This window comes from Barbus barbus (assembly GCF_936440315.1).
Source record: "Barbus barbus genome assembly, chromosome: 29".
In the NCBI taxonomy this organism is placed as follows: domain Eukaryota; kingdom Metazoa; phylum Chordata; class Actinopteri; order Cypriniformes; family Cyprinidae; genus Barbus; species Barbus barbus.
This window is the reverse complement of record NC_136757.1, coordinates 6906848-6978936: the sequence shown is the minus strand read 5'-3', so window position 1 is coordinate 6978936 and position 72089 is coordinate 6906848. Positions and strand designations below refer to the sequence as shown.

The 72089-nt window shown below is 36.3% G+C and overlaps 2 protein-coding genes and 1 pseudogene across 3 annotated transcripts in view; 2 read left to right on the top strand and 1 right to left on the bottom strand.

The window, feature by feature from the left end:
• LOC306849860 (calcineurin-binding protein cabin-1-like) overlaps positions 1-19479 on the top strand; it is a 107827-nt gene extending 88348 nt beyond the window's left edge. Inside the window, exons 36-39 of the mRNA XM_079385226.1 lie at positions 12141-12426; positions 15682-15837; positions 16477-16661; positions 16837-19479. Coding sequence (XP_079241352.1) covers positions 12141-12426; positions 15682-15837; positions 16477-16661; positions 16837-16980 — 771 coding nt within the window. The 3' untranslated portion in view covers positions 16981-19479. The remainder of the gene's footprint in view (positions 1-12140; positions 12427-15681; positions 15838-16476; positions 16662-16836) is intronic.
• A 12908-nt stretch (positions 19480-32387) lies between these two features.
• On the top strand, positions 32388-35614 carry LOC306848907 (T-box-containing protein TBX6L-like; the record flags this gene model as incomplete). The annotated part of the gene is made up of 9 exons (XM_079383701.1): positions 32388-32430; positions 32837-32993; positions 33130-33232; positions 33659-33823; positions 33905-34051; positions 34286-34356; positions 34586-34671; positions 34860-35073; positions 35158-35614. The coding sequence occupies 9 exons, from the start codon at positions 32388-32390 to the stop codon at positions 35612-35614; spliced, it is 1443 nt and encodes a 480-aa protein (XP_079239827.1).
• Positions 35615-41828: 6214 nt separating this feature from the next.
• Positions 41829-51720, bottom strand: LOC306848906 (kelch-like protein 22; annotated as a pseudogene). Its single transcript has 4 exons — positions 51513-51720; positions 47048-47500; positions 44268-44455; positions 41829-42170 (listed from the first exon to the last, which is right to left on the bottom strand). The product of its transcript is annotated as a kelch-like protein 22 (transcript).
• Positions 51721-72089: the final 20369 nt, after the last annotated feature.

Genomic DNA, 72089 nt, shown 5'->3' with positions numbered 1-72089 from the left:
TATGAGAGCGTTCTCTCTCTTCATTAGCCATTCATTAGTGTGCTGAATCTAGCCTGGGCAAAACATATAAGAGGCCCTGCTGTGTGTCTCATCTCTCTCTTTTACTCTCTGCATCTCTCACCCACTCAACCAGCCCCCCCCCACCTCTTCCCCTGATTCAATCGTTTTCATTTCACATCTCTGTCACTCATGCTATCTGTTCATCTCCTCTGCTGCTTACTTTGCTCTAATGCACCATTACTGCAATGTTTTCTGTCTGATAACTGACAGGTCGACCATGTTGGCCCACCATTAGTGTGTAAAACACCACTGCAGCTGGGGAAGCGCTGTATAACACTGCTATTTTTCATCTGCTTCAATATGATTAGGCCAGTGTTGTAAGATAATATCAGGGCTATTTATCCCAATTTGAATGCCAGGTACAAAAACGTTATCGGTCTTTCCTACAGTGCAGAAAAACATTATTTTGAGAGATACAATTTTATAAATATATTTTGCTGTGTTTTGAGATTGGGAATTGTATATAAAACAAAAACACTAAATAAAAAACAAAATACCCATATTTATTTTATTTTTTCAGTGGACGTTACAGAATCACTTAAAAAAAAAAAAAAAAGTCTTCAGTGTCTCATGATCCTTCAGAAATCATTTTGATATACTGATTTGGTGCTCGAGAAACATTTATTATTAATTTTGAAAACAACGTTGACAAGTTTTTAAAAACGAATGCTTTTTTTCAAGACTCATTGATGACTAGAAAGTTCAAATGAACAGCATTCATTTGAAATATAAATATTTTGCTAAATTATTAATTATTTTACTGTATAATGACACCCACCTTAGTTTAAAAAGTATAAAATATTTTTATTTTAATGAAAGTTTTGTAATATGTATGAATATTTAATAAAATGTCTATTGCATTTTTATTTTGTGAATTATTATTATTATTATAAAAAAAAATTTTTTGCATTTATTATAACAAAACTCTTTTAGATCACAATTATACCGTTGTCATGTGCCAGTGAGCAGATCAATTCAACTCTCACAAACCTAAGTAGAATGAAGACCGAATGAATCATCAGTCTGAATCTTGAAGACAACTCCCATGATTCTCAGTGTGAATCGCCTCCGATTTCTCAGTCACTCACTACAGCACTGACTCAAAATAAGATGAGAACGGTTACTCCCTGACCTGCTCACAGCATTACCAAGGAATCACTAAAATTGAGCTCATCCTCTTTCGTCAGACTGTTTGAGGCGGTTTGTTTATTCAACAGGTCTCTCGTCTTTGTTGTTTACCTCATAAGTCATCTCGTTCTGAAGCAAGCAGTCAAACAGGAAATGCGCCTGTCGATGGGAAGCGTGGGTTCATGCATTGGTTTGAGAGAGAGTGAGTGGGTGGGGGGTGCTCATCACAAATGCTTCAGTGTATGTGATATACTGCAGAGTACTAACAAACCTGACTGAATTCGGTCACAGTCACTGCACAATCATAACGTACTTGTGCCACTTCAGAGGTTTCCCCTGAGATATCCGATTTGAGGCTCTTTAAGCTCTTTTTCTTTTTTTCTTTACTGATTACTCATTAGAAATCTGACTGACAATTTTATCTTAAGTGGCTTGCGGTACATTTATTACAGGCATATTTCCCTGGAGCGCAAGATTCTGTCATCATTTACTCACCCTTGTGTTGTTCTAAACCCATGTTTCTTTTTTCTGGAAAAGATTTCAGGCACAATGATCTATATAATGAAAGCCAGTCGAGCTCCAAAAATGACAAAAAAGCACAATAATAGTTGTCTGTATAACTCGTGCACTATATTGAAAATGTGCATGAGCCATTATTTGCTGAAAATCTCATTACCATTCACTTTCATTCAAAAGTTTGGGGTTGGTAAGTTTTTTTTAAATGATTTTGAAAATCTCTTATGCATCTAAGGCTGCATTTATTTGATCGAAAATACAGAAATTTTGTGAAATATTATTACAACTTAAAATAACTGTTTTCTATTTGAATATAGACCTTTTTCTGAACGTGGAAGTCTCGCTTGACTAAAACGGTGCTTTACATTTCCGGTTTCTAGTCACATTTACATATTTCCCGAGCTGATGATATAATGTGAAAACTATGAAAATGATGTTAAAAATCATGTGGCACCATAGTTTCATGACTTTACAGTGTCGCAATGACCGTCTTTTTGCAGTAAAGGACCAGTCATAGTTTAATGAGTGGGAAGATGACACGAAGCGATGCGAGGTTAGCTCCATTGAAAACAGATGAGCGCACATACAGCTCCCGATCGGGGCGACGTTCACAGGATTTTGTCCACAGAATGATAAGAGTAAACATTATTTTAATATATTTTATTATTTCACACTCAGTATTTTAACTTAAGTGCTGCAAGCCATGTTTACAGCATCAGACATGACACATTTTCTGGTACACAAAGCAAGTACTTCCTCAGCTTATTGCTGTTACTGTGGCAGCCAACAACAGCACAGCTTAACCCTCCGCACATTTTTATATTTAGTTATATTGAAAAAGTTTCAATTCAGTCAATCTTTTTTTACCCCCTCTTTCTATGATTTCTATGGAGACCGGAACACGAGAGCACCCAAACAGATGTTACAATCCGTCATGGCGCCGCTCATCGGTTACTCAGGGAAAAAGGTCTATATTTTAAAATGTAATTTATTTCTGTGATGCAAACCTGAATTTTCAGCATCATTACCTCAGTCTTCAGTGTCACATGATCCTTTAGAAACCATTCTAATAACATTTCTTATTAACAGCATTGGTGAAAAACAGTTGTGCTGCTAGAAATCTTGTGTAGCATTGTAAGTGTCTTTGCTGTAATTTTTTAAAATCTATTTAATGCATTTTTGCTGAATAAAAGTATTCATTTCTACTTTTTTTTAAGTGCTTGCCATACAATTTTCAAGGGTAGTTTTATTCAAATATGGCATGTCACATCATGCCCGACACTGATTATATTTTTGTATAGAAATTTCAGTCACCTTGTAGTTTAATTCACTTTTGTGGACTATTTCTGTAGCACTTTGTCTTTTATTTTATTTTTTTTGAGCTTGACATTCATCCTTTATGGAAGCCCATTTCCACCACGGAATAAAAAAAAGGTAATTGCAACTTTTTATCTCGCTATTTAGATTTTTTTTCTCAGAATTGCATGCAAGTTTATATCTTTTTTTTTATTATTTTGACTTTATAACAATTGCAATTCTTCTGCATCTTGCAATTGACTTTTTGTTGCAATTATGACTCTTTTTTTGAGATATAAACTCACAATTCTGAGAACAGTCGCCCCCCCCCCCCCTCCCACATGTTTCTCGCAATTGTGAGTTTATATCTTGCAATTCTGAATTTTTTTCTCAGAATTGTGAGATATAAACTCACATTTGCGAGAAACATGTCATAATTCTGAGTTTTGTCTTGCACTTCTGACTTTATAACTCGCAATTGCGAGTTTATATTACAAATTCTGATCAGAATTGAGAGTTTGTATTACACAATTGACAGATTACAATACAAGCGGGAGAAGTCTCATATTACAGTACTCTCGATCACGGATGACAACATCCCAGATCAGTGTCAATTTACATTTAACCAGTTTAATATGCAGAGACAGTGAAATGTAGACCTTCGTTTATGTGTTTTTGCCCTAAACTGTACAAGATGCGAGAACAGGCCGCGCATTAGGTTAATAAAAATAATTATGTACATAAGCATGGACTCACTAACTTTAACGTTAGCTAGTTTTAGCCAGAGATACCTTGCTAAAGCACAAGATGACATTAACGTTCTGCTTGAGCAGATGAAAATGGTAATTTAATGAGAGTATGACAAACAGAAAAATTAACGTTTGGGAAAAATTGGGATTGGGGGTGAATGCTTAGGGACATTTTGCTCTGTTTTATCTGGGTTTAGGAAATGTAATAAAAGAACATTCTAACAGTGTTACAAGTACTCCAGGCACATCGTTTTTCCATTTTTGAAGCATAAACCCCATAAAACCGATGCGAGCTTCGGATCGTCCAACTTTTCTCTATGCCGCTGAAACCTAAAGATGTCCGAGTTCCACTCTCCGCGCAACTGATACTCGAATGCCATTGGATAGTCTGCGTTCAAGGGGAGGGGCTTACCGATGGGTCAATTGTGAGAAAAAAGTCAGAATTGTGAGATTAAAAACTCGCACTTATTTTTTCAGTGGTAGAAATGGCTTCCTTAGTCCTCAACCACTTTCATAGTATGTAAAAGAACAGTGTGAACCCCAGGGGGTGTTGCAAGACCCTTTTTTTTTTACTGAGGCACGAGTCACACTGAAATACTGCTATGCCCCACTAAAATATTACTGATAAATGCTTGTCTGATATTGGAGATGACTGTCATCATTCTGCTTGACAATATTTCAGCAATCATTCTATCAGCTGTTTAGAATCAGAAATGGCGATGCCAGTTTCGCAAACAAATCTCTCGTTTGATCTTATCGGTTAATTAGGTTTGCAAAAAGGTCTGAGTTTGTTTACGATTCTATTTGATTTATTTGGACAGTTCACTCAGGTCTGCATCGTGTTTTCTTACAGTGTAACTGGTTATTTTATAAATCAGTAAAAAAAAAATGGATGAGGTTGGAAATTGTATCTACTGCAGAGATTGTCTGTATCTAAGCATAACTGCATTAAAATATGGAGGCATGTTTTGATGCGGAGCCTCATACAGGTTTGAAATGACACGAGGGTGAGTAAACTCAGCGTTTTATCCTCTGTGGTTAGTTGTTAACCACTAGGCTCCAACACCCCCTCGTTATAAAGCCCGTCGCTCCTGAACTACATGTGCAGCATCCAGCCGCTTTTAAACCTCTGTAATTCCTCAATTGCTGTAATTACCGAAGGTCCATTAACGTGTTTGGAGTTCATTAACTTGCTGTTAGTGGGTTGCTGTCTCCTACTCACTGACTATAAAGTCGCTCGCTCGCTCTTTCTCCATCTGCAGGTGCTGTGAAATAAGAGTTGTCATTTAAGGATACAGGAAGAGCTGCTGTTGTTTTGAGAGGTTATAAATGGTTTTGTTTGCTGTTTGTTGTCATTTGAGTCATCATGTGGCTTTTGGAGTGCAGGAGAAAGCTCAAATAGAGAGCAAATATATTTCACTGTTGCAACCCCCATGTGTGGACTGTGCATATGACTATGTGTCGCTTTTTTTCATAATGTGCACGTGAATGTGTTTTGTCCTGTGCATGGGGAAATGAAAACTCACTGTAAATAACAACATAGGAATGATACATACATATATCAAACTGAAGCATTACCCATGTGAACTGTGCAATCGTAGGGAAAAATGCTGCGTTTTCAAATACATTTAAAATCAGTGTTGGGAAGGTTTGGAAATGTAATAGGTTACAGATTACAAGTTACCCTATCTAAAATGTAATAAGTAGTGTAACTATTTCAACTACTTTATTAATGTAACTGATTACATTTGATTACTTTTTGATTACTTCTATAAATTTAAATTGTTTTCAACTATTAATCATTTTCAAACATGTAAAGCAGACAGAGTTAACCCTACAGTATCAACACTGATTACTGTCAGACTTTCAAAATCCTTCATCACTTGAATTAAGATTATAATAATTTATTATAGACTTTAGCACCTCTTTTTACTTTGAGATCGTTCTGAGGTTAAATACAGATTAAAAACTAGAGATGCACCGATGTATCGGCCAACAATCGGTATCGGCCGATAAAAGAAATTTCAACCGCTGAAAGATGCCAATAACACAGACTGTGAACAGTATGTCACTTAACGTGACATTTACCTCAGCAAAGTTATTCCGCTATTCACAGTTCATTAGTTAGCAATAAAACCACACTGAAGAGGAGCTATTTTACTTCTATACTTCTATTTTACTTCTGATAATTATATATGTATGTTTGAATAAATCTGGTATTAAGGTATTTATGAAGGAAAAAAGGAAAGTTTAAGTTTATGGTAACAAAAGTGGTTAACATTCCACCTGTTCTTTTTCATCAGTATTATTTGTGATTTGGATTTTGTGAACGGGAGTTCCTCTTTTGCTGTGCTATAAGCCGGGCTTCGGACGCTTTCACATTCGAATTCATGACCTTGTCACTTTTTACAAAAAAAAAAAAATAGTTGTCTGTTTTGCTTACATCAGTTCGCTGTTTAAAACTAAAACAAATTATTGAAATATGGATTCATTGTTATTCTTATTACAATAACTTGTATAATGTAATTAACATAAAGGAATAAGACGAGGCATGCCATAGGCTACACCAGAACGTTCGGCAAACACTGAGAGATCAAATAAATAAATGAACATTTAAAGAAAGCCTCCATAGCGTAACGTGAGATAAAAAGCAAAGACAAAACCAACATGTTCACCTTCTCTGGTTTAAGAAGCCTTTTATTTTACTTTCGCTGGAAAACCAAATCATCTGTCCCGTCCGCCGTCGTTTTCTCAGTATTCGCCTCATTTTTGCAGCTCGTGCTGACGTGGTGAGTATTAACCAGGCTCTGCTCCTAAAGAACTCGCATTGAAAACGCCTCTCTCCCTCTCTTCATGTGATCAGAAATCTTAAGGCCAAAGTATACTTCGGCCGTCCGTGTCCGCGCACCGTCCGCATTGTCATTTTCATCATCAGGAGGGCTCGCGTACAACACTTTACCTGTTGTCTGAACATAAATGTGTGTTGGAAGTGTATATACACATCCATCTGATAATTATAAAAATCCACCTAGTGTTTTTTTTTTTTTAAATCCCTATTTTAAAATCTCCTTTCTCAAATCAGGCTGTTCAGAAATTCCTGTCAGAATGATGTAGTTCTGTACAGCCCCCCCCCCCCCCCCACGCTTTGAAGTGTATGCGCCTATCTGCCTAAACGCGTCTATGTTTGCGCGAATCATTCGTGATCCAGCCTCACCGACAGAAGAAGTGAGTATAAGGATTTATTTTATGAATCTTTGTAAATCGCCTTTCCTAATAATGTGCTAGTTAGCCTGTTTCGCGGCTGAAGTTCACAGTCTGCTCGTCACCGCACGGAAGAGAGAGGCGGGGTCAGCAGAGCTCATTAGCATTTAAAGCAAAATGGACTAGAATGGCTTAATGAAAACAGAGCTTGTTTTGACAGGGTAAAGGTGTTTTTTACACTACCGTTGGAAAATTTTAATTAAGACCCTAATGAATCATATCAACTGTGCAAAATGGGCATCCGATGACCCTTTTAATCTTAAAAAATAAAGCATATACATAAACCCAAATAGGAAATAAAACCGTTATCGAATAAGCATGTGTCCTATTCTGTGTCCTAAACTCCTGAAACATTGGTCTCATATTTTAAAGCAGTCAATGCAATTTATGAAAGAAATCAATTAAATCTGTATGTGGGTGTGTGTGTGAAAACAAAAAACAGATGTCGTTATAGAATCGTTAACATTTTCTTAAGTAACTGATTTAATTACACAATTTTTGATTACAAAACTGATTACAATTACATTTATTTTGTAATTAAATTACGTAATTTAGTTACATGTCACTAGTTACTACCCAACACTGTTTAAGATGCATTTAATACATGAAAACCGTAGCTTCCAACAGCACAGCATAAGCATCGCCATCTAGCGACTGTGTGTGTGGGACACCTTTGCAATTTCAGCCAGGGTCCAAAATGAACAATTGCAAAGCAGCAAATGTGAGTAAAAATAGGTGAAACTGGTAATGAGAATCACTTTTAAATCTCCTGTCAAAAAAGGAGAAGCTTTAAGGTCTCCCAGCAGTTTTCCACTCAAATGAAAGCTGTAGAAAAAAAATAATAATATTATTAATATAAAAATAAATATTGTAAAATCTTAAAATAAGATATTTTTGATATAATGAATTATTATTATTATTAAAACAATTTTATTTTTTATTTATATATTTATATTATACAGTATTTATTTTAAAATAATTTTTACATTAACAATAATAATAATATAATTATTAAATGTTTTGTTTATATAATAAAATGTTGTTTTTAAAGTATTATTATTATTGCAATGAAATTGCAATGCTCTGAAAACCAGACTCGGCACCCTAGCATTGTGTCTCGAACAAACACCACTAAAAAGCTAGTCGCTTCAGTTATTGTTACTACTGTAAACATCCCAATAGTGTGGGATCAAACACTTCTTTCTGAGTCATTCTGCTGTTTTGTTTAAATTGTTACTTCAGTTTTATTATGGGAACAATAACTATGGTTAGAAGGAAATGTTGGATACCATGATAAATATTTTAAGGGCAATTCACTTAATATTTGGCTATGCGTTTATAAAATTACATAATTACTGTATCAGATGATCAGCCGCTTACCAACAGTCTGTTTACTTGCAATTACAAAAATTAGCCTCTTATGCACATTGCAGGTCACAGTCACATTTGTGTGTACTAAAATATAAATTGACACACATCCTCTTTGGCATGCCACTTTGCTGTCTAATACGCTTTTGTGTACAGTATGTTAATCCATATTTAAGTGCACATGCTCATGTGCATAAGTGCAGACGGCCGAACACGTGGGTTTGTGCTGCTTGTATGTTAAAGCATGCTGTACCTAGCCGGAGCGTTTCCATAGTAACAGGATTGTGCCAAAGCACCTCCTGCACTCCATGCAGCAGAACTCTACACATGTGTAACTGAAGCCTACCATTAAATGAAAATGAATTCCTTCATTTCTATACCTCTCTCCATTAAGACTAGCCTCTGCTTTAGTGTGACCATTTGGCCCCCTTGTGGTCAAAATGTGCTGGTTGAGAACAGATGCTTGTCGCCGTGTTGACATTGGATCAGATATTGTGGCTGAGAGAGGAGTCTTTGTTTATTTTTAATAAATGATGTCAGAGTTGTGGGCTTGACCAGATATCTCAGATGGGAAACATTATGTCCCAGTTCTTTTCCCTTTTCCAAGTCAGACTGCAAGACTAAGTTTATGGCTGCTTATTTTTGGCGTATTACTATGCATTTAGTTAATTAACAAAGGAACTACTCTTGAGTGTTGTTGTACCTTGGAGTCAAGGCACATTCACACAAAGGGCAATAACTGTATTTAAAAATGTTAATAGTTGATTATAGTTCATTAAAAGGCCAAACCATGACCGTAACAATAACGACTCAGATTGACAATATCATTGGAATCACTTTCAGAATGTTTTTTCCTGCTGATGAACAATAAAAACTGATAGCCAATCAGAATTCAGCTGGAAGAAGGCGGTAGATGTAATTGCAGCTAAAGCCTGGAATGCACTACACGATTTTAGCCTCGATTTTCCCCCGATTTTACAGTCTGAACAATTTGACGCTAGTTGAGGAAAGTCAGAGCCAGTCTGCAGATTACAACTGGCAGATTCCATAGAAAATCGGGTAGTGTATGATGGTCTCAGACGTTTTAGCTTCAGACTTTGATTCTATCCAGTCGGAGGATATCAAACATGTTTGATATTTTCAGCCGATTTTAGAACGCATTGTTTTCATTTGTCATGCGTCTTCTAGCAACAAGGCGCATATTTCCGCATGAGTTTGGTGTGATCGGAACGACTTTAAAGTCTGGTATTTCCCAGTTTTCCTTTATCACTATTTACAAAGTCGGTAAGTGTATGATGCCTAGTGTTTTAGAAATCTGTTCAGATTTTAAGTCGTGTAGTGTATTCCAGCCTTAAGATGCATAATAAACAGAACATTATTTTGCATTAGTATGATGTGGGGGGGGGCGATATGACCAAAATCTTAAATCACAGTGAGAGAGAGAATTTCTCTCTTTTGTTGTTTGATTAACATGACCAACAGACAGCAGGAACATTAGACTGCTGTCATTTCAAGAGCTAACCCGGATCCAATGTACTGTTTACATGTGTGTTTTCTTTTTCAGCTCTTTTCTTGCACTTAATACCTAAATTATATTATAATAACAGTTCAACCCAAATATTAGAGTGTGTGCAGCGCATTTTACGGAGGACTATTTCCTGAACCTGGAAGAGTAACGTTAGCTTACAATGCTGGCTTGCACAAAGGCTATTTCTATAAAGTGGGGCAATTCCAACTTTGCAAGGACAGTCTGACGCTTCTGACTCACAGCCTGTGAGTATGTTTCTGCTACTGACTATTCAAACGCGAATTTTGAGCAGTGTAGAGTAGCTCTTGTTGTTTGTCGTTTCTCCGATCACAAATCCAGACTTGGTAATGTTTACGCGGCACGATGCAACGCAAAGAGTAAAAAGACAGTATAAGTCATTATAATCAGTAATTGCGTCCCCACTGGATGCAACAAATGCCTCATTTATAATGGGTTTTATTGTTTTAGTCTCGTCGCGCCAGGACATGGCATACAGTAAGGGGCACAATACGGTAAGGGCCGTAACATTTCCGTCTCATGCTTGAGGTATTCGGCCAATCACAACGCACTGGATAGCTGGCCAATCAGAGCACGCCTCGCTTCTCAGACCTATGAGCTTTGTAAAAATCTACGCGTTTCAGAAAGGCGGGGCATAGAAAAGCAACAATAACGTACAGTATGTGGAAAATAATGTTTTTTTAACCTTAAACTGCCTAAACACATTGCATTACACCGTATACACAAAATAATGTAACGTTATATGACCCCTTTAAAAAATGTTTACCTGTGCTATTTTACAAATCACAAATTTATCTGTTGCATGATAAAATGTGCAAAACAAATCTCAGATGCATTAAACGAGAGACCTTCAGAATTTCGTAGAATCTTTGGGGGTGATGTCTTTGACTTGGGCCGGTAAGCAAACTTCTTCAAGCGCCCTAGCAACCACTCAGATCACCTTAGCAACCTTTTTTTGTTCTAGTTTCACATACAAGCACCACTCATATTTTCTTCTGAAGAAAGGTTTAGTTCTTTCTTTTATCATATGCTGCAGTGCAGCTTCATAAAAGATTCCATCCTTCCTACTGGAAGCTTTTACTGAACATTAGTGCACAAAACCAAGAAGATATGATCCGCACGGGTCCCAACACTTCTGAGACACTGAGCGAAGCTCTCCAGAAAGAGAGAGTGCGTGGTCGTTTGATCAGCTATTGGCTGTGGTTTGGCTTTGTTGCTATGGCAACAGCTGGTTCTGTTGTGGCGTAGTTTGTTTGTGGAGCCGCGAGCGTGTCCCTGAGTGCTTCTCTCAAGACACACACAGGACCCAGAGCTGTTTAGTTTGTTTGTCTGTTCACTTGCTTTTTCTGCTGAACGTCTACTGAATTGTCCATCTTGATAGAGGGACCTTGGCAGGACAATACAAAACACTAGTTCACAGGTAGGCCTCACGGATGCAGCTGATTGGATGTTCGAGTTTGTAGCGTCAGCTTTTGATTGGATATTTGCTCAACAAGTGTGTTTCCTGCTCGTTGATTGGTTGTTTTAGTGGCTGCATTGCTGTTATACTAAGTCTAAGAGTTAAAATGCTGCTTGTTGAATATTATTTGGTTTATTATAGTTTATTTTTAAATCGTAGTATGCAACAGCATGACCTCATTACATGTTTATAATTTAGTGAGTTATCATCTCAGGAATACAGTACCAGTTAATAGTTTGGGGGTAGTACAATTTTTTTTTTGAAAGAAATAGTTTTTTTTAATCAGCAAGGATGCATCAATTTGTGACAGTAAATGCAATTAAAGGTGACACTAAAGATTTTTGTTTCAGAAGATTTATTTTATTTCAAATAAATGCTTTTTTTTATTTATTAGTCAAAGTATCCTGAAAAAAAATGTCTCGACGCAACTGTTTTTAATACTGATAATAATCTGAAATGTTTCCTGAGCATCAAATCAGCATATTAGAATGATTTCTGAAGGATCACGTGACACTGAAAATTCTGCTTTGCATCACAGAAATAAATTACATTTTAAGATATATTCAAACAGAAAACTGTTCTTTTTATTTGTTATAATGGTTATTTATAATAAGTTGTGCAAGAAGGCCATCGACTTGTTTTAAACTTTGTTTCTCTTACTGTTTCTTTCAGTCACTTTTTCAATTGGCTCCATTTAAGTATGGAAAGAGATGATGTCAACTCACGGCACTGTTTTTCTGTCCCATCTGTCTCTCAGAGCTCCAGTGATGCACCCAGCACTCCTAAGTTTAGTAAAGACCAGCGAGACTACTTCTTCCCAGCATCGTTCTCCACGCCGTGCCTCCACACGCACACATACCCAGCACCAACACAGGACGGGGAGGCCAAGCTGAGCAAGACCCCTCAACCGCTTCTCATACAGCCACAGACTCACAGCAGTTCAACACAGAACTACTGCCCGCCCTCCAGCCAACACGACCAATCACAACAGCGGAAGACGCCTAGCCAGCCAATAGCAAGCATGGCCTTCTTGCCTCACACGGGTACGGCATATAGGCTTTTTTTTTAATTATTGAAATAATTTTTGGAAGTGACACACAAATAAATCTACTGTTTATAACACTTAGCATACTAAAAAATGCTGGGTTAAATATGGACGAACCCAGCGATTGGGTAGTTTTTACCCAGCGGTTGGGTTACTGCCCAGAAGATTGGGTTTAACATTTAACACAACTGTTGGTTGAAAACAACCCAGCATGTGTTCTGTCCAATATTTACCCAGCACTGGGTTGTATTTAACCCAGCATTTTTAAGAGTGTATGTACTGCATACTGTGTAATATAATTCATATACTTACTAGTGCAGCATGATTTAGTGAGTGTACAGGTTTAAATTAGTACACTTACTAGCTGTCCATTTATCATCTCAGAAATACTCTGAAAAGTTTGGGGTCAGTAAGATTATTTTAGTCAAAGAAATTAATTATTTTATTCGAAAAGGGTGCATTAAAATGACCAAAAGTGGCATTGAGAACTTTTATAATGTTATAAAATATATATTTTTTTCAAATCAATCTTTTAAACTTTGTCCATTGAAGAATCCTGAAAAAAAAAATTCAATCAGGTTTTCCACAAAAATATTAAGCAGCACAACTGTTTTCAACATTGATAATACCAGGAACTGGGCATTAAATAAGCATATTAAAAAGATTTCTGAAGGATCATGTGACACTGAAAATATTTCAATTTGTAATGATATTTCACTGTATTACTGATTGTACTGTATTTCTGATCAAAAATGCAGCTTGGAAGACTTTTTTCAAAAACAATCATTTTACTGACCCCAAAACTATGATAAATATGGTTATTCTGCATTTCAATTTTGTAGACTGATAAAAGAAAGAGAATGACATGAATATATCATATATCACAGAATATATTAAAATCCTATATCAAAGAATAATGACAAGAAGAACAGTAATTAATCACACTTGAAAGGTCAAGTTGAGTGCATTGCATTGTGGGACACATTATTCCATTATGTTTGCTCTGTTGTATACTAGATATTTTGGCAAAGGTCATGTGGGTATAGTTTGCATACTGAAAAGTTGCAGGCTATTCGCAGTGCACTGCATACTAAAAAGTAGTATGGTAGTTTATTATTTTGAATTCGAAGGCGTTTTAGTAGATGCTGCTTTGGTTCGACACTCATTTGATGGTTTCCTCATGTGTCCAGCAGAGAGCGTGTTTGTTCATGAAATTATACATTCTGTTTATGATTTACACTTTATGTAACCACTGCATGCTAGGGATCAACATGCAGCTCATAACTTCAACAAAACTTTCATTACTAATAGAGCAAGTTGAGTCCGTCTCATTTCTTCTTCTAAGATACACAAGCAGACAGACTGAGCTCGCTGTGTCTCGTTTAGGCTGATGTGTTCTGTGCTTCGTACTCCGTTGCTAAGGAAACAAGGATGAAGTGCCCAAGTACATGATTGTGTTAAGTGTGCATGTATACAGCAGAAAGGCCCAGTGTGTGTCCTTGAAAGTGCATGCACTACTACATAATCACATTTGTGTCGGTCAGCTCAGTCCTAGAAATGCAGTCACATTTTGTACCATATTAAACCTCGTCAAAAATTAATTTACCTCATTAGCAGTTATGTCAAATGACATTAACATACATAGTGATCATAAACATACTTGGATGCACACAGACACTGGCATTGTATTATTGTTTGCGGTCAGTGGTTATTAAGTCCATTAAAGGGCATATTGCAGGTTACAGACTCCAGTGAGTCGGTGTATATAAAAATACTGTAGGAACTAGATTTTCTTTAAAATATACTATAAAATACGCTATTAAGGCTTCTGGAGTCGTTTTTGTGAGAGAATTTTACTTCCGCATCTGAAACACGCCAAAACCGGAAGTGACACATCAAAAGGGAGAGCGGTCCATTTAAACCACAGGAAAACAATGGATCGCAGACAGTTCGGACGCTGAGGAAATGTTAAATGTGTATTTACACTCGTATGACGGTCAGAGAAGACAAATTGAGTTGATGTGAGGAGAACAGGGCAGGTGTTTGGTGAGAGATCAGTGTTAGCGTACAGATATACACACGTTAGCTAATAGCAATGCTAGTATTGACACTACCAGTAATAGAAGCTAATAAGCGTCGATCAGGCATGTCACACTCGTTGATATCCGACACTAATGTTACGTGATAGTGGTTTCACCGCAGGAGAGAGAGATAAACACGTTTTTGATTCATAGGTGCTTGTGTGGGAAATGCGAGGCCATGGTCACAGCTGAGGAAAGTCAGTGCTGCAGGGAGTTAGATACGTTACATACTGGGTCTTAGTGGAGAATGTGACCCCCACACTTGATGTGCAGTGTCTGACTCTACACCCAGGCTTTGAGGCTTCCTGTCTGAACCCATATGTGCTACAGATAGCCTATATGCACTTCAGACAGGAGCATAGACCTCTCCAGGCCAGCAGACACGTGTTTTAGGGCAGAAATAATTTATTACTCTAAGCTAAATACTTGTATACATGTATAAATACATAGTTAAAGATTTTAATATTAAAACAGTCTGAATAATTTTGATTCTCAATTACAAGTTAACTCTATTTAGGTCATGACTACCTATCTAAATGTGTGCCCTCGTGTCTTGTAAAACATTTTCAAATCCTGCATTAACGGTTCACATGGTATTTTCATACAAGGTTATATATTCATTTGAAAAAACAATTTAACCTGCAATATGCACTTTAAATAATGTTGTCCCTCTCACAACCATAGTACAACACTGTTTCTCAGACACATTTTCTTCCGACACTTTACTGAAGACTGAAAAATAAATGCAGATATTAAAGTAAATAACCTTCATCAAAAAAGCTGAAATAAATAATATAGTTATTAGAAAATGGATAAACATTAAAACAGGTAGAAATTAAATTATAAATGATGATTTTGCAACTAACTGAAAGACATTTAAGCGTCAAACTAATAAATAAAATGAAGCTAAATAGAAATATGAAAAAATGTAAAAAGCAAAGAACAAATTTAATAAAATTGAACTGAAAATTTTAAAATAAATGTCAATTCTAAATACTAATAAATGCTGTAATAGTATATAAATAAAACTAAAATAACACTAATGTATTTGATGCATTAATACAGAATTCAGTTGATGTTGCACTCACAAAATGTAGCCCATCTGATCAGATGTTTGGGTCTAAATGATCTGTTTACTAATGGCACGTGTCCCTGTGTGTTTGTGTCTGCAGAGGACAGAGAGGAGCCGGTTAATGAGGGCCTGCTGTACCGCCAGCAGGAGTCCCATCTGTGCCAGCAGATGAAGATGGCCACCGTCTCTCAGATTCACAGCACACAGGAGTGGGCCGGTCACGAGCCCCCATCCTGCTCAGCACACACCAGCACAGGTAACGTCTGCTCACGATTGGGAGGTTTTCTTCGATTTTTAAAATAGTTATTACTTTTATTCAGCAAGGATGCATTAACTTGTTCAAAAGTGACAGTAGCTCAAAAGACACTTTAAAAAATTAATTAAAAAAATTTAAAAAATTCTGCTCTTGTGAACTTTGTTCATTGAAGGGTCCTGAAAAAATGTTTCACAGTTTCCACAAAAATATGAAGCAGCACAACTGTTATCAACATTGATGATAATAATAAGAAATGTTTTTGAGCAGCAAATCAGCATATTAGAATGAGTTTTGAAGGATCATGTGACACTGAAGACTGCAGTAATGATGCTAAAAAATCAACTTTGATCTCAGGAATAAATTACATTTTAATATATATTCAAATTGAAACCAGTTATTTTAAATTGCACTATAGTACTCTTTGTACTGTATTTGTGGTCAAATAAATGCAATTTTTCAAAAACATTGAAAAATCTTACCAACCTTAAACCTTTAAACATTAGTGTAATTAATTAAGGTATATTATTAGAAATACATACATAATTCTATAACAACTATTCATTCTCTACCATATTTTTAGAATTATAATACATCATCTAAACTTAGAAATACATTTTTTTTGTCAATGATTGTTTACAGAAAATGACCAGTCAAAGCAGGCAGATGCGAGTCGCATCCGGTCCAGAATTCCACCCAGCATGCCCAAACTGGTGATCCCCTCCACAGTCACTAAATTCCCCCCAGAGATAACAGTCACGCCCCCCACGCCCACCCTACTCTCCCCAAAGGGTAGCATCTCTGAGGAGACCAAACAAAAACTCAAGGTTGGTGTCACTGATATTCATTCCTAATTCAAAGGAAAGCAGATAAGCCCTTTGCAATATTGACACATCCTCAGATACAGTGTCTCGAAACATATTTGAACACTTTTAAAATGTGGTATTTTAAAGTATTTTTTTGGGCCACAGTAAAATGTTCTCGTTCTCTTTGTCCCATCAGAATGTGATCCTGTCCTCTCAGTCGGCAGCTAACGTGAAGAAAGACACACTCGCTCAGCCCGCTTTAGAGGTGCAAGAGATGTCGAGTCAGGAATCCTCTCTGGAAAGCGAGTCGGATGAGGAAGATGACTACATGGACATTTGATTGGTCAAGCTTTGAGTCGCACTGCTGCAGAACTCTCAAGCTCTGAAGCGAAATCTCCTTATTTAATTGTGTAGCTGCAGCTAATCGTTGACGGTTTTGTCTTCGTCTGTTTTTCTATAGCGCGTTTTCTCCGCTGTATGCACGTTTTTCAGCGAAAGGGCTTTTTCCTTACCCTGGCACTTGTGTCCTGTTGGTTTTGCTCCTCTGCTGCTAAGCATGGACTGGGTTTTTATGTCGTTTTGTTGTTTTTTTTTTGTTGTGAACGATCCTGCAAAGTGCCATTTTTACTCAAAACGACGCTCACACAGTGGAATCATGAAAAGTCAGTACAAAATAATTTCCTAAAGGATGGATTATGTAATATTTACAGTTTGTGTAATGCAATTTACTCACTCTGAATTTCCTGGGCATTAAATCCATTACGATGTTGTTTACAGATTTAAGAGGAAGTAAATCGTGCTTGACGTTTGGTCAGCTCAGCAAAAAAAACACGATTCATATCACTACCAAGTTTCAGTGGCATTGTAACCAAACGTGGAATATCCCCTCGAGACGTCAGCATGCAAACGTCACTTTTTTTTTTTAATACAGCCGTGTGGACATGTATCTCTGTTTTTCTGTGTATGTGTTTGTGCGTGTGCTTTGACTTTTTTCAGCGCTCTGCTGCCTACACAAACAGCGTGCATGGAGCATCATGTTTGATCGGTTGTCCATGCTTTAGCTACTGACTTTTTAAAGGGGAATTCTACTAATTTATGATTCTTCACAGCACCACAAGATTTCAATTGGGATATTTTTATTATTATAGATGACTGTATTGGTGATCTACTGGTTGTAAAAAAAATATCACATTTTGGAGTATTTAAGCCACCACAAGTTCCATTTGAGTTGTATTACTGTGTGCGCCTCACATTTTTGACCTGATTTCATGTTTTCATTTGTAGTTTTATTACATTTCCATTTGAGGATCATAAACAACAGCGGCTGAAAGGGCAAAGCATGTCTCGACACCAGCACTGAGAAGATGTGACTATTATTCATATCACAATTGAAATATGAATGTAATCTAACTAGCTACAGAAGAATTGACTTTAGTTTCATTTTTTTCAAGATTATGCCAAGATGTATAAATTGCAAAGTCATTTTAAATAAGATGAAAAGGCCTAAAAATGGTGCTGATCCCTTATTTTTTTTGGCTTTTTAAAATAATATTTAAAAGGAAAGTTCACCCAAAAATGGCAGTTTGTTTATCATTTACTATACTCGTATTGTTGCAAACCCATATGACTTGCTTTTTTCTGTGGAACACAAAAGGAGAAATTTAATAAAACGTTCACGCTGCTCTTTTCCATATAATGAAAGTGTATGAGGGTGTCAGGGTCCAAAAATTACAAAAAGCACTAAAAAATAGTCCATATAACTTCTACATTCCAAGGCATTTGATACTTTTGCATCAGGAACAGACTGAAATGCAAGTAATTTAATTTCTTCTCCTCTGCTGCAGCTCTCAAATCTCATTGACGTTTGTGTATGTTCTAATATGGTACATCGAGACATGCAAACGCCAGATTTTCAGTGAATAAGGAATTTAATTTTGGACTGTTCTTCAATTAAGATTATTAAATGTCTTTCAAGTCTTGAAATATTGGACACAAACCATATGGACTGCGTTTATGGTGCTTTTTGGAGCCTTTGGTCACCATTCACTTTAATTTTATGGGAAAGAGCAGCATGAACATCCTGCCAAACATCTCCTTTTTGAATTTATATTGGCAAGACATTTTCTTAATAAGAAAATTAAGACAGAAACTTACTTTTTGGGAAAACTTTCCCTTTAAGCAAAGAAAAGTGCCCAAATGTTAGTTGTATTGAGGTTGTGAGGGATTTTGTTTCAATTTGGAGTAGCACTGCTTTCTCTTGGAGCATTAAGAGCATGTCTGACCGGACATTGGTGATTTTCTTTTCAAGTGAATGATTTTCTTGTGACGTGTCTGTATGTGGACTTCGCTCATGGGTGGTGCTGGTCGTGTTTCCCCACCAGTTCTGTTATAAAGAAAAATTTAGACGGAGGAATGTTTTTTACCGAACGTTTTCTACTTGTAGACGGATAAATAGTTACCAGTATTTTTTTTGAGTGCAGAATTTTTCAATATAAGAAGAAAAGACTTTGAAGGGATGAAATGTTTCGATGCAATGGGCATGTGTGACCAAACTACCTGTAAACAGATAAAGAGATGTTTCTATTTTTTCCTCTTTGTAAAATAATATTTTGTTTGTTGTTGTCTTTTGTATGCTGCCTCTATGCTTGTGTTAAGAATGTAAGACAATGACAGAAGTGGATATATCCTCTTGTCTCTAGAGATGGGAGGTTTTCTGTGCTCTTTGGAGATTTATGGGATATTACTGTCCTCAGGCTTTTTTCTGAGAAGGTTGATATTTCTGACTTGCTGCATTGATGATATAACAAAACCAAAAATACACTTAAAACATTTTTACCTGATCTTTGTTTGGTTATTTTTAGAGATTACAAAGACCTTATGAAATGAAAATCACAGTTTTGAGCTATATGCTAGTGTACAATTAAAGTCAGCATGAAATGACAGTTCACCCTATTTTGTGAATGCATGATATTGATATTCTAAACTTCATCATTGTAATGACAAGAACTTATTGGTGACTTGCTCAGGACTTCTCCAATCATTTAATCAGTTTAAACGTCATCCTTTTCAACTGCAACTACGTTTTTTTTTTTTTTCATGATCTGTTTTGCAAGTATGTCACAATCTACTTGCGATGCTTCTATAATAGTGACTTTAAACACAATCAGAATTCACTTTTAGCAGATATAAACATTTAAAATGCACAATCTTTCTCTTCAAAAAGAAAGATGGAGCAAAATGACCTAATGACCCATCTTGCACCACACAGATCTTTGTCCAATCAGTGGCCAGTTGCATAGACCACTTAGTCTAGAGTTGGTCATAACTTTTTTTTTAAGTCAGTTACGTAAACTATATTGGCCTAGTCTGAATCCATAAAATAAGACTGGTCAGTCTAGTTCATTCTAACAGTGTGTGCTTATGCAACTGGCCCCAGATGCTCTCTAGGAGTGTGTGAATTTCAACAATTTGTGCATAAAATCAGCGTACAAATGTATTTTTCATAAAATAATCATGATTCATCAGTAACTTTCATACAAAAAAACCTATACTAAATTTAGTTAGAAAAAAAATGTAGGAACAACTGAAACCACACATGCAAAAAGTGTTAAGATGAAATGTTTTATATATACACACACACACACACACACACAGGTTCAAAAAGAAATGACTGATTCAGTAAATGAGGAAGAACTTGACTGGTCTGCATAAGGCAAAGTCGTAATCTCAGCTGAACACCTCTGGTGTGACTTCAAACGCAGACTGTGAGCCAAAAACTCATCACCAAACACCAATGACTTGTGGATAGTCATTTTAGACACTTTCAAAACTGTTGCAACAGAGATGGAAATACAGTTTTTAAATACGTGAATTATGCTTCCATCTTTGTTGCCACAGTTTTGGAAGTGCCGCCTTCTGTTCTAAAGAAGGGGTGTCCCAATACTTTTGTCCATATAGTGCATGCACAAATCATTGGTGTTTGGTGATGAGTTTTCAGCTCAAGGTCTGCATTTAAAGTCACACCAGAGGATTAGGACTTTGCCTTATGCAGACCAGTCACGTTCTTCCACACTGACTGAATCAATCATTTCTTTTTGAACCGTGCCTTATACACAGAGGCACTGTCATGTTAGAATAGAAAAGGGCCCTGTCCAAACTGTTGCTATAAAATTAGAAGCACACAATTCCCTAGAATATCATTATATGCTTTAACATTAAGATTTGTTCTCATGGAAATTACTAAAGTAGTCAAACCTGTTCATTAGAGGGGGGTGACCCAATACTTTTGGCAACATAGTGTACATGCATATATATATACATACACACTCACCGGCCACTTTATTATGTACACCTGTTCAATTGCTTGGTAACAAAAATTGCTAATCAGCCAATCACATGGCAGCAACTCAATGCATTTAGGCATCTAGACGTGGTGAAGACGACTAGCTGAAGTTCAAACCGAGCATCAGAATGGGGAAGAAAGGGGATTTAAGTGACTTTGAACGTGGAATGGTTGTTGGTGCCAGACGGGCTGGTCTGATTATTTCAAAATATGCTCATCTACTGGGATTTTCACGCACAACCATCTCTAGGGTTTACGGAGAATGGTCCGAAAAAGAGAAAATATCCAGTGAGTGGCAGTTGTGTGGACGAAAATGCCTTGTTGATGTCAGAGGTCAGAGGAGAATGGGCAGACTGGTTAGAGATGATAGAAAGGCAACAGTAACTCAAATAACCACTCGTTACAACCAAGGTATGCAGAATAACATCCCTGAACGGACAACACGTCAAACCCTGAAGCAGAAGGGCTACAGAAGCAGAAGACCACACCGGGCGCCACTCCTGTCAGCTAAGAACATCTGGCGCGTGTGAAATCCATGCGGGCCAGATGTGGGCCAGATCTGGGCTGACACTGCTTGCTGTCTGGGTAGCCATTCATGATGATTGTGTTTATACACATGCATGCTGTTTCAATAAAATCTCTCCACTTTTTGACCTTTATTCCATAAAGAGTTATGAGTTATCCTCAAAGTCATCTTATAATCCTCGTGGGCTGAAGATCACCCTGTCTTTTAGCCAGGCCATGCCAAAGGCTGAGTCCATGCTGGTGTGAAGCCCTCAGACTCGAAGGAGGCCATTAAGACCCATTAGCTGCTCCCAGAGGTTTCTTATGAAGTGCTGCCAATGTGTCATTTAGTCCCTTTGTCAGGCACGCTACACTCTGGGTTTGTTTTCTTACATACGGGACCAAATGTGTGTCAGATCTTTTTTAGGGGATGTGGGGGTAGGCAGTGATTTTTTGCCTCCTGTGTGTGTCTGCTGGCCTCCATCTGACTGAATACTTATGAGTCATAATGTATATTTGGACTTTGATCTAAACTAAGGCCAATATGTAGTTCTGTAGTTATGTTGGGTCATCAGTTGGGACAGTTTAGAGGAGCGCTGTAAGGAAACTGGCCTTTAGTTCAGGTGAATGAGCCAATCATAAGTGGCCTTGGCCTATTTCTTGTAGTAAATGCTCAAATGTACTCAATGACATGTCCTGACCTGTTGATGGCATTTTAATCACATGCTAAAATGCTAGAATAAAAACAGCATCTAAAGAAAATCCAAAGAAAACAATTATTTTGGTTCTTAGTTGGTCTGTGATATTGTGAACAAAATCTAAAACTACAAAAAAAAAAGTTAATTGAAATAAAGCGGAACTAAAATTAAATATATATTAGATAAAAAAAAACTCTAACATAAAACTTAAAAAATAAAGCTGAATTGTAGTGTAAAAAATAACTAATAAAATGACAAAAGCACATGACAAAATTGAACTGAGAAAAAATAAAAACTGAAAAATAAATAAATATATATATATATATATATATATATAAACTAAATACAATACATACTGTACCAGGGGCGGACTGGCCATCTGGCAGACCGGGCATTTTCCCGCTGGCCCGACGTACTTTTTGGGCCGGGCCTATACATCTTCTCATACCATATTTGTCTGATCGGCCCATAAAACTCTTAGCAGCCTGTAGTTTTTCTGCCTAAATAGTTGACGGCGCTGTGGTCTTTGCAGCTGTTTAATGTATTTGTCAAAAAAAGTCGGTTTAGGATTACACCCAGATAGACCACCCATGAGACATTTAATCAGCAGCCCATTGGTTATTTTCTTAATTGACATTGGGCTGACCCAATCACATCTTTAAACAACTCCCCTTTTGGGCTCTCTCTCTCACTCACACACACACACACAGTGGTGTATTGTAACAAAGTAATAATACAGTACTTCGTTACAGTACTTAAGTATTTTTTGGGAGTATCTGTGGCTTACTTGAGTTTTTATATTTCAGCCAACTTTTACTTTTACTCCACTACATATCCTAATTAAAACTTATACTTTTACTCTGATACATGCAAACAAGTGCGCGCACAATCGCGGATGATTCATTTTCCACTCAAAGTGGAGTCTGGGGTGTGTGATATACAGTATATCTTCAGCAATAATAGGGTAAGTGTTGTTGTAATGATGTGTGATCTGACATTATCAAGTAAGCTATATCATCAAATCACACACAGAGTGCACGCACGTTGATTTATTAATGTATTAAAACTCAGAATTCCAGGCATTCTAAATTATAGACGGCAAAAATGCTTCTGTATGCTTATTATATTTATATAATATAGTTAACTTCTATATCAATATCACACAAAGAGTACCGTTTTTCTGCAGATGAACACATTTAATAATCATTTCATACAAGTCTAGTAAAGCAATAAGTGACTTACATTTTAGACTTATTGCTTGTTTTTGCTAAATTTTGCCAATGAAAATAATTCCAAACAAAGATCACAGCACTGTTTTGCGTCTCTGAGCAATGGACGGTGTACTTATTGAATAAATCCGCTTTTTGAACGAATCGGTTGAATAAATGATTCAGTGATTCACTCATTAACACAGTCAAATGCTCTGTTCCTGCATGAATCAGCCATTTGAATGAATCGGTTGAATAAATGATTCAGTGATTCACTCATTAACAGAGTCAAATGCTCTGTTCCTGAATGAATCAGCCGTTTGAATGAATCGGTTGAATAAATGATTCAGTGATTCACTCATTAACACAGTCAAATGCTCTGTTCCTGAATGAATCAGCCGTTTGAATGAATCGGTTGAATAAATGATTCAGTGATTCACTCATTAACACAGTCAAATGCTCTGTTCCTGAATGAATCAGCCGTTTGAATGAATCGGTTGAGTAAATGATTCAGTGATTCACACATTAACACAGTTAAATGCTCTGTTCCTGAATGAATCAGCCGTTTGAATGAATCGGTTGAATAAATGATTCAGTGATTCACTCATTAACACAGTTAAATGCCCTGTTCCTGAATGAATCAGCCGTTTGAATGAATCGGTTGAATAAATGATGCAGTGATTCACTCATTAACACAGTCAAATGCTCTGTTCCTGAATGAATCAGCCGTTTGAATGAATCGGTTGAATAAATGATTCAGTGATTCACACATTAACACAGTTAAATGCTCTGTTCCTGAATGAATCAGCCGTTTGAATGAATCGGTTGAATAAATGATTCAGTGATTCACACATTAACACAGTTAAATGCTCTGTTCCTGAATGAATCAGCCGTTTGAATGAATCGGTTGAATAAATGATGCAGTGATTCACTCATTAACACAGTCAAATGCTCTGTTCCTGAATGAATCAGCCATTTGAATGAATCGGTTGAGTAAATGATTCAGTGATTCACACATTAACACAGTCAAATGCCCTGTTCCTGAATGAATCAGCCGTTTGAATGAATCGGTTGAATAAATGATTCAGTGATTCACACATTAACACAGTCAAATGCTCTGTTCCTGAATGAATCAGCCGTTTGAATGAATCGGTTGAATAAATGATGCAGTGATTCACTCATTAACACAGTCAAATGCTCTGTTCCTGAATGAATCAGCCGTTTGAATGAATCGGTTGAATAAATGATGCAGTGATTCACTCATTAACACAGTCAAATGCTCTGTTCCTGAATGAATCAGTCGTTTGAATGAATCGGTTGAATCTCAATGACTCACTCATTAATGGTCACTTGCTGTCACCAAAGTCTTTGCTGTCACTTACTAGCGGTTTTAATTTCAATTTTTTTTTCATGTTTGAAATGATTTCAAATATCAGTATTCAATGTTTTATGTTAAAAACACAACATTAGGCCTATTTATGCATCTGTAACTGCAGTTTAAATGCATCCATGTCCCCTCTGAGATACATAAACTGTGTAAATACATGTAAATGTTATTTTAGATGCAGATTCCAGACATGTTTTCTTATGTTGGAATGAAAGACACTAAGTACCGGATGAAGTGCTTCCTATTCTTACCCAAAAATACAAAATGGAAGAAAGAGTTAAAACTGAACACAATCTTGCTACTAAAGCTGTATGAATATTTATATATATATATTTATTTTTATTTTTATTTGCTTTTCCATTTTGCATTTACTTGTACTTTTACTTTCAGTACTTAAGTATGTTTAAATATCAATAAATATCATATACTTTAAGACTTTTTCTCAAGTAATATTCTAAACGAAGACTTCAACTTCTACCAAAGTAATTTTTTGGTAAGATACCTGTACTTTTACTTGAGTATGGCTTTCGGGTACTTTATACACCACTGCGTGCGCGCATGCGCATGCACACACACACACACACACACACAGGATGCCTTCTTATGCTTTTAAATGTTCATCCAAGGAGTTTACAAATTTGACTAAGTAAGTTTACAGTTTATTTAATGCTATATTATGGAAAACAGTAATCATCTGATCAACTATTTATCATGTCTCTTCCCTTTCTCCCTCAAACACACAGGCACACACAAGATGGATGTCATAACTATATAGGCCTATAGTTTTAGGATTCATCAGTGTGGATTATAGTTTTATTATATTAATAAATTACACTTTTTAGAAGTTTTTAATTTGTCAACTCTCACTCTTTCCTACCTATTATTATATGGCTTTAGTGCTTTTATGGAATTGGAGCTGGTATACATATTCAAGGGCGTGCAAAGATGGGTAGTATTTTGATCGTATGTAGTTGGCCGATCTGGGCCAAAATGCCAGGGCCGATTTTTTTGTCCCAGTCCAGCCCTGTACTGTACTATATAATAGTATATAAATAATACTACAGTAGGTATTTGAACTTGGTCAGACATATAGACCTTTGGAACTACAAATATTAATATAATGTTTCCTTTGGGATAATTTTTTTTTTTTAAAGAATTTTCTAAATTATATATATATATATATATATATATATATATATATATATATATATATATATATATATATATATATATATATATATACACACATAAATAAATAAAAAAAGTCCTGGATAGTTACATTACATTTAAGCATTTGGCAGATGTTTTTATCCAAGGCTACTTGTATTGCATTTAAGGTGTATGTTTTATCATGGGTTTTCCCTGGGAATTGAACCTATGACCTTGGTGTTGCTAGCGTCATGCTTTTTTAGCATTGTGCTTTTTTAGCTACAATAAAATTTTAAAAAGGAAATTAATACAATTTTAAAATATTGTTTTCCCACCATCATGGAAACCCTAGAAATAGCAGGGGATTAAGTGGTAATAAAATATTTATAATAAAATAATATTTATAATAAAAATAATTATAATAAAATGAATGAATAAAAATGTGAAGTTAAATCCTTACAAGTTCTGAATCTACACTTTTCTAATTATGTTTAATTCTAAAAAATTAAAACGTTTTTGAGTGCTATTCATGATTAATGATTCAACCTTCTCCAGTGATCATGAACAACTGGGAAAAAATCATGGAAATTCATGGAACAAACAATGTGGGAATCCTGTAAAAGCTTGGTAGCAAATGCCAGTTCAGTATGATTGTGGCGTTCATTTACTCTAGCCTCATTGCATTTCTGCACTTTTTGAAACCCCACTTATCATCCAAAAATCATCCAGTGTAACGACCTCGTCGTCCCCCCTGACGGCCGTACCTGAGCACTTAAAGTGGCCAGTTAGATCATCAAAAGGAAAGATTGCATGGCTAATGCAGGGAAAGGTGTGAGATTTCTCACCGGCCCATAGCGGGGGGGAGGCTCTTTATAGACCTCACAGCCGTCTGATCCCAGCCCGGAGGGCCTGTGTATTGGCAGCTGTTAAGCTATTGAGTGACGATACGTCCACACAAGGCACAGCAAATGGCAGAGGCGGCTAACACCTCCTGACTGCAGTGTCTGCGATACTGGATGGATGCAGAGCTGAGCTGGAGGAAGAAGAGATTTAAGACATGCTGAGTATTCGACTGAGTGACAGTGTTTGATTCTTTCCAGCATTTCCTGTATTTGAATGTCCTGCAAATTGAAACGCTTCGACTCTCATATAAAGAAACATCTCTGGGATATAATGCGATTAACTTGGCGTAATAAGAAAACACAATTTCATCGTTCTCGTGAGCCAAAATGCAGGGAAAAGCAGAAAGCAAGCATGTGTCATGGTCTTGGCCATGACATTGCCACTTCCTCCAGTTTGTCCTTTCTGACCTTTCCGTCCTTTTCGCTCTCTCTCTCTCACCCAAACTGTCACCCGTCCTAAAAACCAGCAGCAGAACTGGTTTGAGATCAGCTGCCGGAGTCCCAAAGCAAACACACGGAGCCCAGCGTGAGTGCGGCACGTCCCAGCGGGACTCTCTTGATCCCTGTGGGGTCTACAGTAGGAAACCTCCTGTAACGTTTAGATACGACACTTCACGGAACCATACGTTTCCTCTAAAGAGCAACCATGTGTTTTCAGTTACACATTAATGATGTTTTAACCTGATCAAAGGGGATATGGATCATTTTATGATGCGCTTTGCAGATTTGTAGGGTTAAGCAAAAGTCAGTGGGGTAAAATTTGACCTTTTGCAGCTCACGTTTGCTGTGTCACTATAGCATGGCATTGGTTTCTTGAAACTAAAGAATATTTAGCCTCACAGGGCTGTATTTATTGTCATAAGAATAATAAATAAGAAAAAAATGAAACAGATATGGCTCCTAGTGTAAGCTTTGGGAAATATCTTTAGGGAATGATACAATAATTAAACCCGTCTAATGTGTCTGATTTCCAAGCGTATAAGCACCTCGCAGGTGTTAATAAGCCAGCGAGTTCATGTCTCACATGACTGGCTTTAAAATGGAGGCTGGTGTCCGTTTCAACGACTGACTTGTTTCAAATGACAGCATTAGCTCTTCACACGCTAGCTTATGCTAAGCTCATTTCTTCCAACGTGATTACATGAGAAAACGGGACTATTTTAGGAGATGGAATTTTTGTATGAATTCATATAATTTACGTTTTTAGGGGAAAAAAGCATGAAGATCTGACCCTAAACCTAACAATCAATGGACCATATGCAGATCCTAATTGTACGATATTCATACAAATGAGCCACATTTTTTTTTTAAAAAGTAAATTTGCTATGAGTGTTTTTCTTTTTTCTACCTTTGGCAGACTCTAGTTTTTGGACTTCAATGTATAGTTTTTTTGTACTTCTTTCCACATTTTCCCTCTCATCTTGGGTATGCATTAATTTTCCACATCAAAAATGTTACACTTTGTCAGAATAAGAGGTTTTTCCCCGCATCATTCAGTCATTCATTATGAGACTATGAGGGCAAACAGGCAGAAACAATTCCGCTGAAGTGATTTTATAACCTATTTATGCATATTTGGTATGCAGTTTTATCCAAAGTGACATGTATTATTAAATGTATTACATTTCATTCCTGTGTGTCCTCTGCAAATCAAACTCATGTGATTGGCTTTGCTAAGCTAAACTTTTGCACCATTTTGTAAAACTCAAGCATCTAGACAAATCATTTATTGTATTTAAAAGTGCAAAGTACGTTTTTTCAAATAAATACATTGGGTAATAAAATCAACTCCTTAATCACAATTTTCTCAATGTCAGGTTCCTGACAGTATTCTTATTGAAAGTGACGTGGCCAAGTATGCCAGTATGCTGCATTTAACCCATCCAAAGTGCACACACACAGCAGTGAACACACAATGTTGTGGCGCCCGGGGAGCAGTTGGGGGTTTGGCTCAATCGTGGTATTGAAGGTGGAGAGAGCGCTGACAACTCAAAACTCAACGAGTGTAATTTGAAATGAAACTGAGTGAAAGTGCATGATTCAGTTTGAATAGTACTTGAGTAAAACACAAATTCACAGAAATATGTCATTGAATTTAATTACGGAATACTGTAGTAAGTACTGAAGTTACTCAAGTAATTTACACCAACCACAAACCAAATCTAGTGTAAAATGTCTGAAAGTCACTCTGATAATACATAATGATAATTAGCATGAATGCTAATATAAGTGTGCTACCGGTGGATTAAGTTTAGGAAAACTATACATTAGTCTTGCAGCAATGTGTGTGTAATTTCAAGAGGAGTGAGGAGAGCCACGCGCCATGTGTGAATCATACTGACCAGTATCAGGTGAAGGAAATGAAGCCTGGCCATCACACCTTCATGATGGAAAGTTAGCTGAATGTGTGTTTGACTAATGTCTTCCGCCGTTTTCTCCAGGTTTAGGCCTTTCAGTGTTAATCTCCAGAGCGACCCTGAGGTGTGAGAGATTTTTAATGCTCTTTTTTACTTTGTATACATGAATTTGAGTACAAGACTAACACAGATCTTCTAGACTACCTTATATTCCCAATCAATACGATTACAGCCTTTGAGGGCTTTTAGCTCGTAAAAAAGGCATCTCTGATTTAACTGCTGCTTTAAGAACAAGTGTTTTAATTGTCTTTATTGCAGCCACTAAAACAAGCTTTAGGTTCATTTGCCATTGATCAATAGGGAGAAATGCACTCAAGACTGCATTTGTGTTAAGAGTGCTGCTAAATGTGTTATAACACATTTATTATACATTAATAGCTCCTTTATGAATGTTTCCGTGACCAGGAAGAAACATTATTATCACGTGTCTAGCTTTATACGCCATCTAATGTATAATACATTATAAATTGACTTGTCAAAATTAGTCAACTGACATCCATCTCTTCCAGTATGTTCACAGTGTGTATCAACGATACAATGGTCTTAGCGATCATTTTTTGGGGTCTTTTCTATATGGCAGTATTTGTTCTCAAATGCTTCAGTCCTTTGAGAGTTCTTGCAAATGTAGGAAATGGTGGTGATTAAGAGTCTGTTTTGCTGGAGTTAGCGTTTAGCATAAGAAAGAGTTGTGCTAACAGTGCTCTATGCCAGGGTGGAGAAACAGAACAAACTGTGGATTGTTTTCTGATGACTAAAACATCAGAACCAGTCAATAGTCGTCGGTGCTGTCTCTGTCTCTTTCAATTCCTGTTTTAAAAACACTCTAAATCAGCTGCATATGGAACTTCTTTTGAATCAATCCTAAAGTGTTCCATTTGGGTCCAGTTTGGATTGAAATCAACTAAGAATTATGTAAGGTTCTGCCTGGGGGAAAAAAAAGCTATTAATATTTATTTCCTTATATTAATTTTAAAACATTAATATTCCAAATGTCTTTATTTGGTTAGTCCCCCGTTCTATGTAAAGGCAGCAGGATTTGAGATACTTAATCAAGTCACGTGATCAATGTCACAGATTTATCTCGAAATATTGCAGAATCTTTCATTTTTTTAATTCATTTTATGTCATATGTTTTCTTATTTGTTATCATTTTAATTTTAAAAATCTTAAAACTTTCTTTTCATTTTTAAATGGGGAACTCTATTCAGTTCACATGGTCAATGTCAAGAACCAAGAAATTGTTCAGAATCTTTAATATTTTTAATTCATTTTAAGTCATGAATTGTATTATTTGTCGTAACTTTAATTATTAATTTTTTAAATTGGAAAGAATCCCAGATTTTCTCTCTATTCGACCCCATTGCATAATCTTTCCAACTTCCACATTTTCCCATAACTTCCAGTACTCTATACTATCTCGTTTCTAATGATCAAAAAATATAAATCAAGCCTTCCAATCTTCAACTTTACTAAAGAAGCACAGAGCAATAAAGACATCTGCTTGCAGATCAATTTGTGAACAGTCAGTCAAGCACTCCTTTCAGCTTATAGTCGCAGATACATAACAATGCCTGATCTCCACACAAGTAAACTCTCCCTATTCATGTTTACTCTTAAAAAAAAGACAAGAAAACTGCTGTGAGTAGTGCTAACAGACTGTGAACCACTAAAACATCCTAATTTCTTTTGGATCCATCTTTCTTTTTTTTCTGTTCTCTATCTATCTGTCCCTCTTTATGTATCTCTGCCTGTATCTCTCTGCATGAATAGAAAGCCTGGTGCCTTCAGAGAGCATTTCTTCCTAATGAGATTAACTATCAAGGAACGGTCATGTCTAGACACCCTGAATACACAACCCCCTCCCTCCCACCACACACACATCCACAGGCTCCTTCTCAGGTAAACCTCACCTGTAAAGTTGCCCCAGGGCTTGCTTTCTGCCATAACTCTATAATGACTTTATGTGGTGCACTTTCACTGAGACATTCAGTGAGATGATTCAGTACTTGATATTGCATCATTTATTTTGGACATCCCTCAAAACAGTTTGTTTTTGAAACATTAAAGCATATAAAAAGTCTTCAAACATTCTCTATTAAGGTTCCTTATTGGCATCTATGAAAAAACTTTTGGAAACTTTATTTTTAAGAGTGTAAAATCAATCCCCTGAAAACAAAGTCAAATAAGTACCAAAAAGGATTTTACAGCATGCCACAGCAGAATGTTTAAAGTTTTATAATTCTCTAAAAACATCTGTACTTAGTTCTAAAGAACCTATGCATTTCTCTCCTTTAAAAGATGATTCCTAGAACCAAAAGTCTGATCTGATGTTTTCAGTACAATATAAAGAATATTTGAATGTCAAAAGAACCATATAGCCACTCTGGACCACAAATACTAAATCTTGATAAGAAGAGTGTTGCTTAGGGCTTTAAAGAACCATTAAGAAGCTTTAGTTTTAAGACTGTATGTCATTATTTGTCTCAAAACTGCTGTTAAACAACTGTTGACAAAAGACAACCGTAACCAAACCTAAGGTTAAGCTAGTTCTGTGTAGTCTTTTGTAGTTTCTTCTTGATTTAAGATGAATATTAGCACTGCAGATGTGTTTAACCCAAGTTGTAAAAGCATTTCCATTAAAATTCAATGTGAAGGCCAAGATTGGAAAATATCAAAAGAAAAAAAGTTCACACGAATCTCATACTCTAGTGACAACTTCAATTGCATTTCAAATTATTTGCCATGGTCTGACCTGGTTGTAAAAATCAGGACCTGGTGTCTGTAGCATCAGTGAGAATTAGTGGATATGTGTGTGTGAATTAGCAAACACGAGCGCTGAGTGTGTCAGATTATGTTTGCGTGAAGGGGTCAATGCTGTCAATTAGAAGGTGAAGTCTTTGCTCTTCCTCACATTAGCTGGATTAATGAAGACAATTTTGTGCTTGATTTGCCATCCTGTATGCTTTGGGCCTGTACGTATTTGCTTAAAAGTCCTTTAGCAGTTCATAAAGACATGTTTCCTCAGCTTGTCCCCTTCCTGTTGGGACTCTATCAAGGCTCTGCTAACTCTCTTTGATTCTTCCCATCGGCCAATGAGATCATGACATTGACTCATCACCGTGTCACTTCAAAGGCTGGGAATGGGGGATCCAAGCCCCGCCCACATCCAGATCCCACTTAAAGGTGTGGGACACCCCCTCTGCATCTGTGGCAGAAGCAACAGACAGACACAGCACACTGAACCCCTTCATCCTTGGACTTAACGTAGGAATTAACTCAAGCCTTTTGAGTTATTATGGAGAACTTGTATTTTTAATTGAATCATCTAGATATTGCTCATTCAGATCTTCTCTTTGGTCCATCTCATTTTCTTCTGGAGTACATCTTTTGAGAAGCCTAAATAATGCAGGCTATCAGAGGTGAGTACTTGTTTCAACTCTAATGCAACTTGAGGGCTTTTACTCTTGGTGTGCACCATTTATTTACAGACTTGGCTTCACTGTTAACTCGTTTTGCACTGAATGAAATTCCAAGAGTCTCCCATTGAATGCCATTGACAGAAAATCTCAAATATTCCATCTTTCCTCAGACCTCAAGCACAATTTCAGTCTCCCTCCTCCGCCTTCCATGGCTGGAGCCGGTGATTCTTATCACCAGGGCAACATCCGAATGACTCTAGAGGATCCAGAGCTGTGGAGATCCTTCCATGAGATCGGCACTGAGATGATCATCACCAAACCTGGCAGGTCTGTCTCAGAACCAACTACAACTTAATCTGTTGACTCAAGTTTTGGATCAGCTAAACTCTATAAACTGACCGTAATGTATGTCTGAGACCTCAATTCTTGGAGCTAAACTTGCCTTTGTGTGCTTATATAACAGGAGGATGTTTCCACACTGCAAAATCAGCTTGTCTGGATTGGTGCCATATGCAAAATACATCTTACTGGTGGACATGGTGCCAGAAGATGGTCTGAGATATAAGGTTAGAACCAAAACCTCATCGACTCTTTCTCTAATGCAATTAACAACCAGATTCTAAGAAAGTTCATAGACCACAAACATTAAAGTCTTATCCATTTGAATGCTCTGGTCGCAGGCTAGGCTAGAGTACTATTGAAATGAAGAGCTGTTGAATTGGGAATCAGTCGTGAACGGCTGGAGCGTTGGGGGACATTGTCACGTGTCTCCCCAGAACGTTCTCACCACTGATTGCGCTCCTCAACTTCAAAGAGCCCCAACCCTTCCTGTTTTTACAGAGCCCACTGGGGGGTTTTGCCCCGACATGCACTCTCATTCACACATACTCTCACACCCAAGCACCCCCTGCATCTTATGTCATGGCCACTCTAGAAGCTCTAGTTCACTATTCCGTCTTCAGTTATTTAATGAAATGCTTATTTTTTCTTAGTGGAACAAGGACAAGTGGGAGGTCGCTGGTAAATCTGAGCCTCAGCCGCCCTACAGGACGTACCTACACCCTGATTCTCCAGCACCTGGCAGCCACTGGATGAAACAGCCCGTGTCCTTCCTCAAGCTCAAGCTTACCAACAATGCCCTGGACCAACATGGACATGTAAGAGTCTGTTCTGATTCCTACATTTGTTTAATATTCATTTGACTTTGATTTTAACCAATGTCTCTCCATTCGATTCAGATTATTCTTCACTCCATGCACCGATACCATCCACGTTTCCATATCGTCCAGGCTGATGATCTGTACAGCGTACGCTGGAGTGTCTTCCAAACCTTTACTTTCCTCGAGACATCCTTCACTGCTGTAACTGCATACCAGAACACAAAGGTAAAAGTTTTATAAAAATGTTATAATCAGAAACACACTGATTGACCACTATTCTGAAAATTTTGGTGGGGGACACATCCCCTTATCATATATGGTTGTTACAGCACCAATTCTTATAATGTTATGTGAAGCATGTATATGCTCTTATGCAAACATTTTGAAGTTGAATAGATAATGGTATTTTTTTTATTAGCATTAGAACAGAGATTGGTGGTTACAATATTTCTCTCACAGATCACAAAGTTGAAAATCGACCACAACCCCTTTGCCAAAGGATTCAGAGATGAGGGCACAAACTCTAAAAGGTAAGATTATTTTAATGTTATTTTTATTTTCATGACCCGTTGCTCTAAAAATGGACTTAAAAACGGAATCCATTAAAAAAATAAAAATAAAAAAATTACAAAATATGAAATGAAGTACAAACTTATTAATTTGTAATTTTTTTAATTTATCATTCTATATTTTAAAAATTCCAATAAGTTCAATAAATCTGTTTACAGTTTTACATTGTTAAGTATTTTCCTTTGACAGACGAGTAAATAGAAATCTGGCTGATTCTGAAAGAGTTGCAAAGAAGATGAACTTGCCAAAAGATTCAGAACATGGAAGCCCACGAGGTAATGGTCTTTACATTTAAATTAATATCTCTTGAACATACAGGATTTGTAGGCTTTTAACTAGCATCCTGGGTTCAGTTGTCCTAGCTGACGAGTACAGGTGTTTTTTTTTTTTTTTTATAAAAAATTCTCAAATAGTTGTTTTATTTGTAATTTATTAAAAGTCTCCTTGATATTTATCTCTTCAGATATCCAGCAGTCCTCATGTGAGGTTCCTGATGATGAACACGTGGGCCGTAAGGAGTCGGAGGTGAAGGATGAGCGATACTCCCCATGGGGAGGTACGTGTGACCGGGACAACAGCCACGCTGTCCATGCAGAGTCCCCTCTGGGCTCGGACCCTCGTGAAATTTACAGCTCTGAGCAGCTCGTACCGGGACAAAACGCATACCAGCCTTACAGGTACAGGCTAATGACCTCAAACAAGACTTTAATCTATGCTTCCCTTGTCAGTGTCTCGATGTTAAATTCACAATCTTTTCACAGATTTCAGGAATATGGCAAGTCCCCCTCGCCGTCCTCCTCCAGTGTTGGCAGCAGCAGCGGATGTGGAAGCCGCTCCAGCTTTGAATCCCGAGTGCCGGATGTTGCCACCGTGCCCGATCAAGACACCTCCAGCAAGCCCTCCGCCCCTGAGTTCGGCTTGCCTCCCTGGCCGCCACATCCCTCCACGGGGCACCAGGACTATGCAGGGGTACTGAACATGGCCATAGCCCAGGCCAAGCCAGGTATGCTGGGTCCCCATCCTCTCTACACTCCCTACAGCACAGAACAGTCTCTGGGACAGTGGAGCGGGGCAGCGTCCACTCAATACCCCCCTCCTCCACCTCCCCATCCCCACCTGCCCACCGAATACAGCACCCAGGCCGTCCATCACGGCCATCACCACGGAAATGTAGGGGACTGGAGCCAATACCCACTGTTCTCTTACTCGTGCTGGTGAGCGAGAGATGGGACGCTTTCTAAAGTCTTGCATGATGAGGTCTGGATGTTCAGATGATGGGGTACGTCGCCCGGTACCTGCGAGCGCCAGATAAACACTGAGCGAAAATGTAATGAGGAAGTGGCACTAACTAGAATGTTGTTTGTGAGTCAACTTGGATGCAAATAGAAAATAAAGAACCTGCTTCAGTTTAACTGAAAAAAGTCTGTCTGCTGATCTGAGTGTCTTTGTTTTCTGTGAGAAAAGACAATTGCCTGTCAATTGTGCTGCATTAAACGCATTTGGAAATGGACTTTTGATACCTTTTGACTTGAAAACTCATGCCTGTGTACCGAGGACCAAGAATGGACTGATTTTCTTGGCTTTGCTGTTAAAATGTCTATTTATTCTGTGTTTGCATTTGCTGCTACTTAATATTATTTTTGTTAAAAAGAGATAATCGTGTAGTGTAAAATGCTGTTTGGAAATTACAATGTTGTATGTCTGAAATTCAGAATGATCAGTAAATCTCTTCAAAGATGCTGTGGTCATGGTCTTTTTCTTTTTCAAAGAAAGAAATAAGCAACTAATAAGCTTATATGAATAAATCCAATGGGTCATAAAGAAGTTCAGTTCAAGGGGAAGTGAAGTAGACAAATATCTGCTATAAGAGTTAATGAGAGCACTTTGAAAGTCTGTGTTAGATCCTAATTGTAATTTGGCTCATGGTGACTCATAATATATTGATGTTTATAAACATTAATATATAAATAAGTATCACTAAATCAAATATCATTAATATAAGAAGCTCAAGTTTATAGAAATATATTTTTCAAACATTTTATTAGCATGATTGCACTGTTGCTAAATCCTAAAAACACATGAAAGTCAGTTCAACCAACAGCAACCAGGTATTTGATGTGAATTGTTTTTAACAAATCACTCATAAATGTAAGTATTTTCACATTCAGAATTATTACATTTGCTTTTTGTTTGTTCATTTCTGTCAACTATTATAAAAATACTTTTTTTTTAACTTTCGGGTGCCCTGGTTTTGTTTTTCTTTCACGTTTTCACCCCTTTGTTGGCTCTAATTGGAACCCCACCCATCTCTGTCTGCCTACACACACATTATTTGATGTAGCATCCTCAGGACACTTAAGGTACTACCTTACATAACAAAGCATGTCATATAGGCCTCTCTGTGCCTATGAAAGAGTCTTAAGAGGCGTGAAAATGGGGGGCATTTCAGAGCTCTTTACACCACTCCAAAATGCAGACGGGCCGTCACGGATGTCAGGCGCTAATGACTGTCGTAAAGGGGGGAGGGAGGTGTATTTGTATGTCCTGAGTGGGAGAATTAGCCAAGCTCAATTCATTACAGAGCTCTTTAGCATCTTTTAGACAAGCTTAGCAGCTATTTGATACTCACATACACTACAGATTTACCATGTTTATATTTACTAAGCTACTTCTGTGGCACAAACAAGAGCACAGCAATGCCTCATTTACCTCAAACATTGTCAAAATAGCAAAATGTTGCAAGAAAAAGAGAAATATAGTGAGAAAAAGTATCGAACCATATTACAAAAATAATTTTCAATTAAATATGTAAGCAGAATGCATGGGATGGAAAGGAAAGTTATGCTTTTACTGTGTTTCTAAGAAAACTTTCGCATTCACACAATATTTCTGTGTTTGTCCAAATATAATGAATGTAAGATGTTAAAGAATGTATTATGATTTGTTAGATTTATTTATTAGCTCACATATTTTGTATATATTTCATGTTGAATATGTAATAAAATATTTCATGTAGAAATTAAATATTAATTTGATTTAACATTTTTATATTAAAATAAATGTAAGGCTAAATATACATTTATATTAAAATTTAAATACATTTTCATTAAATGTAAAGAACATGCAATTAAATTTGCACAAGTATATATTTTTATTTCTGTAATAAGTGCTCTTTTTAAAAGCAAGCTGAAGTGACGTGTGTATCTTTTTATATATGCTCAGAATTTTGCAGTTTGTTTAGGCCACATTGTAAAGACCAACCAAATAATAAATTTTTGTTAACATTTAATTGTTTTTGTCATAAGAACCATTTGCTTTATAATATAATTTCACTGTTCATCACATGCAACATGCATAGTGTAATGAATTATACATGAGGTTTAAAATACTTCTAGTTTAACTATATCTAACACATTTAATTTTCAGGTAATCAAGCTGTATTAATGCTAGCTAATAAGAAGTTTGAGGCAAAAAGCTGAAAAAAGAGCTGTTGCATGATGTCATACAAACTTGACTGTTGTGTGCTGGAAATACATGATAATAATAAGTTAATAATAAGTTTTATTTATATAGCGCCTTTCCAGTGCTCAAGGACACTTCACAATGTACATTTAACAAAGAAGAGATCATTCAAGTAAGCATAGATGGATAACAATAAGTATAGATACAGTAAAGGAGCATTATATGGACAGGGCAACATACAGATAAAGAGTCAAGCATAACAAAAATACAAATACAAAGCAGAGCAGACTGAAGCGACAAAGCATGAAAAGAACAAGTTCATTAGACAAAGCATGGTATCAGTAATCAAAGGTATAGCATTCAGAAAACAAGTGAGTTTTGAGTAGTGATTTAAATTCTGAGATATTGTTAATACAGCAAAGTGAGCGAGGGAGGGAATTCCAGAGTTTGGGTGCAATAATACTGAATGATCTACCCCCCATTGAAGAAAGGCGGTGCCGAGGGACAACGAGAAGGCCAGAGTCAGAGGAACGTAGTGAACGAGTCGGGGTGTAGGGGACAAGCAAATTACACAGATAAGGGGGAGCATACTAATATTTTGGTATGAGATTGACATGAGATTATTGTCAGGGAAGGGGAAATGAAACAAGATGCTGAAAGGGTTTTTATGACTAAGTGAAGTGAATGCATGAGCAAACAAACGTCTGCGGTGTAAAACCCTTTAAACTCCATTTAACTCTGAAGTGAGGCTGTAAGAGCTCCTCTGGGTGACTTTAATAGACAAGCACATGTTAAGGCTATAGTAGAGGCAGTTAAAAAACCATCATACTGGATACTAGCATCTGCATCTATCACTAAATCAATCGTCACATTTTCCAAATACCAGTCACAAAAAGTATTCCCTGCTTATATAAAATTATATTAATCGGGCCTTGTTCGAAACCTTTAAAGCCACCCAAACAACTACAGTACAATCTGTTATTGTAAATGTGATAATTCATGAATTTGACATTGCAAACTGGTAAAAATGCAGTTAAAATGTGTAATTCCAAAATATTTCCAAAATATTAGTCTTAGCAATTACAGTCAGAGTCAATGTATATTTATACCATTTCATGTCAAATATAATGGAAATTTAATACAAAAATCAAATATTCCACAAATCATTTATTAAAAATATGAAAATCAGTGACTTTCAGATTTCATGTGATCCTTATGACATTCAAAAGGGTCAAACAAATCAGAAATGTTTATAAGAGGTGATACGGCTGATATACTGAAGACAGAAAATAAAACAAAAAACAAACAGTAAAAAGGAGTGCATAATATTTAAAAGAATTTTGAATAGAATTGCTTTTTACATTGCAAAAGACACTAGAGGAACTCTTGAATAACACGTTAAACTAGCTCATCTAACACTTGCAATTTTTTGATGATTTCTCTTTGGAGTGACTTAACAGCCAACATACTAGTAAAGCAGCATTCATTAGAGCAGCAGTTGGCCACCTGTATGAGATGCAGTGCAATTTTTAATTTAGAATAGCAATCACTGTGACTCATTCCCCATTCCTATATACATAGTACTAGCTTTCAAAAGCTGACAATGATTTATAAATGTTTCTTCTGCTCACCAAAGCTGCATTTATTTGATCAAAAACACAGTAAAACAATATTAATGTGAAATATTCTTAAAATCTAAAATAACTGTGTTCTTGTTCTAAATTAGATATTATTCCTGTATGTCTTTTTAAGGATGTTTTTTCTACTATTAGTCCTATTGTAACAGCTTTAGTGAAAAGCTCTTTAGCCAAAGGTGTTGTTACAGTCAGTTTTAAACATGCAGTTGTGCAGCCTCAACTGAAAAAAACTCAGCTTGATCCAGCAATGTGCTGTAACTATCGGCCAATTTCTAAGTTGTCTTTTATCAGCAAGCTTTTGGAGAAAGTAGTGTTTTTACAACTTCAGTCTTTTTTGGATTCTTTTAGTGTTTTAGATAAGTTTCAATCTGGTTTTAGATTGTTACACAGTACTGAGTCAGCTCTATTGAGAGTTACAAATGACATGCTGCTTTCTTTAGATTCAGGTGCTTGTGCTGTGTTGGTATTGCTGGACTTGAGCTCGGCATTTGACACCATTGACCATAGCATTCTTCTTGATCGACTTGAATGTATGATAGGTATTCGAGGCACTGCATTAAAGTGGTTTGCTTCGTATCTTGAGAACAGGACTTTTTCTGTAAGTAAGGATTTTTTTTTTCTCATCCTCTGCACCCGTTTTGTGTGGAGTGCCCCAGGGATCTATTTTGGGACCTTTACTCTTTTCCCTTTATATGCTTCCATTGGCCCACATTTTTCAAAAATACAGTACTTCATATCATTGTTATGCGAATGAGTCTCAGTTTTATCTACCAGTAAGGCTCGATACTGCGGTTTCAATTGATGTGTTATTGAAATGTGTACATGATATTAAGACATGGCTGTCTAATAATTTCCTGCATTTAAATTAAGATAAAACTGAGGTTTTAATATTAGGTTGTCCTGCACACTCCTGCTTTAGAAGCTCAGTTAAGTCCACTTTCAACTAATGTTCGCAAACAAACCTTGGAGTGATTTTTGACTCCTCTATTTTTTGATAAACAAATTAGTGCTGTTATTAGAGCAAGTTTTTTCCATCTGAGATATATTGCAAAGTTGAATCATCCTTCAAGGAAGGATATGGAAGTTGTGATTCATGCACTTCTTACATCTCGATTGGATTATTGTAACTCTCTTTATTCTGGTCTTCCTCAATCTTCATTGTCACGATTGCAAGCTGTTCAAAATGCTACGGTAAGAATGTTGACTGGGTCTAAAAAGAGAGATCACATTTCCCCTGTTTTATCATGCCTTCATTGGCTTCCTGTTAAATTCAGGGTTGATTTTAAAATTCTTCTGTTTGTTTATAAGGCATTGTCTGGTTGTGCACCAAGTTATATCTCTGAACTTCTTGTGCCATATTGTCCTTCTAGGGCACTTAGATCTTCAAGTCACTTGCTTCTAACAGTACCACGGTGTCGGTACAAATCAAAGGGTGATCGGGCTTTTTCTGTGGTTGGCCCCAAGCTTTGGAATGGTCTCCCTTATCATGTGAGATCTGCTCCCTCTCTGGACATTTTTAAGTCGAGACTTAAATCTTATTTTTATTCTTCAGCCTTTGTAATGTATGTATGTAGCTGTTGTTTTTTATTAGTAGATTTGTTTGCACACTGTACAGTACTTTGGATCAATTTACATTGTGCTTAAATGTGCTTTATAAAATAAACGTTGTTGTGCACCAAAGCTAAAAATTAAGCTTTGATTACAAGAATAAATTACATTCTAAAATATATTCAAAAAGAAAACAGCTCATTTAAATTTGTAATAACATTTCACAATATTACTGTTTTATCACACATTTGTGCCAATATTTACTCTGCTAATGGTGGTACATGTGTGTAAGGTTTTCGACCTCTGCACTACAGCATCCTGTTTACCACTATCCTCACCTTTTCCTTTACTCTTTTTAAAATTGTTATAGCACTTAATTCAAATCTATTAATGAAAAGGCATTGGACTTACCAAAATACATCTGTAAAATAAGGCACCATCATTATAAACAAAATCAAACCGTATTTGTAAAGTGCATGTACAGTGTTAGCATCTCCAACAGTTTCTCATAGTTCTGAATGAAATTTTGGATGTAAAACAATATAAAATGGCACATCAACCTAAAAGAGTCAGTAAAATTAAGCCACAAGCATAAAGGAGTGTAATTTGGAAATTATCTAAACCAGAACACTTCCAACTTACCTTCAGTTACTTACAGACAGGCACAACAAGGATGCTCCCAAAACTCAATCTAGTAAAGAATTATGGAATTTTGTACAAGTGCTCAATTTAATAAAGTACAGTTCCCCACAATTTTATGCCCCACCTGAGCAGCGCTAACACCTTCAGTCCTCGCTTGAGTTGTCAGAGTCATCCCAGTCCACCTCTTCCCATGATGCTTTAGCCCTTTGCTCCCAGCTTCGTGCCTGAGCCATGGTTGCTCGTGGCAAAATCAGGACACATGCTGAAAGCCCAGATACGCGATCCTCGAGGGCTGTCCCGCTACCCCATCGGTCCTCCTCCGCGTTATAAATGTGAACGTACTTCATTCGACTGCCCTTATCATGCGACCTTCCGCTCAGGATGTAGATGCACCCATCCAGGACGGCCATACCTGGCTCTCCATGTCCAGCAGGCAGCGGGCTCACCACAGACCACACATCTGCTATTGGGTTACAGCACGCCACCTATAGAGACAGACAGACCTTTAGTTCAGTCGCTGGCTCTGGACCAAAACACAGTGAGCTGCTTTGTTGTCTACGCTCTACATCAGGCATCCTCAAATCTGGCCCGCTCCTGCAGAGTTTAGTTCTAACCCTAATCAAACACACCTGAGCATGCTAATCAGAGTCTTCAAGATCATTAGAAAATCACAGGTGAGTTTGATCAGGGTTGGAGCTATACTCTGCAGCAGATTGGCCCTCCAGGGAAGGATTTGAGGAACCCTGCTCTACATGGACAGCTGTCTTTAAAGGCAGCATGCTGTCAACTATGAAACCTCATAACAACACTCTTAATAGACAGTTTTCATGTGAAGTCGCACCCTTATAGGAACGCCCACCTGGAGGGCAAAACGAAGCTTTGCTCCACTGACTGCCAGTTATTTTTACACAGATTGCATTAAGTAGTAATATAGTAAAACGCAGATATTAAAAGGCGAAATTCAGTGAATACCTTATTGATGATGTATATTTCGTACAGGCTAGAAGATGAAGCCAGAATATAAACACAACGTGCAAAATTTCATGTTAAGTGGTTTCCAATAGAAAACCATTAGAAGGAAAACACTGAACCATTAAGTGGATTGCGTTCATATTCCGGGCTCATCCGCTTGCCTATGTAATCTATGCATCGTTAATATAGAGATTACTGAATTTGATATTTTAATATTACTGTTTTAAATATATTAAGGCACTTTAAGTGTTTTTACAATGTTTTGTGGCACTGTATAATGATTGAAATATTGCCACGGGTGCTTAAAGCTTTCAGCTGGCCAAAACTTGCATTTTGTTCACATACCTTTGTTTTATTCTTTTGAGAGGTGATCTAAATATTTGCGGCTGTGAAGCAGATGGAAAATTGACAGGCTTCTCCTCCAGTTCTATGTATGTTTTACCCTCCAGGTCTTTGAGCCGGTCACGTGACTGAAAGCTATGAATAGGCAGGCGAGCCACACAAAGAATGATCTAACCTCACAGTACATGATATAAAGTTATTTTTTATTGTAATAATATTTCACAAGTTCACAGCTTTTATTGCATTTTTGATCAAATAAATGCAGTCTTGCTCAGCAATATTGTACCAACCCCAAACCTATGAACAGTAGCATATATATACATTGGTAACATACTAAATAATATATCAAATAATTAAACAAATAAAGGTCAATGAAGATAAGAGTGTGCCAGGTTAAAAAGAAAAAAAATCTACTTTACAACATTTGCCAAATTTTTTTAAATGTACTGTTTGTATTCATGGTTTCAAATGGTTTTGAAAAATCAAGAAAGGTTTCAATTGAAAGAATTTAATGTCGTATGGTGTAACATCAAGTAGAAGTAATAACTTATTTTGCATACATATTGAATACATGTGAGTAGGGATGTAACGGTATGAAAATTTCTTATTATTATTATCATGGTTATCAGTACTATCACGGTTCAAATGTGCTGGAAATGTTCAAAAAGTACCGCAACATAAATTACACCAAGTTTTGTATTTAAAATCAGCAAACAATAAATAAAATTACTTTTAGCTGATATACAACTATTTGAAAATCTGAGGGTGCAAAAAAAATGCAAAATATTGAGAAAATCGCCTTTAAAACTGTCCAAATGCAGTTCTTAGCAATGCATATTACTAATCAAAAATTAAGTTTTTATATATTTATGGTAAGAAATTTACAAAATCTCTTCATGGAACAAGATCTTAATATCCTAATGATTTTTGGCATAAAAGAAAAATCTATCATTTTGACCCATACAATGTATTTTTGGCTATTGCTACAAATATACTCATGTTAATTAAGACTGGTTTTGAGCTCCAGTGTCACAAATATCATGAATTACTAATGAAACATCAAACAGCATGACTGAACTAACAGTGTCTTGTCACAAATATTTAAATTATCGGTTATTTTGAAAAACTGAAGCTAATGATGCTGTCTAAGCTGGCAGCCCACTGGTCTTGCTTTCACTTTATTAATGAATTACTTATGAATTGACACATTTTTTACACTATGCTTTAACTGGTGTCGCAGCGGTGCATGCATTTCAGAAGTTCAGTACCTTGAGGACATCTCGCCGGTAACCGCAACCATCGTTGCTGCCTCCAATGACATAAGCTCGGCCGTTAAGTGCACAGTCCAGTTCGTTGGTGTAGTCTCGTCCTCCAATGGTGTAGATATGTTTGTCAACCACACAGACGCAATGATCCGAGGGCTGCTGCCGTAAAGGTGTTGTGGCGAGGATCATACCTTGATGAGAAGACAATGGAATGAAAAAATGTAGAACGTACATATTGTTGTATATCATTTGTTTAATGTTATATTAATTGCTTTTATATATTTTCTGCCCTGTTTTTAGCAATATTTTATTGAAAACTTAAATACTAATATAAGTATATACTGTCTGATTTTCATACTGTTATACTTCAACTAAAAGTTTAGCTTTACAGAATATAATTTGATGCATCACTACAAATAATGTATTTTTTGCCGTTTGTGCTAAATTAATATGGAAAAACTGAAGGATAATGTCGACTGAGATTCTCTCTATTTAAAACAAAAGACCTTACTGAAATGCTGCTCTGTCTCAACCTAACTGACATAACTCATTCAGCAGTTCACGAACAGACCATTGTTTACAACACAAACAACAATACTCAGTTCTTAACAGTTCTGCATAGCTATGCATATTTCTTCATTTTAAAGTGTGTTGCTCTGAGAGCGGTTTTTAATGAAAGCACTGAATTAAATATATACATACACACTTCATGTAAACATATAGTTAAAAACTTTAAAATTCTAAAATTCAAAGACTAAAGCAATTTTATTTATACATTTTAAATGCATTATTTATACATTTAATTGATTAATTATTCCTTTCTAAGCATAGAGCATCTGTTACATTTGTATACTAATGAAAGCATCTGCTCTAACCAGGGTACGACTACCTTATAACTACTCAATAGTGTGCACTGTCGGCCAAGTCAATGTTATTTATATAGTGCTTTTCACAATGCAAACGGTGTCAAAGCAACTGCACAATATCAAAATAGGAAAATAGTGTCAATAATGTAAAATGACAAGATTAAACACTCAATTTTCAGTTAAAGGCATTTCATTATTGAATTGAATTAACAGGAAGTGGAAACCAAATCAAAGAGACGCTACTTGGGGTAAAGGTCAAACTCTTGTGAGACAAGCCATAGAGAAGATCACTTTCATTAGTTGAGGATGGAGTGAAAGTTACCATATCAAGATCAGCGTTATTTTAGTATTATTTATACCCTTTTTTATATTCATTGATATTCCGACTGATCTTTTATTTTTAGTTTAAGTTTTAGTAATAAAATTTAATTATTTCAATTTTAGTTTTAGTAATTTTTTACATTTTCACTTGCTTTATTTAATTTAGTTGCCAATGCAACATTTCTAATTTTGGTATATGTTTAAGTTTGTGTTTCACCTTTTTTATTTCAACTTTTCAAGTAACGAACATGATTTTATATTGGTTTTAGTTTGTGAGCAGTAACAGCACTGATCAAGAGCTATGCATACCACCGTGAATAGATATAAATACTCAAAAACTATGATAGTGATGAACAAATATTTTGTGGTAAAGTGACACAAAAGAACTCAACCAGCAGTCTTTTATTACTACGATGTAACTAAAACCACAACAACAATCAAAGGGACTTCCTTAAAGAAAATATTTAGCTGTTCTCTCTTTCACTTCCTCATCTAAGTAACTTTTGGAACTTTGCATTGCGATATTGTGAGTATTTTCAGCTCTTGTGTGACAAACTTGCTTGAGCATTTATTGATAAAAGCAGCTGCTAAATGACTAAATAAAACAATTATGATATATAGTTTAGCATACCATATGCAAACAAGAGGTCCAGATTTGGTGAAGTTTCTAGACTGTTTTTAACCTTTAGCCCAACATTTGTAATATTACTGATGATGTGCATCTTAATTTCTTTATGTTTATAATGGATTGGTATGCTTTTCGTTGTTGTTTCTGTGAATAATAAATCTTTTGAGTTTTATTTCATTTGATAAATTTAGAAATGCATTCAAACTCTGAGTGCTCTTGCAATTATACTGATTTAAGATTTGAATAAACAACAAGCCCAATAATCCAATCAGCACTTATTGGATTATATTGGTCTCTGATTTAGGTATAATACAAATCCAATTATCCTAAACACAAGGCCATATGGGAGGATCTAAAGTCCTACAATGGCCAAGTCAAAGCTCTGCTTTTTGTATGTAAAATGTAAATGTAAATGTAAAACCTCACACTGTAATGATTGATTTCTGAAGGATCATGTGACACTGAAGACTGGAGTAATGATGCGGAAAATTCAGATCTGCATGATTGCATCACAGAAATAAATTATATTTTTAAAAACAAAAATATACAATAGTTTTTAATATAATATTTCTGCTTTATCATGGACACTTGAATGTATCATTGACCCACATAAATGATGTCACAATGATGGTTGTTGATCTCTGTGGTTTACGTTTAGAAATTTGACTTGATTCTTATTTCAATTTAGTTTAATTTTATGTACTTAATTAAAATTAAAATGTTATTAAAAATATGAAGAAATTTAAAAAACCTACTAAAAATGACAAAAACCTGAACTAAAATTAAAAATTAAAACAAAAACATAAAAATATGAATAAAAACTATAATAGTATCTCAAGGATACTAAAACAACAACGATACATACAGTAGTGATACATACATATATAATGTGAAAAATATCTGTTCTTATTTTGTGAAAAAATTAAATGTGATGAAATATGGGAACGTTTTTATTGGTATTTTTGAACTCAGGATCATCACCTGTAAGCAAACATCATCCTTCTCCACTTGTTCAGGAGTGTAATGGTAGTGCAGGGCTGCTTCGAACACCTCGTTCTCTGAGTTCACCTCCAGATCGTTGCTGGAAAGGACACTCAGGATCTTTTCCGGAGGAAGCTTTCGATACACCACCGTACGTGAGAAGGTCTGGATGTTCTTGAGCAGATATGAGCGAATTTTTTCGCCGAGCTGGTTGAGCCCGTAGATGTCAGCTAGCTTTTCCACCTCCAGGATGTTGTCATCATCCAGCCAGGAGAACAGGAAGTCGCAGCAGAAGCCAATCACATCTTGGACCTGCAGCTGAGTGGCCGCACACAGCACTTCCTGTACCGTGTCCAGCTCAGAGTTGTAGATGAAGTCCAGCAGTTTGAACGGGGATCTCAGTTTGCTGCATCTCCCGCAAACCACCGGCAAACATACCCCTAAACACAGAGAAAAGAAGGACTGTACAGGGGAACAATAATCATGAAATCCACATCTAACAAATCACTGTCACAAAACAATGTGCTTTGTGTTAGAGAGTCAGGTTTAATAAAGACGATTTAGTTAATCAATTGTTTTAGAATATTCTTCAAATATACTCTTCTCAGTGACCATTGGTGATACATAGGTCATTACTATTAATTGCTTATTAATTTATCCACAAATGCTATTCATACAGACAATGACTTTAATACATAATGAGCAGTTTTTATGTATGTATATACACACACACATGTGGTAAATATGATGAAAGAAGGCTCTGAAAATAAATGTGTATTGTTAATCCTTTTGATCTTTTTTTTTTTTTTTAATCACAATTTTTTTTAATGGGGGGTAATATCATTATGAAATAAATGTTTTTTTCTCAAATACATGTTGGACACAATTACTGGTACCCCTAGAAATTCTTATGAGTAAAATATATTTGAAATATATTGCCATTCATATTCACAATTTTGAGCACTCCAGGGTGATTATGAACATGAAATTATCCAGCCATGGCTTCCTGTTTCACAGAAATATAAATAGGAGGGAAAAGAATGTCCAAATTCCCTTAATCATCCATCACAATGAGAAAAACCAAAGAATATATTTCTGATGTTCAGCAAAAGATAATTGAGCTTCACAAATTAGTGAAGTGGCTTTAAGAAAAGAGCTAGAGCAGTGAAAATTCCCATTTCCACCATCAGGGCAATAATTAAGAATTTCCAATCAACAGAAAATGTTGTGAAACTTCCTGGAAGAGGACGTGTGTCTACATCGTCCTTATGCACGGTGAGGAGGAGAGATTGAGTGGATCAAAGACTCTCCAAAGATCACAGCTGGAGAATTGCAGAAAATAGCTGAGTCTCGGGGTCAGAAAACCTTTAAAAAAAATTATTAAAGAGCACCTACATCACCACATGTTTGGGAGGGTTTCAAGAAAAAAAAATGCTTTCACCAAAAAAACAACCTCCAGTAGGGCTGCAACAAACGATTATTTTGATAATCGATTAGTCTAACGATTAATCGACTACTCGTCAATTATTTCACTGATTAATCAGTAGACTTTGATTATTCAGCTTTTTTAGTTAAAATATTAAGTTATACATACATATAACATAAATAAAGGTCACTTCAGCTTTAGAAAAGCATATTATGTAATTACAATTATTATATAATTAATTGGTAACACTTTACAATAAGGTTCATTAGTTAACATGCACTAAAAATGAGCAACACTTCTACAGCATTTATTAATCTAATGTTAATTTCAGCATTTACTAATGCATTTATAAAAATCAAAAGTTGTGTTTTTTAACATTGGTAAATGCACTGTGAACAAACATGAACAAACAATAAACGACTGTATTTTTATTAACCAACATTAACAAAGATTAATACATAAATGTAATAAATACATTGTTCATTGATGTTAATTAATTAATACATTAACTAATGTTAACAAATGATACCTTATTGTAAAGTGTTACCAATTCATTATACAAATAGATGTATTTGGCACACAAAATGAGATGACAGACAGAGACACTCTTCCAGCATTTCATTAGCTATATCAAAAAGTAACTGAATGACACATTATTCTGCCTAACATCTCCTTTTGTAAGTAATTTAGAAAAGAAACAAAATAAAGGAAAGTGATAAGATGCTTTGGATAAACTATTTTATTCACAACATAATGTCTTAAAATACCTTATAGGGTTATGATAATCAAAACAGTCCTTAGCTTCAGGTCACTTTAATGAAATTATTTTTTTCCCACTAATAAAAATATTTTAGCATTAGCTAGCTCCACACTGGAGGGCAGCTTTATAACAGAAAATCAAGTTGTAATTCTATCTGAAAGCGACACGGACTCTGGTTTTTCATGTTTAATACTGTAAAGCTGCTTGAATTAAGGCTATTGCAAAAAGTACTCTATAAATAAACATGATATGACCAGACTTTACTGGAGTAACGTTACGTTACTGAAAAGCAGAGCTCATGCAAACATCCACATCGTTGTAATCAAATGCATTTTTAACTGCTGCTTTCACACTGCTGTCAGTTTTTGTTGTGTTTATTTCGTTACTGAGAAGAAAGCGCGCAGTATATATTTACATATTCATCCAAACGCCCCTTAGGTTTGATTGCATTTGCTCTGAAGCGCTGTGTGTGTGTCTTCTTCTCTTGAATTGCATCCAGGAGGGCTGAACTACAGTCTTGTGACAAAAATATTTGTTGAAAATTTTTTATTGTCGATAATGTCGACTAATCGTTGCAGCCCTAATCTCCAGACTATTCAGTTATCAGACATGACTGGAACTTCAAATGGGACTGGCTTCTATGGTCAGATGAAACTAAAAAAGGAGCTTTTTAGCAGCAAACACTCAAGATGGGTTTGGTGAACACAGGGATAAAAAGTACCCCATGCGTACAATGAAATATACTGCTGTATTTTTGATGTTGTGGGTCTATATTTCTGATGGAGGTCCTGGACATCTTGTTTAGACACATGGCATCATGGATTCTATCAAATACCAACAGATAAAAAAAATCAATAAGTGACTGACTCTGTTAGAAATCTTATAATGGGCCATGTTTGGATCCTCCAACCGGACAATAATCCAAACACAAACCTCAAAAACAACACAAAAATGGGTCACTGAGCACAAAACCAAGCTTCTGCTGGCCATTCCAGTCCTCTGACCTGAACCCTGTAGAAAATGAGTGAGGTGAACTGAAGAGGAGAAGCACCAACATGGAGCTGTGAATCTGAAGGATCTGGAGTGATTCTGGATGAAGGAATGGTCTCTGATCTCTTGTCAGGTGTTCTCTAAACTCATCAGGTATTATAGGAGAAGATTTAGAGCTGTTAAACTGGCAAATGGAGGTTTCAAAAAGTATTGAATAAAAGGGTGCCGTTAATTGTGGCCAATGTGTATTAGAGAAAAACATTTATTTCATAATGATATTTCCCCTCATTTTAAATTCTTGTTATCCAATGAAAGGTTAGATTTTTGTGATTTTTTTAAAATAAAAGAACAAAAAGGATTAACAATGCAGATAAATTTCCACAGCCTTCTTTGATCATATTTACCAAGGGTGCCAACAATTCTGAACACGTGTATATATACCTGTAAAATTGATCTAAATCTGAATTTGTTTTTAAATTTGTTTCTAAATCTGAATTTGTAAAAAAACACACATACACACACACATATATAAATGGGGACACATAAAGTGGTTATTCATCTCTGACATGTTTGGTAACTAATTGATGTGTGTATTCTCTGTATTTATTTGGTAGTTTAAGTGAAATTTCAAGTGACAGCAGTGCTAATATATATATATATATATATATATATATTAGGTGAGCTGAAAAAAAAAGCTCAAATATTTCATATGTAATATTTAAAAACTTAAAATAGTGTCCAGCACCTAAAATATACACTTTCTTTTACACATATACGCTACCATTAACAATTTTGAAGTCAGTAAGCTTTTTTTATTTTAAGAAATTAATCCTTTTATTCAGCATAGGTGCATTAAATTGATCATAAGTGACAGTAAAGACACTAATAATATTACAAAATACTTTTTTAATAAATGCTGTTCTTTTGAACTTTATATTCATCAAATCATGCAAATCAAAAAATATATCACAGTATCTGCAAAAACATTAAGCAGCACAACTGTTTTCAACATTAATAATAATTAGAAATGTTTCTCGAGCAGCAAATCGGCATATTAGAATAATTTCTGACACTGAAGACTGGATTAATAATGCTGAAAATTCATCTTTGCGTCACAGGAATAAATTATATTTTAAAATACAAAAGAGTAGTATTAATAATTCACAATATTACTGTTCTAACTGTATTTTTGAAGAAATAATTGCAGCCTTGGTGAGCATTAGAGACATTTAAAAAGTCTTATCATCCCTAAAGATTTCAGGAGTGTCAGACATACCTGAAGTAGTCACACGAGGCCGCCAGGAGAATGCGGTGGGTCTGAATGGCCTTTCCTTCTACCAAGAGCACCACATCAGACAGAATCCCTCCTTGTCGCAGCAACAGAAGCCCGTCTAACAGTCCCTGTGACTGCGGTACTTCTGCTTGGCACAGGGCTGAGCGGAGTGAACGGCTCCAGCCGCTCAGGAGACCAAATCATCAGCCATCTTGATATAAAAATGCAAACAGAAAGTGAACCTGCTCACATTTTTGTGCGAAGTTCCACACTGATGCTAAATGAAAGAAAAGGGAGATAATGTCAGGGTTCTGTCATGTGTTCCCGCCTCTTGTGTCCATATTTGGTTTGTTTCCTGTCCTTGTTATATGTAATCAGTTAATTCTTGTCCAGCCGTGTTCGTCTCATTATCTATGATTTACCTGTTTATTTATAGTCCTGTCTGTTCAGTTTGACTTCGTCTGGTCTACTCGTTATCCCCGGTGTTGGATGTCTGTGTTTGCCTTGCCTTGCCTTGTCCTGCCCTGTGATGTCTTCAGTAAAGTCTATTATTTGAAGTTATATCCTCGTCTGCGTGTTCCTGTGTCCTCCCTAGTGTGTGCACCGTGACAGATAAATTAGTAAATCCACACACAAGCCCCCTCCCAGCTTGTGTCATCAAATGCTATTAATCATCATGGAAAGTAAATATGACAAGCATATATCACACAACACAATGACAACAGGAAGAAGACATATTTTGATACAGGAAACAAAGTCCAGTCTGTCACAAAAAGAAACAAAAACTAGGTCAAAATGATATGTTAACTATAAATAAGAACAAATAAAAAAACAATACAATTTTAAGGGCAATGTTAAGTTTGTACTCAAAATAAACAGACAAACTATGATTGCAACCATGTCTCTTACCTTTATATTTGTACATATTGTTAACATCATTTAGTAGAGGCCTGTTTATTCTTCAAATACAAATTCTATTAGCAGAAAGTGCAAATAAACAATAGGACAATAAAAATGATTTATTCAGCTGACAGCAGTGTGTGGTCGTTATATAAACTTACAGTACAGTAGATGTTATGAGTGTGATATCAACAACACTTCAGCTGTCCTGCACTTACTGGAAATAATGGGACGGTATAAAGAAGCCCGTTGCAGTCAGATGACAGCAGTCACTCTATGATAATGATGAGGATTATGACAAAGATGTTTCGGTATGTTTGTTTTCTGAGCTGAGTGTGTCGCAGCAGCGCTCCCGGTACAGAGCAAAACAAATGACATCAGCAGCTACCCACAAATGAAAAGCACCGGAGCTCCACTTCACTGCAGTCTGTTATAAATGATCTCCTTTTCCAGTGTGTATTTGGCCTGTTTATACAAGACCTTATCCACCTTTCTGTAAGCATCTTCTTTGGCCTGACGGAGCTGTCTGAGTTTTGCAGTGAACCATGGTTTGTCATTGTTGTAGGTTAAATGAGTCCTGGTAGGAATGCACATACTCACAGAAACTGATATAAGATGTTATAGTTTCTGTGAGCTCGTCCAGCTCAATGGCAGCGGCTTCAAAAACAGTCCAATCAGTGAGAGAGAAACAGGCTTGTAAGTCCCGCTCTGATTCATTAGTCCATCTTTTAACAGATCTTAATACAGGTTTTGCAGATTTAAGTTTCTGCCTGTAGGTTGGAATAAGATGAACCAAACAGTGATCAGAGAGTCCTAAAGCTGCTCGTGGAACCGAGTGATATGCGTCCTTTATAGCTGTGTAACAGTGATCCAATATATTACTGTCTCTGGTGGGACATGTGATGTGCTGTCTGTATTTTGGCAGTTCGCAGGAGAGATTTGCTTTATTAAAGTCCCCGAGAATGATTAAAACAGAGTCCGGGTGTTGTTGCTCACTCTCTGTGATCAGATCAGCGAGTTTCTGTAAAGCTGTGCTCACATGCGCTTGCGGTGGAATGTAGACACTCACGAGAATGAACGAGCAGAACTCCCGCGGAGGCTTGCAGTTAATGAAGAGCATTTCTAGATCTAAACAGCACATCTTCTTTAACACAGTTACATCTGTACACCGCCTCTCATTGATGTAAAAGCACGTCCCGCCGCCGCGCGATTTCCCCGTTGATTCCGCGTCGCGATCTGCTCTGATCAGCGTGAAATTAGGCAGATGAATCGCCTTGTCTGGTATGTCGCCATTTAGCCAGGTTTCCGTGAAACACAGGGCAGCAGAGTTAGAAAAATCCTTGTTTGTCTGGGAGAGCAGAAGAAGTTCATCCGTTTTGTTGGGTAGAGAGCAGAGATTCCAGACCAGAGCTACGGCTCCGCCAACTACAATGTCCAGCAAAACATCCGAAAAATCCAAATCCGGTAAAAGATTTTGTGGTGTTTTCTGACGAATGTTCAGCAGGTCATCCCTGGTAAAACCGATCGTATTTGAAAAACAAAAAACAGGAAAAACAAACAAAAACAGTACAAACACTGGAGAGCAATGCACAATAGCTGCCATCAGCAGCGCCATCTTGGTTTTCTCCTACAAAGGGACTTTGTATTAACCTACAAAGATATATTTTAACCTATTTACTACTTTGTACACACATTATACTTTTGTTATATTTATACAACTTTGCAATATAAATGGAAAGCTCAATTATATATATATATGGGTCATCGACGTATAAGGATTTTTGACATGCCAATTTTAAAATACAAAAAATAATAATATCTACTGTAATTGTTCAAACATTAAGAATGTTGTGTATACATAAATCATATTAAAATTTAAAATTAAGTGATTTCAGTGTTTTTTTTATCTAGGTGAATTGGCCATAGCCTTAAAAAAATGTCATGTGGTGCAACCATGATTGACATTAAAATTAAATAATTTCCTTAACATGTTTAACATTTTTTAAAATTGTTCTCAGTAATTAAAGCGTTTAGAAAAGTATTTGCATTTAATTTGAGTTTTTGTAAATAATGATCGCTTATTTTGTTCTATAATTTCAGAGTTGCCTTCTTAAATGTAGTTAACAGAATGTAGTTTATGTAGTAACATTTCTGTAGTAAATGTAGTTTATAATGAAAATAAATAATTGCAGAAATAACTTTTTATTCATTGTTTTTTTGAGGTCATACCACATGATATCCAAAAAAATCACATTTTTTTTTTTTCAATATTTACAAACCTGCCTGATGCTTCCATGGGTCCTTGGCAAATTGGTATATGATGCAAAGTCTTATCTTTGAATGGATTTCAACATAAAAGTCCCAAAATTATAGTTTCTTGATGGTCGCCCCACATGATATTTCATAAATGACAAAGTTTGTTTGTATATGATGACGGAGATATAAAAAATAATTATTTGCAATTTTACAAAACTATTACAATTACAAAATTATGTCATTCTGAAAATATAATTATATTTTTCTTAAATAACATGCACTCCCTATCTACAGGCCTTACTGTTCTCATGTCATATATAGCCTAACTGTGATGTTCTACAAAACAACAAGCTTTAAAACACTTTTTTTTTTCTTACTGCTGAAAATTAGATCATTTACTGTGAAATCCATTTTCTCTCTGGTACATCACCAGTGTGCTTCATGGTGAAAACCTCTACATCATTCTCGTCAATGTACTCCATATTTATCTTGTGGTTTGGTAAAAACAGAAATGAGGGGGATGTTTTCCCCCACTCTACCCTATATATATATATATATCTGTTATTTTAGTATAAAGAGCCCACAGTCAGCATATCATAAATGGCGCTTTCATCTCTAATGACCAGCAGAGAACACTAGAGCTCTATTTCTTAGAGCATCTCAGTACAAGTAAGATGTTTTTTAGCCTCTTATGTCTGCACCCCTGTTGCAGCACCATCAGTAAATCTAAAGTAGCCTACTCCATCCAAACATGAAAACCTCACATTCTGCATATAACTTATCAGTAATATTGAATGAACACACTTACAAAAAGTGCACTTGCTGATAAATGCTTTATAGAGATTGTATTGGATTGCAAACAAACGAACCACTAAAGCTACCCTCGCTGCTTTTTAGATTTATATTCCAACATTTTAATGAAATAATTTGCACATTATACACAAAATAATGTATACACTCTCAGAAATCTGTCACCTGGGGAGCTATGCTTTCAAAAGTTACCATGTTTACCCCAAAATGGTACAAATTAGTACTTAAAAGTACTTAAAACTAATTATATTCTTAAAAAACAAAAAACGTGTCCCTTTTACACTTGCACTCTATTCATTTACTGCTTGTTCTCTTTAAAAAAACAACAACAAAACAAAAAAACTACCACTAGCTTTTCTAATCTTTTTGTATTCTATCGGTTTCTTTTTCTTTATTATACAATTAACAAAAAAAAAAGGCCTCTAACGCTAGCTTGCTCTATTCTTTTTCTATTCTATCTGTTTTATTTTTATTTATTATATAATTTGAAAAAAAAAAACCTTGCTACGTGTACTGCATTAAGCTAACTGAGACTTGTTATAGCACTTGCACATCATTGCTCTTTTGTTGATTTTGTAAGTCGCTTTGGATAAAAGCATCTGAGAAATAACTAAATGTAAATGTAAAAGTAGTACTTTAAAAAAATTAATGCCCCAGTGATATACACATCCTGTATAATTTAATTTCTTTTGACCTTCCAATGAACAGCCAGACAGGCTTTTCAAACATTTCTGTTTTCCTGGAATGGTCACCGTCTGGTCAAAAAACAGAAAAAGAGAAGTCATCTAGTGAAATCTTGTTCTGCTTCCTTGTATCGTATCATACACTGAAAAAAATAAAAATAAAATTGGTGTGAGATTTGCTTTGAAACTATTTTCATTCAGAAATTGCTGGTAAATTTCACAAATAATGACAAAGAAATGGCAGTAACACACCGAATCTAATGTGACATTTTGAAGCAGAAAGACTGAAGTAGTATTTTCCTGTAAAACATACTCCTGTCGTCTTTATTTATAACTCCAGAACATCATTTTTTACTGTGTATTTGCATCGTTTTGACAACCCTTTCAAGCAAGCAGCTGATGTTATTATTCGGTGAATTGTTTTCTCTCAGTGTTTTTGCCATCTTATATCTAATGGAGCATGTTGCTCATATCATCCAAACCCCCAGCCGGGACATTTGTAATGACATATGTTCACTTGTCAGGTCTGAAATCAATAAAAATCAAACACAGAGGCCAAATGCAAGGCCAGTTAAATCTGTAATCACACAGAATATAAGTGCAGAACACAAACAACAGCATATTTATGTCATTTGTTCACATTGACACTCTTTTTTTATTCCAGTGTAAGCTTAATTCTGGAAGCTAACGCAACACCGGTCTCTTATAGTCTCAGGAGATCTCTGTGCTAGAATCACACACACATCTTGCTTCAAACGAACGTGGCTTCTGTTCAATGTGCTCATTTTAAAAACACCCTGTACTAACCCAAAATATTCAGAGCTCTCACACTATCCTGTCAAACGCAAGCATTCTGCTAGCATGTAGGATGTCTTGTCTACACATGATTAATTAGGTTGTTAATCACCTTTAAAGATCCCCACTTTCACAAAAAGCTTATCTGCGTTTCATAAACCTGCGCTGGTATCAGTGTGGTGTAATATATGAGGCGTTTACCGGGGGACACAGATTAGTAAGTGGAGCATGAGACTATTGTTTTCATTACCAATGACAGCAAACAATTGCAAACCACCTGCAAAATGCAATCATTTCATACATCTCTATCTGTCAAATTACCCTTTTAAATGGAAATGATGCCAACATATTGCACAAAGACGGTGGTACGTTCTGTAATGAGTTTTTACTAAGATAAGCGTGTTATTCTGCTCTGTGCTAATGACCTGATGGTTCATTGAATTAGCTTTGCCCGTGGAGACCGTACAGCGAGGTTCATAAAAACAAACGATGATGCATCTTGCGAGCGGGTTTAGCAGTACCAGGAGACTCGAGCACGTAGCGCATGTCACTCTAGTTCAATATGCTAAACAGCTTTCACATGCTAATTAGTCATGGCTAATTGTGGCAGCGAATGATTTGAATATGCAAAAGTTGTTTTTTTGTTGCTCCTGGCCCTCACAGCACCTCTCATATCAGCTTGGTGGCATGATGTTGTTTTAAAGTGGTGTTTATCACAAATCTTCCTTTTGGGCACTTTTAGGTAATAAAAAATAGATGCATCACTTTTCTTTTGTCCAGCTTAGACCAGTATTGTTTTCAGTGCTTGTCCAGACTGGTTTATGTGGGTCTAGATCAGGGGTCCTGGAGAGCCGCATCCCAGCAGAGTTCTGCTTCAACCCTAATCAAACACACCTGAACAAGTTAATCAAGGTCTGAAGGGTTACTAGGATGCTACAGGCAGGTGAGTTTGATCAGGGTTGTAGCTAAACTCTGCAGCAGATTGGCCCTCCAGGGAAAGAAATGAGGAACCCTGGGGCACGTTCAGGCTCACATTTTGCTACGGTTTCCGGGTTGAACGACATGTTTCCTGTAAACGGTGTGCAACGGGGTTTGAGATACGTTTTCTCTTGTTTGGTGGGTGTGTCAAAAATGTGAACCCAATCAGCAGCAACGTGTATATAAACCACGCGGTATTAAAGAGACAGCACACACAATGGGTCACAGTGAAGTCATTTAATATGTGTCCGCTGCAGCTGTACGCAACAATCAAAGATATTAGAAGACATATTTGTCGTAAGAGTTTTATAGTAGCATAGCATATCAACATGATGATGATGAATTTGTAAGTAAATGTAATTAACATCAAAATAAATTCACAAGAGCAAGTATATTATTTGCACGTTTATTTACATTAAAGGCAAAATAACTGAAATAATAAGAGCACAAGTATAGATCTGGAACTTTAAGTCTGTCTAAATATGTAGTAAATGCAATGTCTTCTGGTCCATATCCTTTCCTTAGGAAGGTGTGCTAGACACTGATTAATGTAACATAAAAATACATATTTATATATTTTGCTATTGTATTGTGGAGTGACACTTTCATAAACTTTTCTATGCTCCTCTGATTATATAATGGTAAATATTACAATATCATAGCACAACAACTGTGATCAGCAATAATGATAAGCCTAATACTCACAATAAAAATAATAAGGTCATATAGATCATAACACAGTCTCGGAGGTAAGAAGTGGATTATCCTTCACCTGAAATTTCTTTCCATCCTGAAATGCGAGGCAAATGTTGGATCACAATAATTAGGAACCACAGTTTCCACAAATCCCTTCACTCGATTGGGATGTTCTCTTTTATTCTGGACGGTAAGGGCAGTGACTGTAACATCGAGCGTATTTTGCAGTATTAAACACGTATTTATACCGAGTTCATCAGGCTCTGAAAATTCTTCAAAAAGAACACAAAGAATGATCTTCTCAGCTGCCATAGTTGCAGCACTTGCGTCGTCAGAACAGGGTGTTCAACGCATCACCGTTTCCATTTAATAAACGATTTGCACCATTTTTTCGGGGCTGAACGCAGCCCTGGTCTAGATGGTGGACTATTCTGTTCATCATCAAACACTTGTGAAGCTGGTTGGTTAAGAAAGCCTTAACTGGTAATACTTGTTATGCAGCCTAGTTATGGGGACAATTTTAGTATAATTGAGAGACTAGTTTTTATTAATATTTAACAGTTTATATTTTCGTGTTTATTTTAAGCTCAGTCATTTTGTTTTTGTGTGTTTGCCATTTTTATTAGTTTTTGTTATATACTTTGTAATAGTTTGTCTGTATTGTTTTTATTTATTTTAATTATTTAGTTTAATTATTATAATTTTTCTAGTACACCAAGTTAAACTAAATGAAACTATTTCGAGTAACAAAAATGTTTTTGTTTTAATTTTAGCGAAAATAGGCCTATGACAAAGAATATAGTCTAAAGTAAAGGAAAAATCATATATTTTTTTTAATTTAAATTAAAAATGTAAAATTAACTATTTTAAAATGCATTAAGTTCGCTGTATTCATGTTGGTTTAAAAATATATAAATAAAATAAAATAATTTTTAATTACATAAACTTTTTTTTTTTTTTGCATCCCATGACATAGAAAACTAATCAGATTAGAACCGTTTGATATCAGACTACAAAGCAAGCTTTTTTAATTTATTCATAATCAAAAATGCCATTGAAATAAAATATAAAAAAGCCATTTAGTGTATCTTGCAGAAAAATATTCCATTAATTTGCACTGTTTTTTTATGTTTACTTGTATTTGACTAAATCCTGTCACAGTACTGATTGAAATTATTTTTGCTGAACAGCTGTGTTTGTGTTGCTTGGTTGTGTACGTGTGCAGTTCTGTGGAGTGAGACTTGCGTGGAGGAGCATCCCGTCTCCTTCAGTTAGTGTCTCAGCACCTCTTGGCCGGGGCATTGATGCAGATAAGATGCAGTTATGTCACTGTCTGGTATAGGGCAGGGAGAGATTGAAATTCAGACAGTCAAGTGTCCCAACATAGTTCTCTTTACTGGTCCTTAAGAGAAACAGAACTTATTTGAACTTATCTATTCAAAAAGTACTAAATGTAAAATACTTTTTAGAATCTTAAGACTTTAGTCAAGCAAACACATGGGTGTGGAAATCTAGTAGCTGTTTATTTATGTTCATTGTGCATTGGCTACTTACTACATCATAGGTCATAATTTTTTTTTTGTCTTACTTCGTAAAGACAATGTACCAAATGTTGTAGTTTTTACACACACACACACACACACACACACACACACACACACACACACACACACACACACACACACACACACACAAAAGCCTTTGAAACTATTTTCACTCAGAAATGAGTTGAGCTGTAAAATGAATATGGGTAGAATTTCTCAGATAATTTTGTATTGTAAGAACTGAATGAGAGATTTTTCAGGTTGAGATTTTTGACTTTTAATTAGATTATCTTGACAAATCTGAGCGCAGTTTGAGACGTTGAAGTCTTTCTGAAAATTATACAGCAGGCACACGTGATATTATTGGGTCTCTCTCTATTTAATCTCGTGGCTGTCTGAGAAACAGCTGAGATATTGAAATCATCTCATTTGTCAATTTTCTTTCTGAATGATAAATACATTTTCATTTAGCCAGATCATGGAGGTTGCAAACGTCAAAACCGATTCTCCCCTTGCTGTGACATGAACTATAGTACATGTCAGAAAGCAGCTGTAGTACATACTTGATATGAGCAGCGAATATTCAATTAAACTGACTGGCACTGGATCAATGTCGTCTTGATACAGATTTGCTCAAGACATTGCTGTGTACAGTATGTCTGCTTCTGGCTTTCACAGGATTTCCCAAGGGCACTTTATGGGAAGTGATTAAGGTACAAACATGTTATACAACGGCAGGTGCACGTTATAGATAGATTTCCACAGCAATTACATATATCAGTGTGCCTGCCAGACTTTACATTTGGACACATTTTTTTGCAATACAAAATGAAATATTATTATTAAAGTTAAAAATCCTGTGCTTTGGGATATTGACAATTGTTGATGTCCTAATGCTTTAAAAAAGTCAAAAGTGGCCAGATGGTATGCTGTTTCTGAAAGGTTTTGTAAGTATCCATCTCTAGACCGTCTTTCCTTGTAAAAAATAGGTGTTTAATTGTACTGAATGGAGATGATCCTTACTGCAGAACACAAGATCCGGGGGACGAGGTTGGATCCAGATCCAACTCCTCCCACCTTACATATCCCTAAACCTACCAATCTCCACCCCCTGATCCCTAAACCTACCAATCTCCACCCCCTAGATGTGGATCCAACTCGTCCCCTGGATCTTGTGTTCTGCAGTGAGGGGCTATTGATTGAATGTGCACTTGTAGTGTACTTCAAATCTTAAAAGTGTGATTTAAAGTCGGCGCCGATTGCCTAGTCGGTAGTGCTGTTAATAATGCTGTTGCGCTATGGCATCCCAGCTCGAGGACCTTTACTGATCCCGCCCCCCTCTTTCTCTCCCACTTCACTACCTGTCTACACTACACTGTGCTATTGTAATAAGGACAAAACGGCAAAAAACAACAACAACTAAATTTTTTATTAAAAAAATAACTTGCAAATCATATAATATTATTAATGAAATAAAAGCCCACTTGAGTGTATTTAAAGAGAGCACACTTTTATGACTGTTTCTAAATACATTTTTTTTAAGTGCACTTCATTATAATGTTACAGTGGGGCAAATGAGTATTTGATACACTGCCGATTTTTCAAGTTGTCCCACTTACAAAGAATGGAGAGATCTGTAATTTTCATCGTAGGTACACCTCAACTGTGAGAGACAGAATATAAAAAAAATCCAGAAAATCACTTTGTATGATTTTTGAATAATTAATTTCCATTTTATTGCATGAAATAAGTATTTGATCACCTACCAACCAGCAAGAATTCTGGCTCTCACAGACCTGTTAGTTTGTCTTTAACAAGATGAAATCTTATTTCAACGATGAGAAATTAAAACTTTTGATTTGTATTGAATCAACATTGAAACAGTATCTAACAAATTTAGCTTTATACAGCAAGATTCTATGACATTAAGTCATGTCTGTTTTGATTTATTTTAATCCGAGACCATGTAAGTGATTTAAGTTGAACAAAGATTGATTTTATGTCCATCTTGATTTATTTTTCATTGTTGAAATAACATTATTTCAGGGTGCAAATGTGATGAAAAATCTATGTTGAATTTGAACATTAATTCAGAGTAGATTTCAGCATTAATTCATTGTTGAATCAGTGCTGGTCTAGTATCTAGGATATCATTTTAACTGTAGTGTATTACACAATATTACATTTAAAGTTAGAAGATTTGAAATGTACTAAATTGCAACTTCATCATTACAAATGTACAATATAAATAGATTTAAATACATGATATACAAGTTTAATAGAAATGACATTAAAGTATATTTTAGTTGAGCATAAATGCTTGTCAGTTCATTCAGTAGTACATTTTAACCATATTTCAAAGACAATAGGAGTAATTATGAAAATATAAAGATGTCCTATTATATAAAAGATGATAACGAAGTCCTACTCAAGTAGGTCAAGTTAAGTTCAGATAATTGCATTTAATATAAATTTGAACTATAATACATTTTCATTTAATTGCGGTTCACACTTATGTATTGGTATATTCTTTAATGTACATTATTCCATAATAAATACTCTTCTCAGCAAACCGTGTGGTACGACCATCAATAGCGGCCTTACTGACACTAACTCGTGTATATCTCCAGACCTAAGCATGTCGCCAGTGGAAGGGCCACAGCGTCGTCTTTTAAGGACATATCCTGGCATTAAAAATGGCCTGCAGGTCTGTTCTTTTAATCGCAGATGGTTTGAGGACTATACTTGGCTTGAATATTCCATTTCTATGGACCGCACATTTCGTTTTCTCGCGCCCAGGGACTGGTCACACAGAGAGAGAGTTTACGCACGATGGGTATCAGAATTGGCGCAAAGCAACATTTAAATAAACTAAACTGTATTTGTTTTTCACAATGGTATGCATAATATTGCCCACTACACAGAGTTTGTGATGTTCCAAAATATCAAGGAACAAAAGATTCCACAACAGTTTTATTACAAATATGAAATGTGACCCTGGACCACAAAACCAGTCATAAGGGTCAATTTTTTGAAGTTGAGATTTATACAACATCTGAAAGCTGAATATATAAGCATTCCATTGATGTACGGTTTGTTAGGACAGGACAATATTTGGCCGAGATACAACTATTTGAAAATCTGTAATCTGAGGGTGCAGGAAAATCGAAATATTAAGCAAATCGCCTTTAAAGTTGTCCAAATGAAGTTCTTAGCAATGCAAGTTCTGATATATTTACGGTAAGAAAAATCAATAATTTTGACCCATACAATGTATTTTTGGCTATTGCTACAAATATACCCCAGCGACTTAAGACTGGTTTTGTGGTCCAGGGTCACAAATATATCTACCAATACTGCCATACTGTTATACTGCTATACATACTTAAAAGTATCTGCTTTCCCACCACCAATTACAAACTTGTAGAAGTTGTTGTGTTGTAGAAATATGCGACTTGGGATGCAGCCCAGGAAAAGCAGACTAAAGAATAGTTCACCCATCGTGTGATCAATATCTTTACCAGATTGTTGTCGACTCATTGCTCTCTGTCCCTTGAGCCGCATGCCAGAGTAATACATCACATAGTGAGGTGTAATTTCTTTTTGATGGAGTCGGTCCACGACATAAAGCATTGTTCCAAAATTCTGGAGCAGAGTTTTCTGTTTAATTGGACACATATGGAAAGCTTGTTCTTTGCTCCAGAGAAAAAGAAAACAATTTGACTTTGTGCACATACTCAATGACTGCATTTACAGAGCCACTGATTCTCTCAGTCTTGCTCTCCGGGGTGTTTGGTGTTTTATTGCTGTGAACATGAGTATGAGATATTCACTCAGTAAATATTGTGCCTTTGCTAATAAGTCCAGCAGGTGTGTGAGTGGTGAGCGGAGTCGTGCAGTGTTCTCTGGAGCGGAAGCTTGTGCAAGGGAGTGGCTGATCTGCACACGATGACTCTAATTAGCGCACAGCTGAGGTGGTTGGTTTCCATGCCGACTGGTTGGTCTGGTAGAGGTCAGTCCAAGCTCCACTCAGGAAGGAACCAGATAATGTGTTTTCTCTGGTTGCATCCTAATTCACATACTATCTGTGCTGATTAGTCCATCCCATCACACTGTGTTAAATTTCATGCCATAGTATCCCAGATGGTGTGCTTTTTATGTATTTTCCCCCCCTGAATTATGCATTCGTGCATCAATCAGTGTTTTTAGTAAATGTATGTTGTTAAAACTCAACATGTAATCAAAATGTAACCTATTTAGTTCATGGAGTATTCTGGGTTCAATACAAGACATCAAGAGCAGTAAGCTACGTGCATATTCGATAGAATTAAGTGCACTTCTTTTTCACAAGTGTTGTGTCTTTTTCACTAGGGTTTAAATATTGTAAGTAATCTAGTTTTTTTTGCCTTTTTTAAAAGAAATGAGTGAGAAATAAAAAAAAATTTTTTCTGGTAAGCGTTATCATGTCACAAATGCTTCCAAAAATCAAAACTCGCAGTTTGTGATGTGATGTTTTTATCAGCTGTTCAGACTCTTATTTTGACGGCATCCATTCACTGCAGAGGATCCATTGGTGAGCAAGAGATGGAATGCAAAATTTCTCCAAATCTGTTCTGATGAAGAAAAAACTCATCTACATCTTGGATGACCTGAGTGTGAGTAATTTTCATCACATTTTCACTTTGGGTGACCTACTCCCTTAATACATATTTCTGGCCCTATCAAAATCTTTCATTAAATTGCAATAATTTTCCTGAGACTCGAGGATCCCAATGTTCCCTAAGAACGCCAACAAATGACAACATCCCAACAACATTATCTCTGCTCACTGCAAGGTACAATCCACCCTTAAGACACAGCTGTAATATAGCAAAACTTAATTTTTGATTAGTAATATGCTTTGCTAAGAACTTAATTTGGACAGCTTTAAATGTGATTTACTCAATATTTTGATTGTTTTTGCACCCTCAGATTCCAGATTTTCAAATAGTATCTCAGCCAAATATTGTCACATCCTAACAAACATCAATACATCAATGGGAAGCTTATTTATGCAGCTTTCAGGAGATGTATAAATATCAATAATAAAAAAAAGAAGACCCTTATGACTGGTTTTGTGGTCCAGGGTCACGTGTGAATGAAGTGGGTTAATACAAGTCTTCTGAGAAGACAATTGCTTTATGATGAACATATGATGAATTATACATGCTGATTTAATTTAGGATTTTTCTTCACATATAAACATTGATCAGTACACATACATCAAATATGGTAAACAAAAGTTCAATCTAGTCATGTAACGTGATCTAACCTCATTGGTTCTTATACATCAAGCAAATGCGTCAAGCAAGCACAGAAACATGTTATCATATATCCCGTTAGAAAGGTTTGAAACATTAACATACAGTAGATTTTTTATTGTGCACAATTAAAATCACAGCAACACGGCCAACTGTTTTAAGACACTGTGAGAACTTCACACTTCATGACTTCAATCACAGTCAATCAAATTGGCTTCACAAACTCACCACTGTGTCGTAGTTGTAAGTATGCTTGAAAATACCACTTTATTCTTGCTGGAAAATAGTCTAATTAATTATTTTTTATTATTATTTGGTAGAGTTATTGCTCATGCCTTTCAGTATAATGTATTCAGCTTTGGAAACATCCATATCTAAAGCACTTTTAGTCCACCAGAGGTTATTATCTCATAGTGTGCCATCATAACCTTATCTTCAGCTCTTAGTGTGTTCAAAATCGTTAAACTTTCCATTGATCTGCTTGAGTTTGCACCTCTGAACTGAATTAGCCTGTGCCCTACTGTTGCTCGTCTGATCAAATACTTCACTGGGAGCTATGGATTTTGTTCTCACAGAAAAGCATCTAATTTAGCATGTTGTAACTGCTCAGAAATGTTGGCAGATCCAATTTACCTGTGGCTCAGACGCTATCGAATTTAGCTGTAGCAGTGCAGCGCTCGGTCCTGGTTCTCTGAGTACTCCTGCTGGGCCGGCTTACTGCTGGACTCTATTAATCAGATCTGGATGGTGTCTTGACAGCTGGCTAACCCTGACAAGAGCAATTTTGTCTTTGCCTATCACAGAGCACTACCGCATGATCAATTCTCAGCCACAGAGAAAAATCCTATAAAGCTACAACCAACGCTTGTCAGATCTCAACGCTCTGTCTCCTCGGGCACATTCATAGAGACGCATAACTCTCGCCCTTCACAATAATAAATCGAAGACATTATGCCCCCCCCACCCGACCTTCTGAATCAGTCATGAAGAGACAGTTGTGCCGACCACAAAAACTGCCGTGATAAATTATTTTTGTCAAAGTCACTGGCTGTGTATATTACAGGAATGGATTGTCATTTTCCACTTGTCTCCGCTTGCAGGAAGAGCTACTTCTGAACCAAGATTGTTTTCGTCTTTCAAGATTGAGCTTTGATAGGGCATCAGGAAAATCTCCTGATTAAATTGGAACGCTATCAAAGGATTTAATCAATATCTCAGTTGTGGACCTATACAGCTGACCTATAGCTGACCCTGATCCTCAACCTGCATCCCCCAAGACATGGCAAAAAGATTAAATTAGACAAGGATTTCCATGCTGGTTTGACACTGGTTTGTGAAAAAGAAGTGTACTTAATTGTATTGCATGTGCACTTGTGGTGCACTTCAAACCTTAAAAGTGTTTTTAAAAACTGTTTTAAAAATAGCTCGTGTTTTTAAAAACTGTACTTGCAGATAATATAGTAATTAATTCATGGAAAACAATCTATTTTAAGAGAGTACACTTTTATCACTATATTTCTTAACACACTTAAGTACACTTTTAAAAAGTGAATTTTTTATGCTTTTAATGTGTAAATGTAAAATGCTAAATCAAATATTTTCTCAATATATGGATTTTGACCATTTAAAATCCAACATATTATTAATATAATAATGGCAATAAACTATGAATTCAGACTATTCCAGTCAGTCTATAGATTATGAGACATTAACTAAATAATAAAAATATTAAATTAGAAATGAACTAAAATATAAAAATTAAATTAAATAATAAAATACAACACCCTACTGTGGGCCTTATTCCCTGTTTCTTAAAATAAAATCCATTTTTATGCCATGCTAATCTAAATGAATCTACAAGCCGAATTCCAGAAATGTTGGGACGTTTTTAAATTTTCAGTAAAATGAAAACTAAAAGACTTTCAAATCACACGAGCCAATATTTTATCCACAATAGAACATAGAGAACATAACAAATGTTTAAACAGATACATTTTACACTTTTATCCACTAAATGAGCTCATTTCAAATTTGATGCCTGCTACGTCTCAAAAAAGTAGGCATGGTGGCAACAAAGGGCTGAAAAAGCAAGAAATTTTGAAAAGATTCAGCTGGGAGGACATCTAGCAACTAATTAAGTTGATTGACATCAGGTCTGTAACATGATTAGCTATAAAAGGGATATCTTAGAGAGGCAGAATCTCTCAGAAGCAAAGATGGGCAGAGGCTCTCCAATCTGTGAAAGTGTTTCAAAAGATTGTGGAATACTTTAAAAACAATGTTCCTCAATTTCAAATTGCAAAGGCTTTGCAAATCTCATCATCTGCAGTGCATAACATCATCAAAAGATTCAGAGAAACTGGAGAAATCTCTGTGTGTAAGGGACAAGGCCGAAGACCTTTGTTGGATGCCCGTGGTCTTCGGGCCCTCAGACGACACTGCATCACTCATCGGCATGATTCTGTCATTGACATTACTAAATGGGCCCAGGAATGCTTCCAGAAACCACTGTCAGTAAACACAATCTGCCATGCCATCTGCAGATGCCAACTAAAGCTCTATCATGCAAAAAGGAAGCCATATGCGAACATGGTCCGGAAGCGCCGTCGTGTCCTGTGGGCCAAGGCTAATTTAAAATGGACTGTTTCAAAGTGGAAAAGTGTTCTATGGTCAGACGAGTCCAAATTTGACATTTTTGTTGGAAATCACGGACACCTTGTCCTCCGTGCTAAAGAGGAGGGAGACCTTCCAGAGTGTTATCAGCGTTTAGTTCAAAAGCCAGCATCTCTGATGGTATGGGGGTGCATAAATGCATACGGTATGGGCAGCTTGGATGTTTTGGAAGGCACTATGAATGCTGAAAGGTATATAAAGTTTTTAGAGCAACATATGCTCCCCTCCAGATGACGTCTATTTCAGCAGGACAATGCAAAACCACATACTGCAGCATGGCTTCGTAGAAGGGTCCGGGTGCTGAAGTGGCCTGCCTGCAGTCCAGGTCTTTCACCTATAGAGAACATTTGTTGCATCATTAAACGAAAAATATGTCAAAGACGACCACAAACTCTTCAGCAGGTGGAAACCTATATCAGGCAAGAATGGAACCAAATTCCAACATCAAAAACTCCAGAAACTCATAACCTCGATGCCCAGACGTCTTCAAACTGTTTTGAAAAGAAGAGGAGATGCTACACCATGGTAAACATGCCCCCATCCCAACTATTTTGAGACCTGTATCAGGCATCAAATTTGAAATGAGCTCATTGCGTGCATAAAATTGTAAAATTTCTCAGTTTAAACATTTGTTATGTTATCTATGTTCTATTGTGAATAAAATATTGGCTCATGTGATTTGAAATTCTTTTAGTTTTCATTTTATTAAAATTTTAAAAATGTCCCAACATTTCCGGAATTCGAGTTGTATGTCAAAATTCACCATTTACAAGTACAGGTACATGTACACAGGTACAATGAAAAAGTTAATTTTTTCTTATAAATTATTTAAAAAAGTAAAACTTTCATTTTTAATTTTGATGATTAGAGCTTACAGCTCATGAAAGTCAAAAATCAGTATCTCAGTATATTAGAATATTTACATTTGAGTTTCAATAAATGATCATCCCTACAGTATAAATTCCGGGTATCTCTTGTTCTTTGAAACCACAATAATGGGGAAGACTGCTGACTTGGCGAAGATCCAGAAGACAATCATTGACGCCCTCCATAAAGAGGGTAAGTCACAGAGGGTCATTACTGAAAGGTGTGGCTGTTTACAGAGTGCTGTATCAAAGCATATTAAATGCAAAGTTGACTGGAAGGAAGAATTTGGGCAGGAAAAGGTGCACAAGCAACAGGGATGACCGCAAGCTTGAGAATACTGTCAAGCAAAGCCTCGCAAGGAGTGGACTGAAGCTGAAGTCAGTGCATCAAGAGTTACCACGCTCAGACGTCTTCAGAAAAAGGGCTACCAAGCCACTTCAGAACCAGAGACAACGTCAGAAGTGTCTTACCTGGACTGTGGAGAAAAAGAACTGGACTGTTGCTCAGTGGTCCAAAGTCCTCTTTTCAGATGAAAGTAAATTTTGCATTTCATTTGGAAATCAAGGTCCCAGAGTCTGGAGGAAGAGTGGAGAGGCACAGAATGCATGTTGCTTGAAGTCCAGTGTGAAGTTTCCACAGTCAGTGATGATTTGGGCTGCCATGCCATCTGCTGGTGTTGGTCCACTGTGTTTTCTGAAGTCCACAGTCAACACAGCCATCTACCAGGAAATTTTAGAGCACTTCATGCTTCCTTCTGCTGACAAACTTTATGGAGATGCTGATTTCATTTTCCAGCAGGACTTGGCACCTGCCCACACTGCCAAAGGTACCAAAAGCTGGTTCAGTGACCATGGTGTTAATGTGCTTGATTGGCCAGCAAACTCGCCTGACCTGAACTTCACCTGATTTCCTCTATTGTCAAGAGGAAGATGAGAGACACCAGACCCAACAATACAGATGACATGAAGGCCGCTATCAAAGCAACCTGGGCTTCCATTACACCTGAGCAGTGCCACAGGCTGATGCCTCCATGCCACGCTGCATTGATGCAGTAATTCATGCAAAAGGAGGCCCAACCAGGTCTAGCAAATTCCTTAATGACATCACTGTGAAAACCCCCTTTTGGAACCTTTATTTTTCAGGCGATATATACTACAGCAATTCTGAACTGTTTGATTGCTTTTATCAATGCAATACTGAGTGCATAGAAATTAACTTACTTTTCAGAAGCCTGACATTTCTGTTTAAAATATCCTTTTTTATTGATCTTATGTAATATTCTACTTTTCTGAGACACTGAAATTTGGGTTTTCATTATCTGTAAGCCATAATCATCAAAATTTCAACAAATAAAGGCTTGCAATAATTCACTCTATGTATAATGAATCTATATAATATATGGGTTTGACCTTCTGAAATGAGTGACAAAAAATATTGACCTTTTTCACGATTTTCATTTTTTTTTTTAAATGTACCTGTATTACATGAGCACTTTTAATATCCAGGAAAATAAATAAATAAAAAATGTAAATAAAAAATACACAAAAGGTGATAAAAAATGAAATTGTTTTATGACATAAATGACTATCACGATGACAAAAAAATTATTTTATTGTAATACAACTGTCAAATGGAATACATCTCATAAATGCTTATATTGAGATGAAAGGTCAAGACTAATAAGACCATACTCATACAATAAATTTGTTGAAATGTAGTGACATTTGGTCTAGAAGAAAATTAATCTTACCTTGCTGATGAAATAAAATCAATATAGTCTACAATTAATTTCGATTTTCATGTTGACTTAGATAAGTAGCCTTGTATGTACACCAGCATCCAAACCACAACGTAGACTGATGTAGTAGAAGAGTAGATAAAAGGAGAAACATTGAAACATAAAATACATGTTGACTGTATTCAACTGGACAATTAATCTTTTTGGAGCTGTATTGAAATGAGTGTGAGTATGTGGGATCTTCTGAATAAGACATGAGCATCCACCTGTCATGTTTATGCAACACAATCTTCCAGCGCTGGCGGTTTTGGCTTTGTTTTGTTGGCCAGGTCATGTCACCCAAGGTCTTTTCAGTCTCTCTCAATCCATCCCACACCAGCTGAAAGTTTAGACTTGAGGGCAGGTGGAACGTTTTGTGGTCCTTTTCCAGAAAGACCAGGGCATTTCAGAAACTATATTAGGAAAGTCAGGGTAGTCAGAAGGGCAGGGGTAAACACCAGTCATTACTAATTTGGCTCACAGCAAAGAAAGCATCTGTTTCTCAGCCGAGTACAGTGGACCTGGTGCATGAACGGAGGCTTTTCTAAAAGACTCAGAAGAGTTGTTCAACATTTGAGCTATGTTTGTTTCATGTTGGTGGAAAGATGTGGTCAATAACTGATGACGTACCACCTCAGCTGCTTCTCAGGCCAGTGCTGTTCTTGCTCCACTGTTGTTTACTGTGTTTTGTTGTAGCTGTTGTGTCCTTTGCCCATCCCACCCTATGCCCTTGATGAGCTCTTGGTAGGTTGGAGGCCTTTCTGTGAAACGGTAATGGAGAGCAGGGGTGAACCGTTCGACACTGAGGTCAGGGACTAATAGCTTTGCCTCAGCTGAATTGAAGATGGGAAGGTGAGCTGAACCGATTCTGTGGGTCTTTCTTACTAAGCTGTACACATCTCCATCATATGGCTTAAATTAGCTGTATGTCATTTTTTTTTTACTGTACTAAAGCATAAAATACCATAATATGATTGCAGAAATTTAGCAAACATGTTCTCATACTTGTCTCTCTGAAAAACAATTGTTTTGGTCTATGTGATTATGCCCACTACCAGTTTACCCAGTATTTCAACCCCCTGGGTTGCCAGTTGGTGGAAAACACAGTGCAGCAACAGAAAACATCAAACGACACAATTAAAGAGCCTTGGAATTCAACTGTATGAGGCATATTAAAGATGGATAAATAAATCTATCAGATTGTAGTGTTAGGCTCATCGCCTTCTATTGTCAGTTGCTCTTGTTCCTGTTGCGTATACTCAATCTGGCAACCCATGTGAGCATCAAGTCTGAAGAGGAAG